This window comes from Triticum aestivum, chromosome 4B (genome assembly GCF_018294505.1).
Source record: "Triticum aestivum cultivar Chinese Spring chromosome 4B, IWGSC CS RefSeq v2.1, whole genome shotgun sequence".
NCBI lineage: Eukaryota > Viridiplantae > Streptophyta > Magnoliopsida > Poales > Poaceae > Triticum > Triticum aestivum.
In genome coordinates, this window is record NC_057804.1 from 518,299,819 (window position 1) to 518,371,907 (window position 72,089).

General features: G+C 43.1%; 1 protein-coding gene across 2 annotated transcripts; it reads left to right on the plus strand.

Annotated features, from left to right (window-relative positions):
- Positions 1-36,911: 36,911 nt before the first annotated feature.
- Positions 36,912-45,954, plus strand: LOC123093032 (alpha-L-fucosidase 2). Of its 2 annotated transcripts, XM_044514908.1 has the most exons (11): positions 36,912-37,268; positions 38,612-38,709; positions 39,221-39,400; positions 39,481-40,412; positions 41,635-41,767; positions 42,589-42,747; positions 43,274-43,498; positions 43,690-43,791; positions 43,878-44,013; positions 44,857-45,052; positions 45,321-45,954. In XM_044514908.1, exons 1-11 carry the CDS (start codon positions 37,028-37,030, stop codon positions 45,631-45,633), a joined length of 2,715 nt encoding a protein of 904 aa, XP_044370843.1. In that variant the 5' UTR covers positions 36,912-37,027; the 3' UTR covers positions 45,634-45,954. The 2 variants fall into 2 exon arrangements, with proteins under 2 accessions (XP_044370843.1, XP_044370844.1); XM_044514909.1 differs by lacking the exon at positions 38,612-38,709 and having other exon boundaries at positions 36,916-37,268; positions 39,255-39,400.
- The last annotated feature ends 26,135 nt before the right edge of the window (positions 45,955-72,089 follow it).

Genomic DNA, 72,089 nt, shown 5'->3' on the forward strand with positions numbered 1-72,089 from the left:
CACACGCACCACATCAATGTTGTTAAATAGTATTAAAACATGCATGCATGCATCACCTCCATACATATGCATGTAGTGGTTGTCTTTGAACGGTACACTCCCTTGCATAGTTATCGGCGACAAGCCTATATATTCATGGGCCCGCGTGGACATCCATGATCACCTTGACCGACAACAAGATAGGTTACCATGGCGCATTCTTAATTTGGTTAGTGTTACCGTAGTATAGGTCATGATGAGATTCAGACCTAATTAAAGTTTGAGCACATATACTATGCGCGCATGCATGCATGAATCCCCGCCGTCGGCTTGAAGTGTGGTGTAACATACATATGCATCATCAACCTAACCCTCACTCAGTGTGGGGATTTCTAGTTTGAAATCATGGTGCCACATCAAAGTTGTTCCATTGTGTACTAAAAACACACCTGATCCATACATATGTTTGGGCCACACTCATGCAGTGGTTGTCTTCAGGGACTAGCTACTTGCGTGATTATTGGCGAGCTAGCCTATCTAGGGTCGCATGGACGACCATAACTTTGACCAGGAACAAGAGAGAGGTTGTACGACCAAGGTGGATTATTCATGGTCCGCTTTACGATCAATCTTGGTGAGATGCCTCTCTAGCCCGCCGACTAAAGTGTGTGTTGGGGGGTGGGGGTTTGCTACTTTGCACTTTGCTAGGTGAACCTCGGTTGGGGGGCGCATTCATAGCTTAGGATTCCCTTTGTGCCGACACGAGGGGGGCTGCTAGCTACTTCGCACTTTGCTAGGTGAACCACGGTTGGGGGTGTCGGTGTCAAAACCGGCGGATCTTGGGTAGGTGGTCCCGAACTGTGCGTCTAAGGCTAATGGTAACATGAGGCAGGGGACACAATGTTTACCCAGGTTCAGGCCCTCTCTATAGAGGTAATACCCTACTTCCTGCTTGATTGATCTTGATGAATATGAGTATTACAAGAGTTGATCTACCACGAGATCATAGTGACTAAACCCTATAAGTCTAGCCTATGAGATTATGATTATCCTCTATGGACTAAACCCTTCGGTTTATATAGACAACAGAGGGGACTAGGGTTACACAAAGTCGGTTACACAGAAAAGGAATCTACATATCCAAATCGCCAAGCTTGCCTTCCACGCAAAGGAGAGTCCCATCCGGACATGGGAAGAAGTTTTCTATCTTGTATCTTCATAGCCCAACAGTCCGGCCCAAGTATATAGTCTGGCTGTCCGAGGACCCCTTAGTCCAGGACTCCCTCAGGGGGGCATCCATTCATATATAGCTTAGGATTCCCTTCGTGCCGACACGAGAGAGGGGGGCTGCTAGCTTCTTCGCACTTTGCTAGGTGAGCCTCGGTTGGGGGGCATGCATTCATAGCTTAGGATTCCCTTCGTGCCGACACGGGGGGGGGGGGCTGCTAGCTACTTCGCAGTTTGCTGGGTGAACCACGGTTGGGGGGCATCCATTCATAGCTTAGGATTCCCTTTGTGCCGACACGAGGGAGGAGCGGCTGCTAGCTACTTCGCACTTTGCTAGGTGAGCCTCGATTGGGGAGGGGCATGCATTCATAGCTTAGGATTCCCTTCGTGCCGACATGAGGGGGGCAAGCAATACCGTGCTCTTTGCGAGATAGGTGCGACATCGAAGTTGCATTTAGTATTTGAAAATCAAACCACCCTTTTCATATATATAAATTTGGTCCACATGCAAGTTCGTGTTCTGACCCTCTCCCGCGTCATTTTTTGCCAAATTTATGAACATTAGACAAGTCGGACGATGCAACAGACACGGTTCACTCAAACTAACCATGTGCCATGCCTGTGCCCCTGTCACGCACACATCCGCACAGTACATTGGGCTCCACAAGGCTCCCCTCTCAAAAATATCTACCCGCCTCGAGGGTTTTTCTGTTTCATAACACACGGTTGTTATGTCCGGACCGTGTGCAATGTTTCTTCTTCCCAATCCCACCTGCATCCCTAGAAAATATATGCCTGCCTCGAGGAGGGTTTTTCTGTTTCATAACACACGGTTGTTATCTCCGGACTGTGTGCGATGTTTGTTGTTCCCAATCCCGCCTGCCCCTGGAAAATAGCTGCCCGCCTCGAGGGTTTTTCTATTTCATAACACACAGTTGTTATCCTTGGACCGTGTGCGGTGTTTCTTGTTCCCAATCCCGCCTGCCCCTAGAAAATATCTGCCCGACTCAAGGGTTTTTCTGTTTCATAACACACGGGTGTTATCTCCGGACCGTGTGCGATGCACCATCATCAAAATTTTCAATAGCCCCGGCATTTCACTCCCGCATTTGACTCCCGCATAGTAAAATTTTCAGTACCCGCGTCATTTCCTCAAACATCCCCCCCCCGCCCCCTCCACACACACACACACACACACACACCAAAACCTCCTCGGGTGCACGCGTGCACACACACACACCCTCCCTCGCTCAAAACCCTAGCAAGGTCCCCGCCGCTCTCGCCGCTACCACGAGACCTCCATTGTCAACATCTGCCGGTTTGCCCATGCAGCTTACCCACCGATCTCCATACCAAGGCCGCCCTGAGTTTATTAGATGACGCCTGCCAAACGCCCCTTTTCCCACAGATCCCCATCCCATCCCCATCCCCCACTCCAGAGCGTCGCAGCCTAAGCACGGCTACGCTTCCTGTTGGGGATATTACCACTGGGCGTAAACCGGCCTACTTGGGCCGGGTTAACTTCATAGTGGTATAAGCAGGTGAAGGCCCAAGGCCTATAGTCGGTCTAGAATCTGTAGTTGTAAACCGACCTGATGTATAACTTGTATTGTAAGTTAGGAATAGAGAGATACCGACCGGGATACGAATATGAACCGGCTGGGACTCTATGGACCGACGGGCGTCACCCGTGTATATAAGGGGACGACCCGGCGGCGGTTCAAGATAGACAACAACAACTCGAGCCTAGGCAAAGCTTGTTTGCTCCCTAGCCATCGAGATTATATCAATTCCACCACAACTAGACGTAGGCTGTTACCTTCATCGAAGGGGCCGAACTAGTATAAAACCCTCGTGTCTTTGTGTCCGCTTTAACCCCTTCAAGTAAACTCATAGCGATGGCTCCACGACTAAGTCCTTTCTCTAGGACACCTGCCGTGACAAATCCACGACAGTTGGCGCCCACCGTGGGGCTATCGCACGATAGTTTGACGATCTTGGAGGGCAAGCTCAAGGGACTCGAAGGCTATGTAGTGGGCCAGATGACCAAGAGTCGTCGGGGCAGGATCTACATCGATGATGCAGGATGGGGTCCCGAGGCCGATTCGATCGAGTATGGGTACCGGGTCCTCTTTGGCAGCATACACGTCTTCATCGGCAAGATCAGTGAGCCTGGGCGTGAGCCGGACATCTACACCGACCCCGTCGAGACGGCTCAGCGTGCGAGATCTACCCAGGTTAAACCGGCCATGAAGCGTGCCTTCGTTGGAGTCATCTACGGAGGAGAGCGTGAGGACGAATCAGAGCACGGTAACGAGACTGTCGTCTATTCCGGCGACGAGTCTTCGACCGGAGAGACTGAGTCGCTATACCGGATGCAAGACGATCAGGTGAGGGGTTGTTCCGATGGCGACAGTATTCCGGACCCCCTAGGCCAGATCAACCGGGTTGGAATATTCATGGCTGGCACCCAGGCGGCGAATTATTCTTCGACTGCTGCAGCAATGCTCTCCGGATCCGCAGCGGCAGCGGCAGCAGGGGCAGGAGGCCTTGTGCGCCCGCCGGTTCAAGTTCTGTCTGATCTGTTTGACGCACTAGCCGCGCTTATGACAGAGGATGATCCGGCAGATCAGGAGGCTCATAATGCAGAAATTGCGAAGGTGAGAGAGCAGATCGTGCAAGCCAAAGCGGATCTGGCAGCGGAAAAAGACCGGATGGCTGCAGAGCGGGCCGCTTTGGACGCACAGGCCTATAAACTCATGCTTGACCAGAATGCATCATAGAAGGTTTTGAAGCGGAAGCATAGATCACGCCTGCCGTTAGGGTTTGACCCCCGAAATCTCTTTCACACTCCAGGAGCTGGACCCAGTAATCCACCGCGGTATCAGGAGACAAACCGGATTGAGGCGCCAGGGCCAGGAGCGGCGGTCCAGCCTCGCTTGATGGAACGCCCTCGCCAAAATATTGTGGTCCCTCCGCCGGTCCAGACGCCCCTGGGTCATTATTCGAATCCTATGGACAACCTTGTTGCGGCCGCCGCACGGTTAGAGGCCATCCCAGTCGAAGGGGATTCTCCGCAAGCAATAGAGATGCGCCGGGTTAAGGAGCTTCTCTGGACCGCGCTGATTCAGTAGGAGGCATACTCATACAGCCGTGATCGGGTTCATTCTACGCCCCGTCCGAGCCGGAGCTATAGCAGGCGCATAGATGAACCGGCCATATCAAGCAATGCGCAAGGCCGTGAAGCGGCCCGTGGTGATGACCCGGCAGGTGGTATTGTCGATACTCGGGATGCGGTGAACCAGGCCCGGGCGCAAAGGGAGGCCGAGTTAGCAGCACAGGATAATGCAGGCCAACTCACACCGGTTCGTTCTGCCGGGCCAGGAATCACATCCGCTCTGGGAGTGCCTTGCTTGGTCCCTGCTTTACGTAATGTGCGCCTGCCCAAGGATTTCAAGGGTCCACGCAAGGTGCCGAATTATACCGCTGATTTACCCCCTGAAGCATGGATAGAGAGTTATGAGATGGCCATGGAAATGCTGGACGTGTATGAGGCCGCATGTGCAAAATATTTCACCATGATGCTTGAGGGCACGGCTCGTACTTGGTTAAAGATCCTACCGCCCAGTTCTATCAGCTCATGGGCCCAGTTGCGGGCCCGATTTATACAGAATTTCAAGGATACATGTAAGCAGCCCAAGTCCATAGTAGACCTGGCGGCTTGTGTTCAGGAAGAAGGAGAATCAACAACCCATTGGGTGCGCCGCGTTTCGGAAATTTTGCACTCATCTGACAGGATTAATGCTGACTCTGCGGTCTTAACCCTGGAAGGCAACTGCCGGTTTGAGCCTCTAAAATTGAAATTGGGACGCATGAAGCGGTTCTGTAATGACATGGGAACCCTCATGGCTGCTTTAGTGAAGTATGCCGATTCGGACAGTACCAAGGATCCCGAGCTTAATGATGATGAAGCAGGGAAGGGAAAGAAGAATAGCAACTCCAAACAGCAGCAGAACAAACTAACGGGTCATGGAAATGGAGGCAAGCGCAAAGCGGACGGCAACGTGGACTTTGTGGCCAACACTAACACACAGGACAGGGGGCAGCGGCGCAGAGGTAAAGCGGCAAATCGTAACGGGGCTCCCAATCCTAACGCAAGTCGTTTGAACTATTTGTTGAATCAGCCTTGCCCGAAGCACGGGACGAAGGAGGCGCCGGCTAACCATCTTTGGAAAGATTGTTATATCATGCAGGAGTTCAAGAACTCTGATGCTTTCCAGTATGATCACGGATCAGGTGGCGGTTCAGGATCCGGTTTCCACGGGCCGGATCACGATGGAGCTTCCGGTTCAGGTCGCAATCAGGGCGGTCACAATCACCAGAATAATCAGAACAGCCAGCAGCAGCAGCAGCAGTCGGGTTATCAGAGCCAGCCAAAACAGTTGAACAATGGGCAATATCATGTTTTCACAACTAGTTTGGATAAGCGCGACCGAAAACTCCACAAGCGAGCGGTGAATTCTGTTGAACCGGCCTTACCACGTTACTTGCGCTGGTCGGAGCAGCCTATCGTGTGGAGCAGAGAGGATCACCCGCCCCGGGTTGATAACCCGGGCCAGCTTGCATTAGTGGTAGACCCTCAGGTAGGGGGTTATAAATTCACCAAGGTACTCATGGATGGAGGAAGCAGTATTAACATACTATACTATGAGACATTCCGGTGCATGGGACTAATAGACAAGGATCTCAGACCGTCAAATACGGTCTTCCATGGTGTTGTGCCAGGCAAATCTGCATATCCTGTTGGTAAGATAGCCCTAGATGTGGCCTTTGGGGACGAGCACGACTCCCGGTCGGAAAAACTAACATTTGAGGTGGTGAAGATCCGGAGCCCGTATCACGCCTTGTTTGGCCGGCCGGCTTACGCCAAGTTCATGGCGCGGCCTTGTTATATCTACTTGTAGCTCAAGATGCCGGGTTACAAGGGGACCATAACGGTTCATGGGAGCCGTAGGGTCGCTTTGGAATGTGAGGAAGGTGATGCGGCTTATGCAGAGTCAGTCTGTGCCACAGAGGAGTTGAAGTATTATAAGGACAACGTTGATCCGGCAGATATGACCCCTTTAAAGAAGCCAACTACAGAGCATGATTCAGATCTGAAGTTCAAATCGGCAGCTAAGACCAAGCTTGTTGACTTCGTGCCCGGCGATTCGTCCAAGCAGTTCACTATCAGTGCCAACCTAGATCCCAAATAGGAAAGCGCGCTCATCGAGTTCATCCGTGAGAATCGGGACATTTTTGCATGGAAGCCGTCTAACATGCCAGGTGTACCGAGGGAACTCGCTGAGCACACTCTTAATGTGGATCCTAAGTATAAACCGGTGAAACAGTTCCTCCGCCGGTTTAACGAAGAAAGACGCAAGGCCATTGGAGAGGAAGTGGCCAGGCTTTTAGCAGCTGGGTTTATTATTGAGGTGTTCCATCCAGAGTGGCTTGCTAATCCGGTGCTGGTTCTTAAGAAAAACGGCACTTGGCGTATGTGTGTGGATTACACAGATCTTAACAAAGCCTGTCCGGCAGACCATTTTGCCCTCCCCCGTATTGATCAGATCATTGATGCCACAGCGGGTTGTGAGCGTTTGAGTTTTTTGGATGCATACTCTGGATATCATCAGATCAAGATGGCGGTTAAGGACCAGGAGAAAACAGCATTCATCACTCCCTTTGGAGCCTTTTGCTATGTATCTATGCCCTTCGGGCTCAAGAGTGCCCAAGCCACCTATCAACGGTGTGTACAGAATTGCCTGCATGAGCAGATCGGCCGCAATGTGCACGCATATGTGGATGATATTGTAGTAAAATCAAGGCAGAAGGAGACACTGGTGGATGATTTGAAGGAGACCTTTGACAACTTGCGAGCTTACAGGATGATGCTTAATCCGGCCAAGTGTGTTTTTGGTGTTCCAGCAGGCAAGTTACTGTGTTTCTTGGTGTCTAACAGAGGAATTGAGGCTAATCCGGAGAAGATTATGGCTATTACATCTCTAGATAAACCGGAGTGTATCAACGATGTTCAGCGTTTGGCGGGCCGAATCGCTGCGCTGAGCCGGTTTATCAGCCGCCTCGGGGAGAAGGCTATCCCTTTGTACCAAATGCTGAGGAAGACAGACAATTTCGTCTGGAGTCAGCTGCTGACGAGGCATTTGAGGACCTGAAGCAGCAGTTAGCCAATCCGCCTGTTCTTGCAGCTCCGGTCGACAAGGAGCCACTATTATTATACGTAGCGGCTAATGCTCGGGCAGTTAGCATGGCTATTGTGGTGGAACGCAAAGAGGCAGGCAAGGAATATCCGGTTCAGCGGCCGGTTTATTATATCAGTGAGGTGCTGATTGAATCCAAGCAAAGGTATCCGCATTGGCAGAAGCTGGTCTATGGTGTTTTTATGGCCAGTCGGAAGTTGAAGCAGTATTTTCAAGGGCACCCCATCACAGTGGTCAGTTCAGCTCCCTTGGGTGATATTATACAGAATCGGGAGGCGACTGGCCGAATTGCCAAGTGGGCTATAGAGCTGGGGCCGCACGGACTGAAGTACGTGCCTCGGACGGCAGTGAAGTCTCAAGCACTTGTTGATTTTATCAATGATTGGACGGAATTACAGGCACCAGAGGAGAAGCCGGATCACACATATTGGACCATTCATTTTGACGGATCCAGGCAATTGGAAGGCTCGGGGCTGGAGTCGTATTAACTTCCCCACGAGGTGATAAGTTCTGTTATGTTCTCCGCTTAATGTTCCCTTGTACTAATAATGCAGCTGAGTATGAAGCCTTGCTCCATGGTCTGCGGATGTCTAAAGAGATGAATTTAAGCCGGGTTAAGTGTTTTGGTGACTCGGACCTAGTGGCTCAACAGGTGTCCGGCACTTGGGACTCTAAAGACCCGCTCATGGCTGCATACCTTCGGGAAGTGGATAATATTGCAGGTTGTTTCAAGGGTTATCAAGTGGATCATGTGGACCGTCGGAAGAATGAAGCGGCGGATGCTTTAAGCCAGTTGGGCTCTCAGCGTAAACCGGTTCCGCCTAACGTCTTTTTGGATGTGTTGCACAATCCGTCAGTCAAGCTCCCAGGTGAAGCGGATTTGGCTATTCCTGATCCGGAGTCCCAATTGGTGGCAGCCCTGCGTGTTATTCCGGATTGGACAGTTCCTTATCTTGCGTACATGACAAGGGGGGAGTTGCCAGAGGATGAGATTCTGGCCAGGCAGATAGTCCGGCGATCCAAGTCTATGACGATTGTCAATGGTGAATTACATCATTGCAATGTATCAGGGGCGTTTCAACGTTGTGTTTCTCCTGAGGAAGGCTGTGAAATCTTAAGAGAAATCCATGAAGGGGATTGTGGGCACCACGCCGGTTCAAAGTCTCTGGTTGCAAAGGCGTTTCGTCACGGGTTCTACTGGTTGACAGCGCATGCTGACGCGGAGGACTTGGTTAAACGGTGTGATGGATGTCAGAAATTTTCAAGGCGTGCTCATGTGCCGGCTCAGGAATTGAGGATGATCCCAATAACATGGCCGTTTGCAACTTGGGGGCTAGACATGGTTGGACCTTTTAAAAGATCCAAGGATAAGAAAACTCACCTTTTGGTGGCAATTGATAAATTTACCAAGTGGGTTGAAGCAGAGCCTGTTAGCAAGTGTGATGCAGCAACAGCGGTACAGTTCATCAAGAAGGTGATTTTCTGGTTTGGTTTTCCACACAGTATCATTACTGATAATGGTACCAATTTATCCAAGGGCGCTATGAAGGAGTTTTGTGAACGTGAGCACATCCAACTTAATGTGTCGTCAGTGGCACACCCCCAGTCCAATGGACAAGCAGAACGAGCTAATCAGGAAATCTTGCGAGGCATCAAACCCCGGCTTTTGGTCCCATTGCAAAGAACACCAGGATGTTGGGTTGAAGAGCTGCCGTCTGTATTATGGAGTATCAATACTACGCCAAACCGGTCCACAGGATACACGCCATTTTTCATGGTCTATGGAGCAGAGGCAGTTCTCCCTAGTGACATCCGGCACGATTCGCCTTGGGTGGCAGCTTATGTTGAAGCAGACAATGAGACAGCACGACAAGATGGTTTGGACCTATTGGACGAGGAGCGTGATATAGCGGCTGCCCGTTCGGCGATTTACCAACAAGATCTTCGTCGCTATCACAGTCGCCGGGTTAGAACCAGAACTTTTCAAGAAGGAGATTTGGTGCTTCGATTCATCCAAGATCAAACGGATATGCACAAGTTATCCCCACCTTGGGAGGGACCTTTCATAGTCAGCAAGAATCTGCACAACGGGTCGTATTATCTGATTGATATTCGAGAGCATCAAGACTCACGTACATCAGAGGAGGAGACCGGCAGACCGTGGAATATAGCTCATCTTCGGCCTTACTATACTTGAGCCATTGGCTCTATCTATGTACATATCATGACAATGTATATATTATCTTTGATATATTAAACCGGAGCCTCAGCTGAAGCGGGGTCTCTGTCTGTCTCATCATGCGAGGTTACACGGAGTGGTTCTGTTTAAAAGCGGCCTCCGGTTTACCCCTTGATATTTGTTTTTATATATCACTAGGGGCCTTGGTCGTGTCCGAACCAACGAACACCCTTTGATAGGCGACAGCCACCAGATCATTTGGGGACTTGGTCAAGTCTGAACCAGTCACGCCTCTTGGTCGGCCTAAGGCCACAAAATCATTTGGGAGCACGATCGCGCCCGAGCCATTGCTACGCCTCTTGATCTGGCATATATGCCACGAGTCATTTGGGGACCTGGCTGACCTGCATCATTGTCACTCCTATTGGGGGCCTTGATCCTGTCCGACCATGGTAATGCCATCTGAACAGCTCAGTATAGCATATTTTTGCAAATGGTTTTCTTTATTACTTTTGCTTCCATGGTTTGTTCGTTTTTTGTTGGATTTCTTTATGTCAACAAGTATATTTCTTCCGGGTCAGTCAATGATTTTTGGTCCCCCTTCTAATCCGGAGGATTCTGCCCGGTTTACCTTTTCCCTGTTCACATCATGGAGTAACCAGGGGGCTCATATTAAGTCAGTACGGTTTGTACGGGGGCTACTTTCTCCCTTTTTGACGGTAATGGTTTATAAAAACCACCGCTTCAGGCTTGGATAAGCCAGCTTTATACCCAAACATGGCAGTTCAAATTTTTCTGATTGCAGGAAATAGGAATTAAAGTTTTTCAAGCAAAAGCTTCAGTACTTATGCACGAAGGCATATTCCAGGCAGATGTTTTAACTATCCTATTACAAGGCAGCATGGTGCCCAAACAAAATCATTGTTTTTGTGGAAGGATGTTGCAGATAGTTCTTCAAACCGGCTTCCGGTTCAAGCCTGCTCCTCATCCTCCGCCGCTTCAGCTTCCTCGTCTCTACCCATTGGCTGGAAATCAACAGTGGTCCAGTCGATTCCCATTAAAGCTTGGAAAACAGCTTCTTCATGGATCAGGGAAGACGGTTCAATATCAGGGGCGTAAGTGTGCTTACGGATTGGAGGAATCAGATTCTCCGCTTCAACAGTTGGGGCAGGCACTCGCTTGTTTTGGTTGTTATATTGCGCTTGATAATGCGTCAAATCTGCCTCTTCAGCTAACTGGCAAGCAAGAGGGCGCACTGCACGGTTTATGGCCCTTAAATCTTCTTCGTTGAACTCAGAGCCATCTTCTTTCAGACTGGGATAGCCTTGAGCTGCTTCCACAGGATCAAAGTCAGGCACCCATGCCTTTGCCCGGATTAAGGCATTGATGGCTCCGGTTCGGGCAGCGGATTTTTTCAGCTCCTCAATCCGGGCTGGAAGCATTGACAACTTGCTAAGAGTGTCCTAGATTAAAGAGGGCGCCAGGTTGTTGTGAGAAGCTGTGGTGATGATCCGTTGGGCTCCGGTATACAATTGTTCTACCAAGGTGTAGGCAGCTTTCAATTTCTTCCGTACATCATTTCCTAAGTGCCCAATACGTGTGCCTACAACAAGATTGGAATGGTCTCAAACCGGACTTACGATACAGAAGATTCAAATTCATCACAGAAGTTACAAGGAGTTTACCAAAGATTGCAGCAGTCATAGAGTGTATTTGTCGCTGTACGGCCGTCAGTTCATCCACCACCGGTTTAAGGGCCGCTTCAGCATGTTCTGCTCTTTTGGTTAAGCCGGCCTTCTCAGTGGCCCAGTCAGCCCGCTCTTTCTTGAAACTTTCTTTCAGCCGTTCCGCAGTGTTCAAAGCGCTGGTTAATTCTTGCTTGGTTTTATCTGTTTCAGCTTGCTGGGTCTTTAGGGCCTCCTGCAAATCGGCAATCCGGTCCTCCTTGATTTTAATCTCAGCCTGCATACAGATGGCATTTTAAAGCTTTGCACAGGCGAGCCAAGAAATTGAAGTATCAACCACATAACAAAGTTATATGCCTGATACTTGGGGGCTAATGTACCTTCAATTTTTTGTATATTGCTCGATTACAAAGTCCCAAGCTCAATACAAGTATTCAACTTGGCACTTGGGGGCTAATGGCTATTTGATCAAGTTATGTTCTAAAGACAGCTTTTTATTTTTTAGCCCCGGTTTGCTTATGCTAAACCGGCCCTCGAGGGTTATGCCGACGGATTTCAAAAAATATATATTCAGGATCAAGTCCCGGTTTGACCAAGGTCACAAACCGGCCCTTGGGGGCTACCGGGATGAATGCAATGGCAGAAAAGAAAGAAGGAATTTACCTCAAATTTATCCCTCATCATTTTAACCAGGCCAGCTTCACAGTCACGGCTAGTGTAAAGCCGGTTCAAATAGCCAGAGTGAAGATCTTGAGCATTCAGAGCGGCATATGTTTCTAATTCAACATCCCATTTTCCTTTGTTCAAAGGGGAAGAATCCTCTTTCATGGTATGCCTGGTAAGGGTGGCAGGATTCCCGGGTTCAGAGCGGCCTACACCGGTAATCACAACATCATCATCTTTTGACTCGCCGGTTTGGGTTGGTGCGGCCATTTTGTCAGCAGGAGTGTGGGATTTCTCAATCTGGACAGAGCTGGCAGGCGGATCAGCAGACGCTGGAGTATTAATAAGACCTTCTTCAGGGATAATGTTGTCTTGCAGAGGAGGATCATTGGGGATATCTTCAGAAGTAAACATTTCATGATCCGGCGCTTGGTCATGTTCTGGGGCCACATTTTCTTCAGCCGCTTTATCCAGGCGGGCTTTCTTGCTTGGTTTCGGTTTAGCCCTAGAAGAAAAGATAAAAATTAAGGAAAAGTGTAAACCATTGCGCAATATACTGGAAGCATATGTTCGGTTTAACTTACCCAGCAACTGTTTTCAAAGGTGGTAGTTGGGTGGCCGACGATTCACCAGATGATGAATGAGAAGTGACCTGATAATCGGAGTCGGATGGATTAAGAGGTTGACGGAAGAAACCCGCTTTACGATTTAAATCAATAAAAAGGTCGGAGACCTCGGAGCGGCGTTTTCGAACCGGACTGTTTGGTAAACCGGCAGAGGTAACTACCTGGCCACTGTGCCGGGTTGTGCGGCGAGCTTCGTGTTGCTGGGTCTTCATAAGAAATTGGGAATCCAGATAAGCAAGAGGATGAGAAAATTTAACTTTCCGGTTTGCCCGGCGAAATTTTGGCAAAGGCAAGATTTCTGAATCGGAAGAGAGAATGGTTACCTCAACGAAAACCGCATTGCTGGCTTCAGCGTCATCCTGACAAACATCATCATCAATAAGGCGTGTAAAAAGTAAGCCAAGTGAATCAAGTTCTACCTCAAGATCCGGATTACCCACATCATCATCAATAGCTGGGTCAGAAGAAGCGGTGGTTTTTCTCTTATGAGCTGGTTTCTTGATAACCTTGGTCTTGGGCCGGGTTGGCCGTCCTGCCTTCTCTGTTTTGTCTTGAGGAAGTTTTTTACTCCAGAACGGATTATCACCCTGGATCAGCAGCAATTAAAACGTTGAACGTATAAAATAGTAAACCGGTTCAACAATAGAGCAATTGAAATATTACCGCTGGCGGTTTGTTGGTGGTGCAGTAAGGAAGCAGACCGGTTTGAGCACAGAGGTGCTCCGGTTCATTCAAGATCTTTTTCACAGATTCTGTGACTTCGTCCTCAGGGAGTTGGATTTTAGTGTGTCGGAGTGGGTCATCGACACTATCAGTATACTCACACATCAAATTTGGGCGCCGGCTTAGAGGCAAAATGCTCCATGATATCCAGCAGCGTGCAAGGTCTATTCCTGTTAAACCATTGGCCATGAAGGCCCAGAGCTTGGACAGTTGAGGAGCATATTTAATTCTCTCCTTGGCGCTTAGCCTTTGTGGAAAAGGGTGAGTGTTGCTGAGCCGTTCTGGACGGAAGCCAGGCAAGGGATTTTCATTGTCAGGAGATGTATCCTTGCAATAAAACCAAGTTACGTTCCATTCTTTGGGGTGCGTATGGAGTTTTACGTGAGGGTAGGTGATTTCTTTCCTCTTCTGAATGGCCATACCGCCCAGTTCGGTATTAGGGCCGTCAGTGAATTCAGTACGGCGGTTCAGATGAAAAAGATCTCTAAATAACTCGACGGAAGGCTCCTCTTGAAGGTATGCCTCAGAAAGTACTTGAAAATGGCATAGATTGGTGATGGAGTTGGGGCCAATATCCTGTGGGCGGAGTTGAAAGTTGGCTAATACATCCCGATAAAATTTGGAGCCGGGCGGTTTGAAGCCCCGGGCCATATGATCTGTGAAGACCACGACCTCTCCTTCCTGGGGTGTAGGAGGACATTCAGCTCCAGGAACCCTCCAATGAATCGTATCTTTGCTATCCAAAGCGCCAATCAGGACTAGATCGTTCAGCTGTGATTCTGTGACACGGGAGGGAACCTAGTTGCACTCGTACACTTGTTTGGCCATGACGAGATCTACAAGAAATAAGTGATCCGATTCAAGAACATGCCGGATGAAACGGTGTTGATCTAATTACGGTAAAGCGGGGGTAGTACTCATAACTGGTCTTCTACAACGCAGCATCAGATGGATTCTGGCGGTTCAACCAGGGGACTAATGACATATATACCGGTCTAGTAATTTTTTTCTCTATGGTGAAGTTAAACCGCCTGGCCTAAGCATCAGAAGCAATTGAAACTATGGATAACTGGTTATGCAGAAACAAGTTTCACAAAATTATGTTACAGCCGCGGATCTACAGCAAGCTCATAAAAAACAGGAAAAATTTCGAAGACTAAGGCGGAAACAGAAGTGAACTATCGAGCAGATATGTGCAGGAGATTTATGAGCTTGGATGAGAAATAGCAAGCGGATACTAAAGGGATCGCTATTAAGCACAGTAAAAGTTCACAGATGCATTCAAGGACAGAGAACAGCCATGAACACGCAATGAACATAGCAAGAACATGAAACCCTAAGAACAGATCTAGGTTAAGAAGGAGAGAGGACTTGCCGGAACGGAGAAGATGCGGAAAGACGCCGCAACACTCTGGTACGTACAGGTTGATGCAGCAGCCTGAGACGAGGCAGAGGTCGACGGTGGTGGCGGAGCTCCAAAGCCGGCGACGTGAGGAAGAAGAAGAAGAAGGGACGAAGGGAAAGAGAAAGGAAATGACCCTTCGGTCTTATTTATAAGGCAACTGAGCTAGGTCAAACGCGTGAATCCAGGAGCTGTCATTAAGAGGGCGTTATGAATTTCATAATGACGTCATGCCGGTTTATAGTAGCCAAAATTGATGACGTCATGCCGGTTTACAGCAACCAAAAATGATGACGACATGGAGATTTGCCAATTAACAGAAGACATCCAAGACGCAAGATGGTGTGAAGGATTGACATGAACCAGTTCAAATCAATCTGGGGCCTAATGTTGGGGATATTACCACTGGGCGTAAACCGGCCTACTTGGGCCGGGTTAACTTCATAGTGGTATAAGCAGGTGAAGGCCCAAGGCCTATAGTCGGTCTAGAATCTGTAGTTGTAAACCGACCTGATGTATAACTTGTATTGTAAGTTAGGAATAGAGAGATACCGACCGGGATACGAATATGAACCGGCTGGGACTCTATGGACCGACGGGCGTCACCCGTGTATATAAGGGGACGACCCGGCGGCGGTTCAAGATAGACAACAACAACTCGAGCCTAGGCAAAGCTTGTTTGCTCCCTAGCCATCGAGATCATATCAATTCCACCACAACTAGACGTAGGCTGTTACCTTCATCGAAGGGGCCGAACTAGTATAAAACCCTCGTGTCTTTGTGTCCGCTTTAACCCCTTCAAGTAAACTCGTAGCGATGGCTCCACGACTAAGTCCTTTCGCTAGGACACCTGCCGTGACAAATCCACGACACTTCCCGCGGAGCTCAAGGAGCAACTGGCCCAAAAGAGGTGTATCGCGGTCTCTTCGCCTGACGTCGCCAAGGAAGCTGACGACCATTACTGGCGGCGGGCACTCAAGCAGCGAGCTAGAGTATGCGGGCATGTCTTAGCCGTCGGCTACGACATCGAGGTCATCGACAGTGACGGCCTAAGGCGGGCTATGTCACAGGTTAAGTGGCCCACCCCCAACCCCTCGGGTTCAACCGCCGTTGATCTCATCCATAGCCCCGCCACTGATCTCCTCTGGCTTGTTGTCAACAACTTGCCATCCTACATCACCATCGAGCCCCTTTTGTCATTTCTGAAGGACATGTTCTGCGATGCTAGCTTGGGATCCACAGCTTCCAAGTCAGACCTCATCGACGGCGACCACGAGGAGGGCACCCTCTCCGGCTCTTCCAAGGGGAAAGAGCCCGTCTGCGACATCAGGGAGGGCATCCTACAGCTGTGCTCTTCCAAGGGGAAGGAGCCCATGTGCGACAACATGGAGCACATCCAGGGTCCTTGCTCTTCCCACAGGAACGAGCCCACCTGTGACAAGTGAGGAAACCCATGATTTGTTTTGCCGTGCCTCTTCACAGGGGGGAAACCCATGATTTGTTTTGTCGAGTCCCTTTTGTAGTGTAGTGAGAATATGTCCAGTTTTAATCGCTATATCTGGTTGTTTGCAGTATGCCTTGTTTATTTCAGTTGTTCACAATGTGATGCTCTGTATGTGCAATTATTTACTGTGCGGTACATTTCATCAATCCAGTTTTAAACATACCGATAGGAATGCATATATTTGCTTGCTGTTAAGCCTATTATAGCTAGCATATGCCTCTTTTAAAGTTTTTTGATTGTTCTATTGTTTGTAGTTAGCATATGTCCAGTTTCAAATGCTATCTTTGGTTGTTCGTAGTATGCCTTGTTTATTCCAGTTATTCACAACATGATGTTCTATATGTGCAAGTATGAAATGTGCAGTTCAATTTCACCAGTACCAGTTTCAACAATACCACTGTGACCCTGTTTGTTTCGGATCTTGGGACCAGATTTAGCTTTTCCAGTGAAGCCGAATCTAGAATCCGAAACAAAAAGCTATTTGGAATCAGCTTTTCCAGTGAAGCTGGATCTGGATTTGGGTCATTTTTAGTGCAATTTCTTGAAGCACCTCAAAGTGTACTTCGGTGGTGAAGCTGATTCGCAGAAACAGCTTCGCCACTGAAGTGAATCCATAGGTGATTAAAATCCAAGCAAAGCTGAAACAAACAGGGCATGAATGACTACATTTGGTTGCTACATCTTGTAGTTAAACACGCCTTTCCATTTTTATTTAACAATAACCAGTGTACTTAGACCGACACAATATCAGTTTGAATGACTATGTTTGCTTGTTGTTAAATGTTAGGCCTGTTGCAGTTAACACACATTTTCACTTGTTTTGCTTTACTAGCATGCTTAAACCTGCACACTGAAGCTATCTTTTGGAGATTATTTTGCCTGCCATGGATAATTTTGGTTGATGTTTAGCCTGTTGTGCTTAACATGCTTCTCGATGTACCTACACATGTCAATTTTGGGAACGACTGCTGTTTCCCATCGAGGTTAGTTTCATCCCATGGCTTATATATGCTCACTGTTAAGGATATCGGTAGCTGGTACCATATAGGTCGGGGGCTGATAAGGGACTAATCGGTGAATCAGACTTTTAACTGAATATATCTGCAACCCATTTATCATTAGGTTAACTAGGGCCATATGTAATATATCTGAGGCTACATAGCAACATGCACTTTACTTAATGTCTACATATGCAATCCTAGGCTACATAGAAACAAGGAAGAGTGTTACCTTAATGTTTTGATGATGTCTAGATACACGTAGAAGAGCAGCAGCAGCAACAACAACAACAACAACAACATAGCTTTGTTTGGATACTCAACTTAGCTTATAGGTTAGAGTTAGTTTCTAGCTCATGACTAACCCTGAACTAACTCCATCCAAAGAGGTGTTTGGATGACAGGGTTAGATACTTAGATTGACAATAAATGCACTCGGAGAACTAGCTCCAATTAGCACCTCTTGGGTTGGATGGTTTTTTGGGTGGGTTATAGATGCAACTAGCTCAAACTAGCCCTCATGTTTAGATATACTTTAGGGCTATTTGAGCCCGAACTAGCTCAAACTAACACTAACCCATGGATATAGCAACAGTTAATCAACCGATAATTTGTAAGGATGCAATAAACTCCTTCCGGCCCATAATATAAGATGTTAATTCATCTAATATGTGAGTATATTGGATGTTATAAGAAATTATAAAAGAGTGTTGTACTACATCATTGTGCAATTGGTGTTTAGCTTCTAATATTAACTTGGTGCTTTTAGGTATATATGTCATTGGTAAAGATCCGCGCTTCGACCCTTTCTGTGTATGGGGAAATGAGATATCGATGAACCAGCATCAAGTGAGGAAGATGATAAAGATTGTTAGTAAAATGGGTCAAAAGATGGCAATTAAACTATTTGTTTACACTTTATCCAATACAACAGCGAACTGCAGGATGGTAAGTAAGAACTCCGTAGCCTTCTATTTACTGCCCATAATGAGTTGTGTTAGATGACAATGTCTGAATCTTTTTTCCTTTGTAGTGGTTCCCAAAGTAGTTTACTAAAGATTACCTCTCAAACTACATGATTGGTGGGCATGCAAAGGTTAAAGTATTTCTACTAGAACACGATGATTATCTAGATGTTTTGATGAAGACCGTGAAAGATGGGCGGTTGACCATAACAAGGGGTTGGACTAGAGTCGTGCGTGCCTTCTACATGGAGGAGGGCACAATATGGGCATTCCGCTTCACCTTGTCCAGCAACCAGAATGTATTTCGCCTCTTTCTTTACCGTCTTTAATAGTACAAGTATAAAACTATGGTTCATCATTCTTTATTTGGTTCTTATGTAATTCTTGATGTGTACCTATGACTCGAATAATGCATTGGTTGTCTGAACCCGATGGATATGAATAAAGCTATAGCATACATTCAAATTCAAATTCAAATTCAAATTTAATTTGATATAGCAGCAATTAAATTATGGTGAAATTACGCTCTCCAGGTTGTTACGGCACACACGGTTGGTAAAACACAAATGTTTGCGATATACAACATAATCCGTGATGGTTCATAGAGAGGAAACGTGTGCAAGCGTGCACACAGTTGTCATTTGCAAAGCATGTGCGGTGTCAGACAATATCACAAATGGTGCTGGCAAACTAACCATTTGTGATAGTTGCCTTGTCGTACACGATTCGCAACCATGAACTGTTTCTGATGAAGTATGCATCGTAAATATTGCACCACAGAATAGTGTGTCGATAGTTGCCTTATCATACACGATTTGCAGCCATGAATTGTTTCTGATGAAGTATGCATCGTAAACATTGCACCATAGAATAGCGTGTGCGATAGTTGTCGTGTACGACAATGTTACGACGGTCCAATGTTTTGTAATCCTATCCGACACCCGTACGATGATTAGCTAATCTTCTTAATTACTTATCACATACGGTTTGTGAAAAGCGAATGTGTGTGATTGTATGCTTATCATACACGTTCTATAATAGTGAACTGTTTGTGATGGGCTGTGCATCGTAAATGTAGCACCACAGAATACCAACTGCGTGGCAATGCGAGCACAAATGAGTAGGAGTACTGTACATGCATCTTGGCTCCCTATCCCCGACGGTTTCTGGGTCGTGTGGGAAGGACCCCCTATTGCCCACACTCACTTGGCGATGGTTCCAAATGCCATCGTGGAAAGGGGTTAAAAACCGTTTGTATAGCACCGACACGTACCAGTGTATACATACACACACACACACACAGAGAGAGAGAGAGAGAGAGAGAGAGAGAGATGAGTTTTTCATGTCCTCTACAGCATTCACTTCTTGCTAATTCTTCAAGTTGTTGTTTCTTCTAAGTGAATGTGATTGGACCCATTCCCCCTCTATGCTAAACTCAACCTAGTCTGTTCACAAATTCTTCATGTGCGTTCTATTTGAAACCCGTTCAAAATCTTCATTGTGTCTTTGACAGCTGACGAAACGTTAAAATTTTCATATCTATTTTTTTCGGCTTTTGCCGCTCAAATCGTTCTGCATGCCACGACCAGATTAAAATACTCACCCACGACCTAGCATGATCTCCACTTCTCAGTACGTGGGTGACACATGTCGCTAGGATGGCAAGGGTTAGGGGCACGTTTGTCAATTTCCTCGGGCGAGCGGTTTTTGACCTCGGCCATAAATACCCCTCGCCCTCCTCAAAGCACATTTACTCTGCTCAAGCTCTATGACCTAGCGCCGCCGCTACTTTCCATCATTGCCAGTGAGGAAGAGCTTCACTGCCTTGACCTCATCGCCGCCGTACTCGCGCCGGCCGCGGGAATCTTCACCTTTGCCGCTGCTATAGCTGTCTCTCACCGCCAAGTTAGGGCGTGGGAGATCTGGACTGACGAACTTCTCCACTTCCACTCCCAGTTCATCGTGTTCTTCATCAAGGGTAAATAAAATCTATTTTTACTGCCCTTGTTAATTATGATGATTTCCACAAATCTTCAAAAGGTGTTTATTTCTTCAACTTCCATACTCTTAAACACCAAGTTGCATCTGTTCTTGATTTGTTCCTCTAAGATGTGTTTTCTTCAAGATTCCTTAGTTGTGTGGATTTTCAATCTATACAAGTCTGGAACCTAAGACATGAACTCTTAGTGAAATTCCTCAAGACTCTCTTAGTCAAATTCCTCAAACTTGTTTCTTTTTAAAACAAAATTCTAAGAACGCATATGACCTCTCCAAATTCTTCGCGCCTATACTCAGTTCACAGGTACACATGTCTATTGCTGAAGCACTAGGTTCTCATCAACTTAAATCATTTGCAGCGTTCCTCGAAGAAAAATTGCATACCTCTTCAGAGACTTCAATTGTTCAAAATCCTCAAGTGTAGAAAATGGCAGATGGTAAGCATTCATAGAAAGGAGGAAAGAGACCCAAGACAAATACTGCTTTTGAAATCCCTGAAGAAATCTATGATGAATATTGCACTCCTGATGAAGCCACTCATGGCAAGGAGAACAAAAATCGGTGCAAAGTGCGCATTCAGCGGATTGAACGAAGATGGGCAAGGGAATGGAGGGAATACTGTTATGTCACTCCTAAATACATGAAGAAATTCGTGATTAATCCTCCATGCCCAAGACATCCATTGGCTCCAGGCCAAGTAGTTGATCCCTCTAGCATCATAAGAGGTGAGTAATTTCCAAAGGAATGGGTCAAGCGCCAAGCCAAGTTGGCTAAAATGGCTAAGGAAGCAGTGAAGAAATTCAACAAAGACACTATTGCTATTGCTGCTGAGGCCTCTGCTAGCAATCCCAAGAAGGCCATGCCAAAGAAATCAGCTATGAAGCCATCTTCCTCAGGTGCAATGCCCTCACGGCCAATCTCTTCAAAGCCCTCACGGCCAATTCCTCAAGCAACTTCTTCAAGTGTAGCTCCAGCTCCCTTAGTTGCAAAATCCTTAACTGCACCTGCAAAGTCCTCAGCACCTGTGCATCTTGCCATGTGCCAACGGACCACTGGAATCTCAAGTTCCTTAGCTCCGCCTCAGTCCTCAACATGTCCAACCTTGCTGAAGAAAAAGGCTGCTGCTGGATGTGGCACAAGGCAAATCCTCACAAGAAGAAGGTTGCCTTTCAAGTCCCATCAAGTGACGATGAGGCTGATGGTGAAGAACTCGCTGAGATCATCAGAGACCGCCAACAAAGGGCCGCTAGAGACAAAGGCAGTGATGTGCCTCTCTTAATGGATTCGAAGAAGATCCTGGATTTCATTGATCTATGGCACAAGGACCCCAACACTCCTATGCCTGAATTGAATCCCTCGCCTGGTGGAAGTCATACGTTGACTACCTTCATTAGTGAAAAAATTGAAATTTGATAAGGCCAGGCAAGTGAAGAAAGCTCAGTACAAGAAGGAGCATTTTCTGAAGAAGCATGTTGTAAACATGTCTCCTGAAGAACTTGTGACTCTACAAACTGAGATCAAAGCTCTCAGTGATGAATTTGACGCATACCGTGCAGATTGGCTAGGCGCCAAAGTCAGATTCGTCAGAATGGCGAAGGGTTTCAAGACAAATGTTGCTGCTGCATCGCAACAAGAAACTCCTCGGGCTAAAGCATATACTCAGCCTACTAAAGAAAATCCTAGAACAGCTAATGAAAATCAGACTGTTGAAAAAACTGAGAGTACCAGCGCGGCTGAAGAAATTCTACATCCTGATGAAACAGCCAGGGAAACCACCAATGTTGCGCCTGAAGAATAACCCAGGCCAGCCGAAGAATCTGCTGTTGTGCCTGAAGAATCTGAACCTGCCAGGGCAACTGCATTAGTTGTGCCTGAAGAAATTGAGCCAATTTCATCTTCTCGTCCTGCAAAGTCATCACAGATGAAAAGTATCAACCTTCCTTCTACATCAGAAGCGAAAAAGACCAAAGTTGCGGACAGGGCAGCAGTGAAGAAAAGAAAAGCTTCAACAACTTCAGAGTCTTCAGCTCCTAAGAAAGTGAAGACTTTGACGAGTTCATACACCAACCCCATTGATGCTATTCCTCTCTCAAGCATGCCATCAAAGGAGATTGTTGATGTCGCTTGAAGCTACGTCGGTATTTCCCCAAAGAGGAACGGATGATGCAGCACATCAGCGGTAAGTATTTCCCTCAGATATGAAACCAAGGTTATCGAACCAGTAGGAGAACCAAGCAACACAACGTAAACAGCCCCTGCAGACAAAGAACAACACCTCGCAACCCGATGTGTTAAAGGGGTTGCCAATCCCTTTCGGGGTACAGCGCCTCAAGATAGGCAAAGGACGTGAGGTAAATTCGTAGTAGATTGATAGATCGAACGCCAAATAACATAAATAAGAATAAATTGCAGCAAGATATTTTTGTATTTTTGGTTTTATAGATCTGAAAATAAACGCAAGGAAAAAGTAGATCGCGAGGCAAATATATGAGAAAGAAGACCCGGGGGCCGTAGGTTTCACTAGCGGTTTCTCTCGAGAAAAATAGCAAACGGTGGGAAAACAATTACTGTTGGGCAATTGATAGAACTTCAAATAATCATGACAATATCCAGGCAATGATCATTATATAGGCATCATGTTCAAGATTAGTAGACAGACTCCTGCCTGCATCTACTACTATTACTCCACACATCGACCGCTATCCAACATTCATCTAGTGTATTAAGTTCATGAGAAAACAGAGTAATGCAATAAGAACGATGACATGGTGTTGACGAGGTCCGCTTATCTATTGCGGCAGATATAGATCCCATCTTTTTATCCTTAGTAGCAACGATACATACGTGTCGGTTCCCTTTCTGTCACTGGGATCAAGCACCGTAAGATCGAACCACTACCGGGCACCTCTTCCCATTGCAAGATAAATAGATCAAGTTGGCCAAACAAAACCCAAATATCAGAGAATAAATACGAGGCTATAAGCAATCATGCATATAAGAGATCAAAGAAGACTCAAATAACTTTCATGGATAAAAACATAGATCTAATCATAAACTCAAAGTTCATCGGATCCCAACAAACACACCGCCAAAAGACTTACATCATATGGATCTCCAAGAGACCATTTTATTGATAATCAAGAGAGAGAGAGAGAGAGAGAGAGAGAGGAAGCCGTCTAGCTACTAACTACGGACCCGTAGGTCTACAAATAACTACTCACGCATCATCGGAGAGGCACCAATGGAAGTGGTGAACCCCTCCATGATGGTGTCTAGATTGGATCTGGTGGTTCTGGACTCTGCGGCAACTAGAAAAATATTTTGTCGACTCCCCTAGGGTTTCTGGAATATTGGGGTATTTATAGAACAAAGAGGCGGTCCAGGGGGCACCCAAGGTGGGCACAACCCACCATGGCGCACCTAGACCTCCTGGCCCGCCTTGGTGGGTTGTCCCCTCCTCGAGACTCCCCCCAGGTGCAACCAGGGCCCAACTTCTTCCTTTTGGTCCATAAAAATCATCATAGAGTTACGTGGCATTTGGACTCCGTCTGATATTGATTTCCTGTGATGTAAAAAACATGCGGAAAAGAGCAACTAGCACTTGGCACTATGTCAATAGGTTAGTACCAAAAATGATACAAAATGACTATAAATGAATATAAAACATCCAGGAATGATAATATAACAGCATGGTTTAATAAAAAATTGTAGATACATTGGAGACGTATCAATCGTTCCCTTTGGTGAGGAATATGTCATTCCAGATGACAGTGATGAAGAAAATCCCTCTGCTACTACTTCAGAGCAGTTGGATGAAGAAATTGAAGTGGATAATATCCCTTCAACTCCACTGGTATCATCGCCCATGGCTCAGTTCACATCTGAAGAGGCAGGCATTGAAGAAATTGATGAAGAAGATGAGGATGTGGATATTGGGTCTACAACTCCTTTTCTGAATGATGATTATTGGGAAAGACATCATCCCAATTCACCTCTCACCACTCCTCTACATCAAGTTCCTCAGTCCCCTATGCAGACTGAAGAAATTTATACGGGCTCTGAAGAATGTCAAACTTCTCTTCATTCTATTCCAGAAGAAGCTCCAACTACTAATGCTGAAGAAATGGAGACCAAGACTGCTACTGATGAATCTGCTACTAAAATTCCTCAGTCTGTGGCTCCAAAAATTGTGCAATAAGAGGCTGTGAAGATTTCAGCTGTTAATCTTCAGCCCAAGCCACAGAATCCTCATTCCAAGAAGAAGAAATTCAAAGCTGATTTCTTTGCTGAGCATCATTTCTTCACGGATTACAATCCATATGACTCTGTAAGACTTCGACGCAAGTGCTTGTATACAGCAAGTCAGATGAACTTTTACTCTACAATCCTATTTGACAAGGACAAGGTTTTTGAGCATCAGCAAATTCCTCACGTGGATATGGAATCACTTCCTTGCTTTCAACCTGTCCTCAGTGTTCTTCATGATGCTGGACTCCTGAACTTCTGCACTGACATCTATGACTGGAATGAAGAACTCATTCTTCAATTCTATGCAACACTGCACCTCACTGGAAATGTGCAAGATGTGAATTCATGGGTGATTGACTAGATGACTGAAAATACCCATTACAAAGCTCCGGCCTCTGAATTGCTTCACGTTGTCCCAGTCAGTCCTCCCACTAAAGGTGCATTGCTTCTCTATGAGGAACCTGAACTATCAAATCATTTGATGTAAGTGTTGATGAAGCCTTTGAAGGCTGGCCAAGCTCCAAGGACCACATTCCTCTTTAAGGAGTTACTTTATGTGCCAAGGATAGTGTATCGCATCTTGACCAAAACCCTCGGTCCAATCAAGGGCCACAACTCTGATGAAGAAGAGGTTGTTGGCATCATGAAGAATCTGCTTTTCAATATCATGCATGGTATCCCTATCAACTACCACGATTTCTTCATGAGGACTTTGGCCAATGCTACTCTGTCACCTTTTGAGTTGAATCCTTATGCTCCCTGCATCATGAAATTGATCAGATCAAGGTCTTCAATTCATTACAAGGCTGACTTTCAAAATCATCTCAGCTATTTGCCACCTATTGAAGTCCTCTAAAGGAATATTTCCTCAGCTGATGAAAAGGGCAAAGCAGTTGTTAATGATGAAGGCACTCGTCCATTGGATGGTCAAATTCGCAAGGATGCTTCCTATTCTACCAATGATGACTTGCAACACAAGATTCTGCCGCCAAAGCTTCAAAGAAAAATCCTCAAGCCACTGCTCCCCGTGTTATGACTGATCGTGAGCTTCTCCTCGGTCTTCACCAGAAAGTTGATTGAAATCACAAGTGGGTCAAGCGTCAGTTTGGTGCTATTCTTCAGAACATGATATTCACTTAAAACACTGTGAAGAAGAATCACCATTATCTGCATCAAGTCTTCGACTGCACTTGCGCTATTCGTTCACATCTCTATAGTGCTGAAGATCTCGAGGGAATGGACTTCCAATAGGACTTTGACTGGTCTCACCCACCTTCGGAGAAATTCAAGAAGGCCAAAGTTCATCAGCTGGTCGCCAGTTCATATTCTTTATCGTGTGAGACGGATGAAGCTGAAGATTTGGATGACACTGCGGCAGGCCCTACACCAACGGACGACCCCAATAACGCTGGCGCTCCTCCATTAACATCATGATGATATTCTTCAGGGGCGTTAGTCCTCATTTTTCGTCCCTTTTGGTCATTTGATGACAAAGGGGGATAAATTTGAGTTAGTCTTCAAGCGGGTCTCTTATATATGGGCATTTTTTGTTAAGTTACAACTCTTGCTCTTCTAAAGTGTTTGCTCTGATGAGTTGTAAACTTAAGTCCTATGGTGCTCTGATACTTTGGACTGCTTTCTGCATGCTTATTTCCTCAAGTACTTTAATGCACACATGCTGAATTTCGTCAGACACCATATTTCATCATGCATTTCAAATTCTTCATATCATATGTCAAATGCGTGTATGAATTACAAGATATAGGGGAAGATCTCCAAGATATTACTCTACAATGTGCATTTGCTATCCAAAGCAAATTCCTAAAATATGCACACCTTCAGGGGGAGTTCTTCTATATATTGCGATCAAATTCCTCAATATTAGCATTTACACTTCATATTATTATCCCCGTTGAAAACTTAACCTATTTGTCATCAATCACCAAAAAGGGGGAGATTGTAAGTGCATCTAATGCCCCTTAGTGATTTTTGTGTATTGAAGACTTATAGGTTAAGGGACTAATGTGTTTGTGAGTGTACACAAGTTCTATAAGTCGATGAGGAGTTTGATATTTACGATGAAAGTCGACCCCTAAAAATGTATGTCTTCAGCTGAAGACTTTGGTTTTCTTGAAGACTTTGAAAATGTGGAAATTGGTGTGACCTTGAAGACTTGGATATTCATGCGAGGACTATGAAGCGTGAACACTTTTCTTTTCGTAGTTTCATTTTCTCTTTCTTGAGTCATAGGAAACACCGTACTGTTAAAGGGGGTCGAGATAATACTAAGGAAACACTTTCCAAGTGATGCTCAACTCAAATCCAACACCTACCCAATCCTTCGAGTGAAGCCATTGGAAATCTCATACAGTTTACAATGACTTTATATAGTTTTGGTATGATTTGCATGGAACTAACTCGGACTGACGCTGCTTTCAGTAGAACTACTGTGGTGTTGTTTTTTGTGCAGAAATGAGAGTTCTCCAAACACCACGAAACTTTTTGACGATTTTTTATGGACCAGAAGAGAACCATTGGGCCAGAGCAGCACCTGGGGGGTGCCACGAGGGGGGCACAACCCACCAGGGTGCGCCTGGTCCCCCAGGCGCGCCCTGGTGGGTTGTGCCCACCTCAGTGGCCTCCCGTACCCCTTCTCCGCCCTATAAATTCCCAAATATTCCGAAAACTCTCGGGGAGACCCTAGATCAGATGTTCCACCGCCGCAAGCCTCTGTAGCCACTGAAAACCAATAGGGAGCCTGTTTTGGCACCCTGTCGGAGGGGGAGATCATCACCGGTGGCCATCTTCATCATCCCGGCGGCCACCACGATGAGGAGGGTGTAGTCCACCCTCGGGGCTGAGGATTTGTACCAGTAGCTATGTGTTTAATCCCTCTCTCACGCGATCTTGAGATGTCACGATCTTGATGTATCATGGGCTTTGTTAACATAGATGGATCATATGATGTGTCTCCCTTCTCTACACTTTTTGTGATGAATTGAGTCTTTACCCTTTGAAGTTTTGTCTTGCGGGATTGAATGTTCAGATCTAAGAACACATGATATATGTCTTGCATATGAATACCCGTGGTGACAATGGGGTACTATTTTGATTCACTTGATATATGTTATGGCACTCAACTTGCAGATTCCCGAGGTGACTTTGGGGTAATCTATGCATAGGGGTTGATGCACATTTTTATTTTATTTTCTCCGATAGAAACTTTGGGGTCTCCTTGTAGTTCTTTGTGTGGATTGAGTATTATGAATCTAAAATTGTTTGATACATGTCGTATAATTAACTCATGGGTACTCGCAGTGACATTGGGGTATCTAGGTGACATTAGAGTTGGTTGATATGCATCATATGATGTTATTTTAGTATGAACTCTTGATTAGATCGATCAGAAAGAATAGCTTGCTATTATTTTAGTATGAACTCTAGGATAGATTGATCAGAAAGAATAGCTTTGAGGTGGTTTCGTACCCTACAAACAATTTCTATCTTTTGTTCTCCGCTAATAGGAACTCGGGAGTGATTCTTTATTGCACTTTGAGGGATAATCATATGATCCAACTATGTTAGCATTGTTGAGAGATTGCACTGGTGAAAGTATCCACCCTAGGCCTCATTTTCCATTATTGCAATACCGTTTGTGCTCGGTTTTACTATTTACTACCTTGCTGTTTTTTATTGTCCGCACTACAAAAACTCATATCTACTATCCATACTACACTTGTATCACCATCTCTTCACCGAACTAGTGCACCTATACAATTTGCCATTGTATTGGGTGTATTGGGGACACAAGAGGTTTCTTGTATTTGATTGTAGGGTTGCTTGAGAGAGACTATCTTCATCCTACGCCTCCCACGGATTGATAAACCTTAGGTCATCCACTTGAGGGAAAATTGTTGTTGTCCTATAGAACTTTGTGCTTGGAGGCCCAACACGTGTCTACAAGAATAAAGTTGCGTAGTAGACATCAAGCTCTTTTCTGGCGCCGTTGCCGGGGAGGTGAGTGCTTGAAGGTATATCTTTAGATCTTGCAATTGAATCTTTTAGTTTCTTGTTTTATCACTACTTTCGTTTATAAAAGAAAACCACATAAAAATGGAATTGAGGTTGCATCATATTATTGATCATCTTTATAATGTCTTTCGTGAAAATGATGGTTCGGAAAATTGTGCTCAACTGTTAGAGAAGAAGTCAATAAAATGTTTGGCACAAATTATTTGAATGATGAGCATGATTGCAATGTTTTTAGTATGAATTCTTGGAATATCCAAAATGCTAATGATGATTGCACTAGCCATGATAATGATGTCTCCTATAAGAATGTCAATTTTTGCGGAGTAAATTGGGAGTGCACAAGCACACCAAAAAGGGAAGATAGATTTTGTAAGAAGCATAAATATTTAGAAACGAAAACGTTGCAAGAGAGGCTAGATGATTGTGTTGAAAGATTTAATATTTTTTGCCATCCTTGTGAACTTTGCAATGAACATGGTCATTTAAATCTCCAATGCTATTTGTTTCATGATCAAATCGTGTCCAAAAATTGTGATAACTTGATTACCCTTGAGCATCATAAAGAGCTTAGCCTTCTTTTGGGGTATGAATAAATGAAATGTATAACTAAGGGTATTCCAAAATTTAATCTCAATAGAATTCTTGATTTTGATCTAGAGGATATTTATATGTTTTGTGCGGTAAATTGCATTGAGAATCCTTATATTGTCAACTATCTAAAGACAAGAAAACAAATAGAGTATGAAGAGAGTACTAATGAAAGGGAAAATATTTCCCAATACCCTCCTAGTGTTTATTATGATGAATCAGGTAACGAGGAGGAGCTTCCTATCCAATCAATCTCTTTAACAAGAAGCTCGAAAAAATTGATTAAACCCACACGTGAGGTGGTGAAGAAGAAAAAGTAGAGGTAAAAAGGTAACTCTCCCAAGTAATATTGCTCCTATCACCATTGTGCCTCATGAAAGTGAATCAAATATGTTGATGGAGGATGATGTTATTGAGTATGAATTTGTGATGCCTACTACTTGTTGTGATGATTATGATTGGGAAGACAATGATGTCTCTTATGACCTTGAAGATCTTTTTGGAACTTTCTTGGAAGAATATGATAATAATGTTTGCTATACTATTGCTGCCATTCATGCTATTGATAAGAATGATTATGACGATATGCAAAACCAGAAGCTTGGGGATGCTATGTTTGATGAGTATGAAATGTTTGAAGATTTATTTGCTGAAAATAATGCTTGTCCCAAGCTTGGGGATGCTTTGCATAATGAATATGATCCTTTGATTCCTTCTACTTTTAAAAAGAAAATTTATTATGATGATAGCATGCCTCCTATTTATGATGATTACGATGATGAAAGTGGGTTTGGAAGAGTGTCAACTCTAGGTAGTAGTGATCCCACTATTTTTGAGGGTGTTGAATCTTGTTACAGTATTGATGAAAGTGGATTTGGAGAGGTCATGGCTTTATTTAGTGATACATCCACTATTTTGGAAGAGGTTTCAATTGACCATGATGAGAACAAAGTTGCTACTTATGATGATTATTATGATGACATGTATGCCATAAAGAGTGATAAATCTTCTATGCTTTTGGATCATGAAAAGAATGCTTTATGTGATGGTTATATGGATGAATATATTCATGATGCTACTGAAAATTATTATGAGATAGGAACTTATGATTCATGATGCTCTTGTTATGTTTCAATCTTTATCTTTTATGCGAGCATCATTGAACTCATCATGCCTAGCTAAAAGACATTAAAGAAAAGCGCTTGTTGGGAGACAACCAAACACATTTATCTACTGTTTTTGTGTGTTCCCATGATTAGGGTAATGTGGTAATCATGTTTTATTGCTTTTGTTTCAATATAGTTCCAAGTGAAGCCTTTGGGATCAAGTTGGGTGATAGTTGATTTGATCTTGCTGAAAAATAGAAAGTTTTGCGCTCAAAAAAATAACTCTCATTTTTAACAGAAGAGTGATCTTGAGTTCATTCTTTTTGCAGAAGATTAATATGCAAATTTCTCACGTTTTCATATTTTTTCATAATTTTTGGAGTAGAAGAAGTATGGTTTGAGTACAGATTACTACAGAATGTTCTGTTTTTTACATATTCTGTTTTCAATGCATAGTTTGCTTGTTTCCTAGTTTCTATGGCTTATATTGCTCAATATAAATTGTAGAAATGATATTCTACAGTAGGAATTGTGTGGAAACAATTATGAATCTTGTCTTTGACAGTACCAAAAGTGAAATGGTTTGCTCTTTATCATACTAACGTATCGCACAAAGTTCCGTTAAGTCTTGTGTGATTGAAGTTTTCAAGTTTTGGGTGAGATGTTGATATGAGGAGAATAAGGAGTGACAAAACCCTAAGCTTGGGGATGCCCAAGGTACCCCAAGGTAATATTCAAGGAATATCCAAGCAACTAACCCTGGGGATGCCCCGGAAGGCATCCCCTCTTTCGTCTCCAACATTATCGGTAACCTCACTTGGAGCTTTGTTTTCATTGGTCACATGATATGAGTTTTGCTTGGAGCATCAAATTATTTTGTTAGGATTTGCTTGCTGTTATTTATAATAATGTTTTGCATCTTTTATTTCAATAAAAGTGGCAATGTTAGCCTTTGCCATGCTTATTTTGCAAGTATACATGTTGCTGTTTTAAAACAGAAAGTTTATCGCTGTTACAAAAACTCCCTAGAAAAGTCGCAATGTGATAAATTTCTGAAACTTTTTGCAAAATAAGATACGATAAATTTTCTAAAGTGTGGTAATTTTTTTTCAGATTTTTTGGAGTTAGGGAAGTATGATGAATCTTGCATTTTCTACAGATTGTACTGTTTTGGCAGATTGCTGTTATAGTTGCATTGTCTGCATATGTTTGCTTGTTTGATGATTCTATTTGAGGATAGGACTATTAAATATGCAGAGGCATTTAGTATGCAATGTTGAATAATAATTTTAGTGATTTTCTACAGTAGAGAATGATAAGGTTATTACATTGATTTATACTAACTTATCTCACGAGTTCTTGTTAAGTTTTGTGTGGATGAAGTTTTTGAGATTTGGGGATACCGTAATATAAGAGGAATTAAGGAGACACAAAAGCTCAAGATTGGGGATGCCCAAGGCACCCCAAGATAATATTTCAAGAAGTCTCAAGCATCTAAGCTTGGGGATGCCCCGGTAGGCATCCCACCTTTCTTCTTCAACAATTATCGGTTAGTATCGGTTGAGCCTAAGTTTTTGCTTCTTCACATGATGTGTGATATTCTTAGAATGTCATTTTATTTTGTTTTTGCTTGCTGTTTTAATAAATTACTTAGATCTGAAAGTTTTTAAAATAAAAGAGAGTCCTCAAATAGCTACCCATTTACATAACTACTCACTTGATCTTCACTTATATCTTTTTGGAGTAGCTTGTCATTTACTCTTGTGCTTCACTTATATACTATGAGTAAATTGTTGAATGAATTGAATATCATGAAGTTGAAATTACATGTTCATATCATGCCTAGTAGTGGCTTCACATTGGGTTTAGAAAGTGAAAGCTTTTGAAGCTTGACAATCACCATATTCGTCATACAAGCAATTCACGAATAATTAGTATAAGGAAGAGAACTTTCACATGCAAATACACTATCTTGGAAATCTTTTGTGATTTTGAGCCCCCATCAAAATATTATATGCCAAAATTGTTGACGTTGGACAAGGAAGACAACGTAATGATCTATGTTTATTCATATTCACATAGAAGTTATATTGTAATAGATCCTTCAACATGTGGTGCTTGCCCCCTATCTTTGCTAGCCAAAAATTCCGCACCAAGTAGAGATACAACTTGTGCATCCAAAAACCCTTAAACCCAAATCTTGTTTTGAGAGTCCACCTACCTAAGGATTGAGCTTGATCCTTCAAGTAAGTTTTCATCGGTGCAATAAGGCAATAAAAATTTCTTTTAAAAGTGTTAGATCATTTAGTGTAAGAGAAAATTGAGCATTGTACGAACTTGTGATGGAAAAGAATAAAAGCGACAAACTGCATAATAAAGGTTGCTATCATAAGGGGCGATATAACGTGACGTTCTTTTGCACTAAGGGGTTGAGCATACAAACAAATAAGCGCATGGCAACCTCCGCTTCCCTCTGCGAAGGGCCTATCTTTACTTTTATGTATTTACTTTTATGCAAAGAGTCAAAGTTTTTCTCTCTATTCCTTTTTATTTTTCTCCTTTGGCAAGCATCATGTGGTGAGGAAAGATCTAGGCACATATGTCCAGTTGAGTATGGGTAGCATGAGTTATTATTGTTGACATCACCCTTGAGGTGAATACGTTGCGAGGCAAACTATAAGCCCATATCTTTCTATGTGTCCAGTTGAAATGTTTTGCTCATGTGTATGCGGTGAGTGTTAGCAATCATAGAAGACTACATTATGGTTGAGTATGTGGAGCTCTTACCTAGACTCTATTGAATAAGTTGAATTGCAATTGCTTGGTGACTGAGAACATAGGTTCTTGAGTTTCAAGAGAATTCATTGTTTGGACCTTAACATGTGAATTGGTTGCTACTATAACATGAGAAGTTTTATAAGAAATAATTGTTGTTATGATGCTAAGAAAAGTGATTGAAATTGTCATTGATCAAACTTGTGCACTTTGCTAGCATTCACACTTCATAAATTATTTCTTTTATCATTTACCTACTTGAGGACGAGTAGGAATTAAGCTTGGGGATGCTGATACGTCTCTAACGTATCTATAATTTATGAAGTATTAATGCCATGTTTACAATAATTTTATATGGTTTTGGTATGATTTGCATGGAACTAACCCGAACTGACGCTGTTTTCAGCAGAACTACCGCGGTGTTGTTTTTTGTGCAGAAATGAAAGTTCTCCAATCACCGCGAAACTTTTTGACAAATTTTTATGGACCATAAGAGAACCATTGGGCCAGAGCAGCACCTGGGGGGTGCCCCAAGGGGGGCACAACCCACGAGAGCGCGCTTGGCCCCCCAGGCGTGCCCTAGTGGGTTGTGCCCACCTCGGTGGCCTCCCGTACCCCTTCTTCGCCCTATAAATTCTCAAATATTCTGAAAACCCTCGGGAAGAATAGCTTTCTATTATTTCAGTACAAACTCTAGGATAGATTGATCGGAAAGAATAGCTTTGAGGTGGTTTCGTACCCTACAAACAATTTCTATCTTTTGTTCTCCGCTAATAGGAACACGAGAGTGATTCTTTATTGCACTTTGAGGGATAATCATATGATCCAACTATGTTAGCATTGTTGAGAGATTGCACTAGTGAAAGTATGCACCCTAGGCCTCATTTTCCATTATTGCAATACCGTTTGTGCTAGGTTTTACTATTTACTACCTTGCTGTTTTTTATTGTTCGCACTACAAAAACTCATATCTACTATCCATACTACACTTTTATCACCATCTTTTCGCCGAACTAGTGCACCTATACAATTTGCCATTGTATTGGGTGTTTTGGGGACACAAGAGATTTCTTGTATTTGATTGCAAGGTTGCTTGAGAGAGACTATCTTCATCCTACGCCTCCCACGGATTGATAAACCTTAGGTCATCCACTTTAGGGAAAATTGCTGCTGTCCTACAAAACTCTGCGCTTGGAGGCCCAACACGTGTCTACAAGAATAAAGTCGCGTAGTAGACATCAGCGATAGAGACGAAGATCTTCTGGTCTCTGAGGAATTTGTTTTGACTGAGGAGTTAGGAATTCGCCAGTACGGATTGCCTACAAGTGAGGAACATGATAGCCCCGAGGAATTTGATTCTCAAATTCCTGCCCGTTGATGTGCTATGCGCCAGCTGTCCAAAATATCCTACCACCTAACGGTCATATCATTGAAGGGCATTTATGTCTTATCATGTCGGGCTTATCCCTAGGCTATTAATAGCCGCCCCTTCAACCACTAGTTGGTTGGCTGCTTCGAGAGAAACTGACACTTGTCATTGAGAGCATCCCATCCTCCGAGGACTTTGATCAAAAATCATCAAGTGAGGAAAACCCAAAACCCAAACACCTACAACCCAAAGTGATTGAGCATCACTGAAGAGATTGTTCCTGTGTGGAACTGACGCTTGTTACCTTTGAGGACTGTGCATCCTCCAGACGGTTAGGCGTCATGGTCTAGAGCATCCAAGAAGAAATTGTGGATCGAGAGTGACCAAGTTTGTGAAGGTTTGGAAGTCACCTGAAGACTTACCACGAGTGATTGGGCGAGGTCTGTGTGACTTTAGCTCAAGGAGAATACGGTGAGGACTGTGTGTCCTCAGATTTAAATACACAGCCGCTCCAACCAGACGCACGTCTGTCACATCAGTTGCAACTGGTCTATCAAATCATCGTCTTCACCAAGCTACTGGTTCTATTTCCTAAACTCTTTCATTACCCCATTCATGTGTTGATGAACCTGATCATTACTATTTGAAGACTTTGTCTGAAGACTTTCTCTATTTCCTCAACCCTATTTCTTCAGTTACATTGTCTTCAGCCTGCTTATCCTGTTTTCACGCTACATGTACTCTGTGCTTATTTTCATTTCCATCATGATGACTATGTTATTGCTCTGTTATGCTTGTACCTGAGTACTTATTCCACTGCTAGTGTGTCGTTGCTTAGGAATTTCTTCACCTAGAAATTCCTCAGTGACGAATTTGTAAAAGTCGCCTATTCACCCCCTCTAGTCGATATAACACACTTTCAGGTTGGACGAAGGGATGGTGGAAAGAAAGGTGAAATGAGAACCTTGCGTTTTTTAAGTAGTATAGTAGATATAGTAACAAGAATACATATTATTATAATTTTTCCAAATCCACAGTTAAAACATAATATGAGCAACGAAAATGACAATTTTTTTGATGATAAGAAAATGGGACGGTCGGCGACCAAAAGGGCTACTCTAATTGTTGCACCAGCATTGAAGCAACACTGGTACGACTGTCGCGACTATTTAAAGCAGGTAGGGCTCGTCGACAAACCCAATCTCCTCTCCTCCGCACGCTCCCACTTATCCCCATCCCCACTCCTCTTCTCTCATCTACACATTGCATTGATGGGCAAGTACGATAGTTGGTAATCGGCGTCGATGGGTGGATCTGCGGGAGCTTCTGATCATGGCACCATTGCCCATGGTTTTTGGCCTGTCGGCATCCACCACTTCGAGATGGTCAAGGAGGAGGTGATGCTCTCTAACGATGACAAGAGTAGTAGCAGCTGCCCCTCCTCGGCTACGCGCACGGACGACGAATTCACGACACAAATAGAGTTGTTGTCTGCATTGTTGCTCCGGGATCATGACCCGGCGCTGCACTAGCCGCCGCACAACCGCGACATCAAAATCGGACACAATGTCAAGGAGGAGCCGCCGCGTACGTAACCGTGGCGTCCAAATTAGACTCGCGTCAAGGAGGAGCTAGCCTTTTGCCTCACAGCTAGGCCGACCGCTTTGTCCAGCTGGCGTCCCCACACATCGTTTCTAGCACGACAGGAGGTGGCACCATCACCACCCAGATGGCTGTCCGAAAGCCAGGGCGCCCGGTGAAGGAGGAGGAGGCGTCCGACCCGGCGATCGCCAATGTGCACGGCCACCTCCTCTACTACCTTGGATGTGGCAGCAGCGCCTCCTACTCGCGCACTATGATAGCAGCGGAAGGCGGCATCTGAGCAGGCACGCCGGACTAAGTCCGCTCTGGCCGGGACCTCACGTTGCCCTGGGCCGAGGATCGGTCCAGGACCACTGCGCAGACTTCCGCCCACTAAGGGCGCGGACGAGTGATCAACTCCTCAAAGTGGGGATGAAGGAGTCCGAGCGCGCCCCGTGCCCTTGCCGACATGGCAATGTCAAGAGCGTGTCCATGGGTCGACTGTCGCCATCAGGAGGACGCTGCCCAGCGGGGCGCCAGGTGGAGCCAGCCAAACAACTACATCCGAAAACCTTCCGCCGTTGGAAGGATGACGATGTCGACGGAAGGGACGATGGCGAAGGTACCAACAGTTTAGGAGGCCATGCCTAAAAGGTCACCTTTCATACTTCACTTAGTTTACTCTAGTTTTACTTTAATTTTATTCGGTTTTAGTTGAACTTTGTTAACTTGCTTCTTTTGATTGTAAATATATCAAAATTTTAAAAATATTGTTCAGTTTACATGAATTTCGTCCGTCTTAAAATTGTTCATTTGAACTAGTGTGAATATTCGATACATGTGGTTGGATGGTAAGCTCTCGCTGTCAGCCACGTTGAAGTTGTCTTTACTTCATCATGGTTGGATGATCGGCTCTCGCTGTCAACTGTATTAGAATTATCGCCCCTGCCCTTTACTCCACGACATCACTAAATCCGCGGTACAGCTGCATTTACTCCACGATGATTGATGGCGCACTACAAAGATCCGCGGTCCGGGTCGCCTGTCCCGTGACCGCTTGCTTGCAGCTGCACAACTTACTCCTCTCAGTCCTCGCTCCTCTGGGCTAGCTGTTTCCCCATGGACGGCGATGGCCGCAGCGACGACTGCGACGCCGGCGGCGAGTGGATCTGGGTGCGTCGACCGCAGGAAGCGGAAGCTGCGGCTGCGGCGGCGGGGTGGCTGGCGGAGGAGGCGCGGCCTCTGAAGGTGGTGTTCGCGGCCCCAGCGAGGTACTTCACCGACGCGGCGCCGATCGGGAACGGCCGTCTCGGCGCCTTGGTCTGGGGCGGCGTCACCTCCGAGAAGCTCCAGCTCAACCGTAATTAAACAGACCCCCCCCCCCTTCCCCTCTTCTGAAGGCTTAATTACTCTGCTATAATATCCCCAAATTTAGTGAAAAACCTGTCTTGGGGTCTTTTGGTCGGGAAGCGCTCTCGTTCCAGCTCGGGAATCAAATTCACCCAGAAACACCACAGCAATAACAATGCTCTTAACAGATGATGATTTAGAACCTCGATTTTAAAACTATGACATCTTGAATTTTCGGTTTTAAAACAAATATGTTCACTTTTTGACATGAATTATGGGTGTCACTACAGTGGCAATCTGCGCAGTTTTGCCTACTCACATTACCCCCCCCCCCCCCCCCCCCCCCATGCGCGCTCATGCTCATGCCATCTTTGAGAGCACACTTGAGACAGAAAGCGAAATGGCTGGAATTTAATGGGGAGAAATTTAGCAAACGAACGGAGAGAGACGAATAATTGATGGAGCATGGTTGCTTCTGTGTGTTGTTAGATGAGGGGAAATCGATGGTGAGAGCGCGCCCAATACAAGCATTGTATCGACTGGTAAATGGAGATGTCAGTTGGCCACATACATATCTTTTTTTCGAAAAGGGGTGCTTTATTACTTAAAAGGTTTAAGCATTACACCCGGCCTCTGCATAACTATGATGCACACAGCCAAACAAGTTCTCTCACACAAACGAAAATTAAGAAGGCGAAATACAAAGAAACAGAGTATGTATAACGCCTAAAGCGGAGGTGGGCCAATCCTAAGATCATGCTGCCACCCATGTTGGGTAAAAGTATCCCTCGCCGTATCCTCCAATCGTGTACACACCTCCGTAAACAGGCCTTGATTCTCCACACGTTGTAGAGAGGACCATAAACGAAGAGTCCCGGTACACATGTAGATAACCTGCATCAGAGAAGTACTTTTATCGTTAAACACCTTATCATTTCTACATAGCCAAAGCGACCAAATAACGGCAAGCGCTCCCACCCTAAGAATAGTTCTGAACCTGTAATCTATCCCATGTAACCAGTTGCCAAATACATTAGCAACACTACAAGGAGGATACAAGCCAGAAGCTATCTGGATGACTGACCATATAGAACGAGCCAATTTGCATTGGAAGAATAAATGTTTTATTGTCTCATCATGATGACAAAAGACACATTGCGGGCTTCCATGCCAATTTCTCTTAATAAGGTTATCTTTAGTAAGAATGACTCCGCGACGAAGATACCATGCAAAGATTTTATTCTTTAGAGGTATCTTCATCTTCCAGATCTTCTTATTATTATCAACTGGCACATCAGACTGGATTAACGCTTTGTACATAGACTCCACTGAGAATTGTCCATTCCCATGTAGGTTCCATCGAAATACATCAGACCCATGTGACAAATGCACCATGGACAAACGCTGGAGCAGGATATACCATGATACATATCTTTTGCGTTGTGTTCAATGTAAGACATATTGATAAATGCTGGTCTGGTGGATACTGGGAGGTTCTGATAGACTGATACATATGTTTGAGCTGAATAGGTGCATGCATATAAAAATAAAATGAAAAAACGGCGCATGTGGGTATTTTTCTATTTGAATCCATCATCATAGTTAGCACTTTTACTGAAAGTAGTATGATTTGGAGTCTGGAGTGCACTGTCGGAATGTGTGCATGGTTTTGCAGATCCTTCATGCCAGGATTCATCTTTACACTTTTTAAATGAAAATGATAGGGATCATATTTATTGATCTTGCATGTGTTCTCCAAAAGTACAATCATACCACTTTTCTGAATAGATGACGTGAAAATTAGGAAGCTTCTTTTTCATTATTCTGTTACTGTTTCCCTATAAGTGAATGATATCAGTCTTTTTTGTCTCCTTTCCCCACTCATGTACACCTTTTTTGTTTCACATACACCTTCACTCATATTGGCTTTCTTTAATATTACCTATCTGTTTATTTTTGTAGAGTTTATTGCTTCATATCAAAACTGTTGATGCAGATGATACATTATGGACGGGCGGACCTGGTAATTATACAAACCCCCAAGCACCTACTGTTCTTTCTGAAGTAAGGAGCCTTGTTGATAAGGGACTGTATCCTGAAGCTACAGCTGTTGCTTATGGCCTGTCTGGTGACGAGACGCAGGTACACATTTTATTTTAGGTTGATGGAAGAGTTGTGCTGCTATATCGACGTTGAAACATTGCTCTATGTTTTAACTGTAGAGTTACCAGCCTCTCGGTGATATTGATCTTGCCTTTGGTGAGCATATCAAGTATACAAATTATAAAAGATACCTTGATTTGGAATCTGCAACAGTTAATGTCACATACAGTGTTGGGGAAGTATTGTACTCAAGGGAACACTTCTCCTCAAATCCACATCAAGTAATCGCGACTAAAATCTCTGCAAACAAACCAGGAGCTGTCTCCTGTACAGTATCTTTAGCTACACCACTAGATCACCGGATTCGTGTAACAGATGCAAATGAAATAATCATGGAGGGTAGCTGCCCAGGAGAAAAGCCCGCTGGAGATGACAATGCATCTGATCATCCTCAGGGGATGAAATTTTGTGCTATTCTCTACCTGCTGACGAGTGGTGCCAATGGCCAAGTGCAAGTATTAAATGATAAGATGCTGAAACTTGATGGTGCCGACTCAGCAGTTTTGCTCCTTGCAGCTGCAACCTCATTTGAAGGGCCATTTGTCAAGCCTTCTGAATCTACACTTGATCCAGTGACATCAGCATTCACAACATTAAATATGGCTAGGAGCATGTCATATGCACAGCTAAAAGCTTATCACATGGATGATTACCAAAGTCTTTTCCAGCGCGTGTCCTTGCAACTTTCACGAGGCTCTAATGGTGTACTTGGAGGTAGCACTTTGGCTCACTTACCTGAGAATATCTCTCAGGATGCTGAGGTATCTGATTGCACTGTACCGATGGTTGACTGTTCAAGGTTAAACGAGCTTAATAATTCAGAGAAGCCTACTGTAGACCGAATTATAAGTTTTAGACATGATGAAGATCCTTCTCTGGTAGAACTTCTGTTTCAGTTTGGGCGCTATCTACTCATTTCTTGTTCGAGGCCTGGAACTCAGGTTTCCAATCTGCAAGGAATATGGAACAACGAGACTAATGCACCATGGGGGTATGTTTTTATAACATATCTTGTCTTGTTTTGTTGCTTATGCCAGCTATATATCTTGGGTTATTATTTTTTAGACTATTGAATAAGAAAACGGCTGCAACTGTTTGTCTGGGTCACACTTTGTAGAACTTGCGTATTCAGAGCATACGTCATTTAAATATCATCCTAATGGGGTCACAAACGACCAACTCTGTGAAATGGATTGTCTTTGCATGCAGTCTGGTGTTACATGACCATTTTTGCTATGGCGAGCAATAAATTTTAGAAGTTTGAAAAGTCTCATAACAATCCGTAGCTGTTCTGTATCAAAATGAGGAAAATATAAGTGGAAAACATGACAAGTGGCCCTTTCTCTTACTATGTTTTAAAATTATCATGTATAAGTTAATCTAATTTGCACATTTTACAAGTTAAGACTAGTCTTTCTTTTGAACTGAAGAGACTGGCCTTTGGCTTCAGTTTTAAGGTTTAAAGCTGTATTCATTTTTCTGTAGATTAATTAAGGATTCTCGTGTACACACATTGTGATCCTATTACTTGCAAAAGTAACACACATTTGGCCTTTTCGATGCAAAGACACCGAAGTAATTGAGGCCAACATTTTGTGTATCCAGTTGATGTTAATACATACAGGCATGCTCATTCCCATAAACACATTGGATAATCAGTTACCAAATAACCATATTGATTAACGCTCATATTCCCATTATTTTTATGTTATATTAGGCACATGGATTGACACAGCATGACAAAACACTGAATACATATAAAGAAAGCCACAAAAGATTTAAATTCCCCTCATTAGTTTCTCAAATATAGGTTTTGGGATTCTTTATACAAAAAATGTAACTTGAATTATTTTTTATGATGTCAATAAAAATGTAACTTGAATATTTGGGAAGGTGATAATTTAGTATATTTTTCCTTAATTTCTGTTGCATTCTGAACAGTTGATCTACTAAATGGGTATCCATCTTTTATTCAAGTAAATTTTGTTGTGGGTAATACTGATTCTCTTGCCATTTGTAGCAACTTAATGCTGAATTTACTGCAGCAAATACCTTAGTGTCTGTAATGTAAGTTACTCCCTCCGTCCCATAATATAAGAACGTTTTTGACACTAGTGAGAGGGAGTATTTGAGAGTATATTGATGATAGTCCTATTTACACTATTTTCTGGCAGTCCAAGTTTGATAACAATGTCATTCCTTTCACTTTCCAGTACAGCTCCCCATCCAAATATAAATCTTCAAATGAATTACTGGCCATCACTTCCTTGCAACCTTAGTGAATGCCAAGACCCACTATTCGACTTCATTGGATCCCTTTCGGTCAATGGGGCTAAGACGGCAAAAGTAAGTCTACTTTCATAAAAGAGCATCTCTGGAAACTGTGTGTTCTCTACCCTGTATACTCGTGAGTGTTCCGACATATCTTTCTACTTTCTAGTGAATTAAACTTTTATGAATACTATTTCTTGTGGCCATGGCCCATAGCCTTGGATCCTACTCCTAGGCCTGACAACGAAGGAGTAGCAGTGATGCTACTAGAAGCTTGGGACCTGCCAGTTTGCACAAGGGGCAATAGTTAGCTGTGCAGTTTCTTCTTTCTATAGGATTTTGATTGCATATGTACATGTCTATAATCTGTCCCTTTGGCCCAATAGCAATACAAAGGTCGTGCTGTTGACAGTCACTACTACATGAGGATGGAAACAGACCAATCTAACAAGGCAATTAGTTATTCAAATATCTGATTTCCACATGATACTGCATGCTACAGTACCACGACGACACTTGCTCCACGACATTATAAGTATATCTAGATGATAGGGTCTTTCCTCAGTTCATTCTTAGTGTCACTGAGTATCGACTATTGAGTATTGACTGTTAACGCGACAACGTAAATGTGAATACAAAATTTGAAGTTTGAGAGGCACTTGCCCTTGATCACTCAAGGATAAAGAATTGCAACTTTGTGCATCTTCTTGATGAATCATTTGGACAACTCTATTTAATGGTTTGTGTATATTAGATTCTTGATGAATTCTACTTCGTGTTTAAACATATTACTTTTTATTTTATTCAGTTTACGTGTTCCAAATGGATTTATAGCAAAGTTTGGAACCTTGTATTTCATGGGAACTTTTTGAGGTAATGGTATGTTTTCTTGACAGGTGAATTACGGAGCTAATGGCTGGGTCAGTCACCAAGTCACAGACTTGTGGGCAAAAACATCACCGGATGCTGGTGATCCTTCATGGGCTCTATGGCCAATGGGTGGGCCATGGCTTGCTACACACCTGTGGGAACACTACAGTTTTACAATGGACAGAGTGAGTGATGACACGGGCATGGAATGCAACGCCATGCAGTACTTGTATGCATTACTTTCTTGTATCACCTTTAAGCACAGACTGTGATCATACGTCATAGGCAGATATGAGAATTACTGTCGCCGATTGCTTATGTTGGAACCTAATCTCCTTTTATGTTTATGTGATTACACTATCTTATCTGAAGAATTGGTGGTAAAAGGTGGGCTTAAACCAAATATGAGGGATAAGGCAAACACTAACAAATTTGGATTAGACAAACTGGTTAACTGTACTAAAAGATAATGATGTTTAGCAGCAATGACTGGTCAAAAGTGTTTAACTATCCTGTTGAATAGATTGTTCGTTCATCTACCTTTTTCATGTGTTCTGATTGATGGATAATGTCGATGTTGTGAATATATGGTGAATTCCATACTGATAGCTTTGCCGCAAAGTGCAAGCTCATCTTCTGGAGATTGGAGAGACATAAATGTGATCTAGACAAGATCTACATCAGATGTGATATTCTGTTCTTTTTTTGCAGGAATTTTTGGAGAGAACAGCGTATCCACTTTTGGAAGGATCTGCCTCCTTTCTGTTGTCCTGGTTGATTGAAGGCCAAGATGGCTATCTGGAGACCAATCCTTCTACTTCCCCAGAGCATTATTTTATTGCTCCGGATGGCAAGAAAGCATCTGTGAGCTATTCAACAACTATGGACATGTCAATTATTAGAGAAGTATTCTCAGCTGTTCTTCTGTCTGCTGATGTAAGTCTTCATTTCTATTTACTGTTGTTGAAAGAGACAGGTTTCATTGAATATGCAGATACTTTGGTGATACTATGAATGAAGCATGCAGATTTAAAACGTTATACTAGAGTTATAGTTAAGTCTTATCATTCTAGCATGTATTTATTTGAATGTTTATGTGTTTGAAGTATTCATACGTGTCTTACCAGATTTTAGGAAAATCCAGCACTGATGTGGTTCAGAGGATAAAAGCGGCACTACCAAGGCTCCCGCCAATAAAAATTGGTAGAGATGGTACAATCATGGAATGGGTCTGTATATACTTTTTATTTTTTTATCTCTCATAGTGATTTGCATTGGTCTGTTCAGTTTCATAATACTTGTTTTTTATGCATAGGCACAAGATTTTAAGGATCCCGAACCTCAGCACAGGCATGTATCTCATCTGTTTGGTCTTTATCCTGGACATACCATGACACTTGAGCAAACACCTGACCTCTGCAAAGCTGTAGCCAATACTCTTTATAAAAGAGGTACCTTTTTTGCATATTAAAAGGGCAGTATTCGAATTTTATCCTTATTTGAAGTTATCAGTAAAGTTTGGGTTTGTTTCAAAAGAAAATATGAGCTCAGAGAACTTATAGTTAGATGATGACCTCCCAAGATTCCTTCCCATGACGGTTACTCGATCTTGCACGGGCTCCTTTTTGCTGATCTGAGTCTTTTTTGGATTTTGAGGGTTAACTGTTGTAGATAAGAGGAATGGAAATATAGCACAAAAGAAAAATGAAAAAGGAGGAAGGCCATTCAGTAACATATTGTAATTGCATTCATCAAAAGCAGTATATGTATAAACACAATTGTTTCAGTAGAGGAAAAATACAAACAACCCACAGCGACTTAAAAACCTCTTAAAACAGATGTTGGTTATACACTTATGCAACGGGGGTGCTCAACAATATTCGTAGTAGAAGGATAGCAAGGTTTAATGGGACTGGATCAACCACTGTTGTTCTCATGTAAAATTGAAATAAGCAGCCATGTTCCAAGAGGATAATTCAGCGTTGTCTGTATCAGAAATTTTTAAACTTCTTACAAAGGTTGCTGATCTTATTTTCTCATGGTCATTTTCTTTCAAATGGCAAACAGTCTAGTGGTATTATTAAGTTGATTTTTTTTATGCGGTTTGCTTGCATGACCAGCTGTTATATTCATTTTTCCCACCTTTCAGTTTGCTCTGAAAAATACTGTTATTTTAACAAGTGCATGGCACTGTTAAGAATGTCAAATTTATTGTGTCTAAGGTCAAGGGCTAGCTGTTAGCCATCACTTTCTCTATCTTTGTTGCTTGGCATTGAATTCTCTATATTGTGTAGGTGATAAAGGCCCTGGGTGGTCTACTTCATGGAAGATGGCCCTGTGGGCTCATCTTCACAACAGTAAGCATGCATACAAAATGATTCTGCAGCTAATCACTTTGATAGACCCAAAGCACGAGCATGAAAAGGAAGGAGGTCTATACAGCAATTTGTTCACAGCGCATCCACCATTCCAGATTGATGCAAATTTTGGGTAAACCAGATCACCTTCAACCTAATCAATCATGATCCAATATGTTATCATAGTATGATTACCTTGAATTGTGACACATGAAGTTCCAGCTCTATTTGACAAAACCATTCAATTCACCACAGCCAGCTCTGTTTACCATAGTATGATTACCTCGTGGTGACTCTAAGCTGTAAATTGTTAGCCACTTAAAAGAGGTCTAGTAATAGTGACTGCTACTTAACTGCAACGATCGATTCACAAGCATCACAATGATCGTCTTCTCTTGCAGATTCCCAGCTGCATTGTGCGAAATGCTTGTGCAGAGCACCGGGAGTGATCTGTACCTGCTCCCTGCTCTGCCCCGCGACAAGTGGCCCCATGGCAGCGTTAAAGGTTTGAGGGCCCGAGGCGGGTTGACGGTTAACATTTGCTGGAAAGAAGGTAGCCTGCATGAAGCTCTTGTATGGTCTGGCAGCAGCGGGAATTCGCCTGCGCTTGAGAGGATCCACTATGGCGACCATGCTGCCGTGATCAGCGCCTCTCCGGGTCAAGTTTACAGGTTCAACTCGGAGTTGAAGTGCTTGGAGACTTGGCAACTGTGAGAATGTGCGTGTGCTGGTTCTGCAGTCCGAAGGCACAATCTGTTGCGACAAAATTTATTGAATTCTCAGTGAGAACAATTATAGAGCTATCCTAAGGCAGAACCTGTTGTGACAAAATTTACTGAATTCTCAGTGAGAACAATAATACTCCCTTCATCCCAAAATTGTGATTTGATACTAAAATGTGACTTGATACATTCGTATTTAGACAAATCTAAGACAAGAATTTTGGGACGGAGAGATTAGTAATGAATGTCTCAGTGTGAACAATAATGGAGCGATGTCGTTAAACCTTTGCGCTGATTAAACTTCTATATTCCATCGAGTTTTCTTGAGTTGTTTTCCCCTTTGAGAAACAACGGGCGCGTGTTGGTTGCCCCTAGAAAAACATATGGTGAACTTGCCCGATGTAGTCGCTTTGCAGCACATATTTTTGAATTTACCAGCCCCACCTGACAGCCATGATGGTGGTCTAAGGTGAGAAGAGGTCACATCAATCCGCGGCGGAGGCGTGGCCGGGTGCTCTGTCCTCGCCAGAGCCGCGGCCTGAGTTGCGCCTTCCAAACTCCCCGGCGTTGAGCCTCGAGCTTGGGCTCGGCAGCCTTGTCCCATCGCCTTCTAGCAGCCATCCTAGCGGAGGCCCCGCAATTCGTATGGTGTCCCGACGAGACTTTTTGCGGCTCGCGGCCCAGATGCTCGTCGCCGGGAATCAGGGCCACGAGGTACTCCCAGCTCCTCCCTTCGACGTAGCACCCGGTAGCAAGATGGCTTTTTTTAATTCGTGGAGAAACACGAGAACTAGTTCATTGTGCTTCTACTACTAGCACATATGCCCGTGCATTGCAACGCGAGAAAAATAATATGCATTTCAAGTTAGTGAAAATTATATGTGCAAGTAAAATTCTGTGTGCACGTAAAAAAGGAACATTTAGCTTCTCGGTTTCGCCGGGTGTGAAGTAATCAATTCGCTATTTTTTCATTCATTGATCGAGGGCATTTAAAAATTTTGTTACGTCGTCGTACGACAAAGAAGACCCATGAACTATTCAATTTACTTTTCCTTTCAATCATGGATATTTTAAGGTATGAAATTTTTGTATATTGTACTCCCTCCGTCCCATAATGTAAGACGTTTTTTCACACTAGTGTAGTGTGAAAAAACGTCTTACATTATGGGACGGAGGGAGTAGAAAGCATGAACCATTTTTAAAGCGTCTTACATTATGGGACGGAGGGAGTAGAAAGTATGAACCATTTTTAAAATCTTGAATAGGATTTTGAAAATTATGTACACTTTTAGGAAAAAACGCAAACAAAATTTGAAACAGGAACATCTTTTAAAACTCACAATCATTTTTTCAAAAAAACAAGTTTTTTTATAAAAACATGGACATTATTTGAATTTGTGCATATTTTTTAAAACAGGAATATATGTTGGAAAATCATAATATTTTTTGAAAATATGTATCTTTTATACGCGAACATTATTTTGAATTGTGAAGATTCACTAAACCAAGAATAGTTTTTGAATTTGGAGCATTTTTTAGAATGTCATTTTATTTTCAGAAATCTCGAACATTTTTTGCAAAATAATAAAACAATTGAAAAAATAGGAAACGTTTTTCAAGTTTCAAATATTTTTCAAAATAGCAACAAAATTTTGGAGTTCTGAACATTTTCCAAAATTTGATTTTTTTTAATTCTTAACGTTTCTTGAGAATTTTAAATTTATGAATTAAATTCTATAAGACAAATAAAGTTGGAATGGAAAAAAGAGATAGGGGAAGGAGAATAAAAATAGACAGAAAACATAGAAACAAAGAAAAACAGGCCATCCCATTATGGGTTGTCCTGTGCTTAGCTCCAACTATTTGTCACCCTGTGCGAAAATAGAATTTTTCTAGCTGTGTGGGTAGAAAAATAAGCCGGCTGACTTCGCTGGGCCACAACGCGCGACCCATGTATAAAATTCTGAAAAAGCCTTTTTGTTTTCTAGCAGACGAATGCATGAGAATTTAGTACCACCTCGGATAGGAAAAAAATCATTTTTACGGTGAACGAATGAAAAAATTGGCGAAACGCACCTTGCTTAATTAGTAGGGGTATAATGGTATAGGTATAGATTTTTGCAATTTTTTGATTCATTTTAGCTAGCTTGCTATGTGTTTTTTTTTGGCGGGAAGCTTACTATGTGTTGTGTGTGCTAATTAGTTTGTGCGCTAACTAGTTCCGTGCACGAGAAATCGAAAAGTGGATTAGTTGATGTCCAGTAAATGTCAAACTGCCTCACGCAAAACACCTCACTTGCCATTTAAAAACTAACAAACAGGAAAAATATGAATGAAATATAGAAATAATGAGTTCAAATTATTCTTGCCATGTTTTTTATGACGGCAAGTTCACACGTGTCGCCACGGTATTTTTGCAATGTTGTTCTTAGAGGGAACGACAAACTTTGCTAATTTTTTTGGAAATATGTCCAAGAGGCAATAATGTCGTATTATTTATTTTCACGTTTATAGTTATGCTATAACTGCTATGATTCTGAAATATGTGATTCGGAAAAAAAGTCATAATCACGTGTGGAATGATAAACGGTAAAACATGATTCCTAGTCTTACCTTTGGGACTAGCTCAAGTGTTGTATGTCAATCATGTTTTTCTGATATTGAGATTTTGTTAAGTGTAATAATAATCCCAAAACAACATTGAGAGTATGATATTAGAAGAGCGATCATACTGAATTGACCCAACTTGTTTGTTATACTTTGAGATGTAATCTTCACAAGTCAATTGATATAACACAAAGAGCTGATGTATGCTTTAGTTCCTTAGACCATGAGAGTATCCTAGTCACTTCATACCGGACGATGGACTTTTGGGTTGCTCAAACGTCATTTTGTAACACGGTGATCATAACGACAACTTTCAGGTTCATCGAAAAGTGTGACAAGGGACTAGATAGCTCAAGAGTGGGATTTGCTCCTCCGACGATGGAGAGATATTCTTAGGGACCTCTTGGCGTCACGACATCATCATCAGCTGGCGAGACACGATTGACTAGATCACATGGATGCTGGAACATGACAACGAGAAAGAAAAACAAAACTGGTAATGAGGAGACCAGTATAATGAGCATGAGAATGACTCAAGATGATACCGATAAATCTCACCTCAGTTTTTGTAAAGTATCGTGAAGAAAATGAAATAACATATGATAACCAAAGGTTCACTCGAATATCATTTATGTATTCACAGGGGTCAAAATGGATGTCCATGGTTCCGCTATTGATCATTGAATGAAGGCAGTTTCGTTCATGTTTATGTTTTACCAAACCTTATAGGTCACACGCTTGAGGGAATCACGATCTGTTGAGTATTAGTGGACTGAGAGTTATGAGAAAATATTCTCGGAATAGATTTGTGAACATAAGAAATAGTTTTGAGGGAAACCGGAAGCGTTTCAGGGTTACCAAAAAAGTTTCTGGGAATATTGGGTAATACCGGGAAATGATATATAGGCGGAAAATGTTTCCGGAGACATTAAATAAATGATAAAAGGTTCTAATATTGGTTAGAAGGCTTGTAGAATTTATTTAATATCAACATGCTAAAGAAAATACTAAAATGCCTATTAGGGCAGAGTTGGTGCTGAATTGGGAGGTGGAGTTGGACTCCACCACCCTCTAGGCCGGCACAAGGGGAGGGGAAACCCTTCCCCAAGTCAGCCACCCCTCCCACTCCCCTCAACCTATATATACTAGAGGATTTTGTGTTGGGGAATGCGGTAATTTCAAAAAAATTCATACGATCACGCAAGATCTATCTAGGTGATGCATAGCAACGAGAAGGGAGAGTGTGTTCACGTACCCTCGTAGATCGAAAGCAGAAGCGTTTAAGTAACGCGGTTGATGTAGTCGAACATCTTCGCGATCCAACCAATCAAGTACCAAACGCACGGCACCTCCGCGATCTACACACGTTCAGCTCGGTGACGTCCCTCGAACTCTAGATCCAGCTGAGGCCGAGGAGAGTTCCGTCAGCACGACGACATGGTGACGGTGATGATGAAGTTACCGGCGCAGGGCTTCGCCTAAGCACTACGACGATATGACCGAGGTGGAAAACTGTGAAGGGGGGCACCGCACACGGCTAAAGATCAACTTGTGTCATTGGGGTGGTCCCCTCCCCGTATATAAAGGAGGGAGGGAGGAGGCGGCCGGCCTAGGGGGCGCGCCAAGCATAGGGAGACCTACTAGGACTCCCAAGTCCTAGTAGGATTCCCTTTCCTATTCGAAGTAGGAGAGAAGGAAAAAGAGGGAGAGGGAGAAGGAAAGGGGGGCTGCGCCCCCACCCCTTGTCCAATTCTGTTTGGGCAGGGGGGAGGCGCGCGCCACCTCTTGGCCCTTCTCCCCTCTCTCTGCTAAAGCCCAATAAGGCCCATTACTTCTCCCGGTGAATTCCCGTAACTCCTCGGTACTCCGAAAAATACCCGAATCACTCGGAACTTTTCCGATGTCCGAATATAGCCTTCCAATATATCGATCTTTACATCTCGACCATTTCGATACTCCTCGTCATGTCCGTGATCTCAGTCGGGACTCCAAACAACCTTCGGTACATCAAATCACATAAACTCATAATACCAATCGTCATCGAACGTTAAGCATGCGGACCCTACGGGTTCGAGAACTATGTAGACATGATGGAGACACATCTCCGGTAAATAACCAATAGCGGAACCTGGATGCTCATATTGGTTCCTACATATTCTACGAAGATCTTTATCGGTCAAACCGCATAACAACATATGTTGTTCCCTTTGTCATCGGTATGTTACTTGCCTGAGATTCGATCGTCGGTATCATCATACCTAGTTCAATCTCGTTACCGGAAAGTCTGTTTACTCGTTCCGTAATGCTTCATCCCGCAACTAACTCATTAGTCTCATTGCTTGCAAGGCTTATAGTGATGAGCATTACCGAGAGGGCCCAAGATACCTCTCCGATACACGGAGTGACAAATCCTAATCTCAATCTATGCCAACCCAACAAAGACCTTCAGAGACACCTGTAGAGCATCTTTATAATCACCCAGTTACGTTGTGACGTTTGATAGCACACAAGGTGTTCCTCCGGTATTCGGGAGTTGCATAATCTCATAGTCTTAGGAACATGTATAAGTCATGAAGAAAGAAGTAGCAATGAAACTGTAACGATCATAATGCTAAGCTAACGGGTGGGTCATGTCCATCACATCATTATCCTAATGATGTGATCACATTCATCAAATGACAACACATGTCTATGGTTAGGAAACATAACCATCTTTGATTAACGAGCTAGTCAAGTAGAGGCATACTAGGGACAATATGTTTTGTCTATGTATTCACACATGTACTAAGTTTCCGGTTAATACAATTCTAGCATGAATAATAAATATTTATCATGAAATAAGGAAATAAATAATAACTTTATTATTTCCTCTAGGGCATATTTCCTTCAGTCTCCCACTTGCACTAGAGTCAATAATCTAGTTCACATCGCCATGTGATTTAACATCAATAGTTCACATCTGTATGTGATTAACATCCATAGTTCACATCGCCATGTGACCAACAACCAAAGGGTTTACTAGAGTCAATAATCTAGTTCACATTGCTATGTGATTAACACACAAAGAGTACTAAGGTGTGATCATGTTTTGCTTGTGAGAGAAGTTTAGTCGACGTGTCTGTCACATTCAGAGCCGTATGTATTTTGCAAATATTCTATGTCTACAATGCTCTACATAGAGATACTCTAGCTAATTGCTCCCACTTTCAATATGTATCCAGATTGAGACTTAGAGTCATCTGGATCAGTGTAAAAGCTTGCATCGACGTAACCCTTTACGACGAACTCTTTATCACCCCCATCACCGAGAAACATTTCCTTAGTTTCACTAAGGATAATTTTGACTGTTGTCCAGTGATCTACTCCTAGATCACTATTGTACCCCTTTGCCAAACTCATGGCAAGGTACACAATAGGTCTAGTACACAACATAGCATACTTTATAGAACCTATGGCTGAGTGAAACGTCCATTTTGCATCATGCTTTTGTATAAACATTTATTGCATTATGGGCTGTTATTACACATTATGTCACAATACTTATGGCTATTCTCTCTTATTTTACAAGGTTTATCATGAAGAGGAAGAATGCCGGCAGCTGGAATTCTGGCTGGAAAAGGAGCAAATATTGGAAACCTATTCTGCATAGCTCCAAAAATCCTGAAACTCCACGGAAGTTACTTTTGGAATTAATAAGAATTTTTGAGCGAAGAAAATACCAAAGGGGCCCACACCCTGGCCAGGAGGGTGGGGGCGCCCCCCCCCCCTTACTGGGCACCCCCTATCTCCTGGGCCCCCTGGCGGCCCTCCGGTGCCCATCTTCTGCTATATGAAGGCTTTTACCCTGAAAAAAAATCATAAGCAAGCTTACGGAACGAAACTCCGCTGCCACGAGGCGGAACCTTGGCAGAACCAATCTAGGGCTCCGGCGGAGCTGTTCTGCCGGGGAAACTTCCCTCCGGGAGGGGGAAATCATCACCGTCATCATCACCAACGATCCTCTCACCGGGAGGGGGTCAATCTCCATCAACATCTTCACCAGCACCATCTCCTCTCAAAATCCTAGTTCATCTCTTGTATCCAATCTTGTATCAAAACCACAAATTGGTACCTGTGGGTTGCTAGTAGTGTTGATTACTCCTTGTAGTTGATGCTAATTGGTTTACTTGGTGGAAGATCATATGTTCAGATCCTTAATGCATATTAATACTCCTCTGATCATGAACATGAATATGCTTTGTGAGTAGTTACGTTTGTTCCTGAGGACATGGGTGAAGTCTTGCTATTAGTAGTCATGTGAATTTGGTATTCGTTCGATATTTTGATGAGATGTATGTTGTCTATCCTCTAGTGGTGTTATGTGAACATCGACTACATGACACTTCACCATTATTTGGGCCTAGAGGAAGGCATTGGGAAGTAATAAGTAGATGATGGGTTGCTAGAGTGACAGAAGCTTAAACCCTAGTTTATGTGTTGCTTCGTAAGGGGTTGATTTGGATCCACTAGTTTCATGCTATGGTTAGGTTTACCTTAATACTTCTTTTGTAGTTGCGGATGATTGCAATAGGGGTTAATCATAAGTGGGATGCTTGTCCAAGTAAGGGCAGTACCCAAGCACCGGTCCACCCACATACCAAATTATCAAAGTACCGAACGCGAATCATATGAGCGTGATGAAAACTAGCTTGACGATAATTCCCATGTATCCTCTGGAGAGCTTTTCTCATTATAAGAAATTGTCCAGGCTTGTCATTGCTTGTTACCCGTTACAAATTATCTTATCACAAAACTATCTGTTACCTACAATTTCAGTGCTTGTAGATAATACCTTACTGAAAACCGCTTGTCATTTCCTTCTGCTCCTTGTTGGGTTCGACACTCTTACTTATCAAAAGGACTACGATAGATCCCCTATACTTGTGGGTCATCACTGAGACATAGGGAATGACTTTCATTCTCTTCTATCTTCTATCATGGTCAGGCTTTGAGTCTTACTCAACTTAACACCTTGTAACACAGACAAGAACTAACTCCTTCTTTGACTGATCCATTTTAAACTCTTTCAAAAACTTGTCAAGGTATTTACTCATTGAAAAATCTTATCAAGCGTCTCGATCTATCTCTATAGATCTTGATGCCCAATATGGAAGCAACTTCACCGAGGTCTTTCATTGAAAAAATCTTATTCAAGTATCCCTTTATGCTATCCAGAATTCTATATCATTTCCAATCAACAATATGTCATCCACATATAATATTAGAAATGCTACAGATCTCCCACTCAATTTCTTGTAAATACAGGCTTCACCGCAAGTCTGTATAGAACCATATGCTTTGATCACACTATCAAAGCATTTATTCCAACTCAGAGAGGCTTGCACCAGTCCATAAATGGATGGCTGGAGCTTGCACACTTTGTTAGCACACTTTGGATCGACAAAACCTTCTGGTTGCATCATATACAACTCTTCTTCCAGAAATCCATTCAGGAATGCAGTTTTGACATCCATCTGCCCGATTTCATAAAATATGGCAATTGCTAACATGATTCGGACGGATTTAAGCATCGCTACAGTTGACAAAATCTCATTGTAGTCGACACCTTGAACTTGTCGAAACCATTTGTGACAAGTCGAGCTTTGTAGATATTAACACTACTATCAGCGTCCGTCTTCCTCATGAAGATCCATTTATTCTTAATGGCTTTCCGATCATCAGGCAAGTCCACCAAAGTCCACACTTTGTCCTCATACATGGATCCCATCTCAAATTTCATGGCCTCAAGCCAATTCACGGAATCTGGGCTCATCATCACTTCCTCATAGTCCGTAGGTTTATCATGGTCTAGTAACATGACTTCCAGAATAGGATTATCGTACCACTCTAGTGCGGATCGTACTCTGCTTGACCTACGAGGTTCGGCAGTAACTTGATCTAAAGCTTCATGATCATCATCGTTAGCTTCCTCACTAATTGGTGTAGGAATCACTAGAACTGATTTCTGTGATGAACTACTTTCCAATTCGGGAGAAGGTACAATTACCTCATCAAGTTCTACTTTCCTCCCACTCACTTCTTTCGAGATAAACTCCTTCTCTAGAAAGGATCCATTTTTAGAAACAAAGATTTTGCCTTCGGATCTGTGATAGAAGGTGTACCCAAAAATTTTCTTTGGTTATCCTATGAAGACGCACTTCTCCGATTTGGGTTCGAGCTTATCAGGTTGAAGCTTTTTCACATAAGCATCACAGCCCCAAACTTTAAGAAACAACAACTTTGGTTTCTTGCTAAACCACAGTTCATAAGGCGTCGTCTCAACGGATTTTGATGGTGCCCTGTTTAAAGTGAATGCAGCCGTCTCTAATGCATGACCCTAAAAGGATAGTGGTAAATTGGTAAGAGACATCATAGATTGCACCATTCCAATAAAGTGCAGTTACGATGTTTGGACACACCACTACGCTGTGGTGTTCCATGTGGCATGAGCTGTGAAACTATTCATCATTATTTTAAATGAAGACCAAACTCGTAACTCAAATATTCACCTCCATGATCAGATCGTAGAAACTTTATTTTCTTGTTACGATGATTTTCCACTTCACTTTGAAATTCTTTGAATTTTTCAAAAGTTTCAGACTTATGCTTCATTAAGTAGATATAAACATATATGCTCAAATTATCTGTGAAGGTAAGAAAATAACGATACCCGCCACGAGCCTCAACACTCATTGGACCGCATACATCGGTATGTATTATTTCCAATAAGTTAGTAGCTCGTCCCATTGTTCTAGAGAACGGAGTTTTAGTCATCTTGCCCATAAGGCACGGTCCGCAAACATCAAACAATTCCAAAAGTCCATCTTTATGGAATTTCTTTATGTGCTTTACACCGATATGACCCAAACGGTAGTGCCACAAACAAGTTGCACTATCATTATCAACTTTGCATCTTTTGGCATCAATATTATGAATATATGTATTACCACGATCGAGATTCAGTAAACCATCAACTTTGGGTGTATGATCATAGAAGGTTTTATTCATGTAAACAGAATAACAATTATTCTCTGTCTTAAATGAATAATCGTATTGCAACAAACATGATCTAATCATATTCATGCTCAACGCAAACGCCAAATAACATTTATTTAGGTTCAACACTAATCCCGAAAGTATAGGGAGTTTGCGATGATGATCATATCATTCTTGGAACCACTTCCAACATACATCGTCACTTCATCCTTAACTAGTCCCTATTTATTATGTAACTCCTGTTTCGAGTTACTAATCCTAGCAACCGAACAAGTATCGAATACCTAGGGGCTATTATGAACACTAGCAAGGTACACATCAATAACCTGTATATCAAATATACCTTTGTTCACTTTGCCATCCCTCTTTTCCACCAAATATTTGGGGTAGTTCCGCTTCCAGTGACCATTTCCTTTGTAGTAGAAGCACTCAGTTTTAGGCTTAGGTCTAGCTTTGGGCTTCTTCATGGGAGTTACAACTTGCTTGCCATTCTTTTTGTAGTTCCCTTTCTTTCCCTTTGCCCTTTTCTTGAAACTAGTGGTCTTGTCAATCATCAATACTTGATACTTTACTTGATTTCTACCTTCGTCGATTTCAGCATCACGAAGAGCTCGGGAATCGTTTTCGTCATCCCTTGCATACTATAGTTCATCATGAAGTTCCAGTAACTTGGTGATGGCGACTAGAGAACTCTATCAATCACTATCTTATCTGTAATATTAACTCCCACTTGATTCAAATGATTGTAGTACCCAGACATTTTGAGCACATGCTCACTAGCTGAGCAATTCTCCTCCATGTTTTAGGCGAAGTACTTGTCAGAGGTCTCATACCTCTTGACACGGGCATGAGTTTGAAATACAAATTTCAGCTCTTGGAACATCTCATATGCTCCGTGGCATTCAAAACATTTTTTGAAGTCCCGGTTCTAAGCCGTAAAGCATGGTGCACTAAACTATCAAGTAGTCATCATATTGAGCTAGCCAAACGTTCATACGTCTGCATCTGCTCCTGCAATAAGCCTGTCACTTAGCGGTGCATCATGGACATAATTCTTCTGTGCAGCAATGAGGATAAACCTCGGATTATGGACCCAGACCGCATCATTGCTACTATCATCTTTCAACTTAGTTTTCTCTAGGAACATAAAAAACATAGCGAAGCTACAACACGAGCTATTGGTCTACAACATAATTTGCAAAATACTACCGGGACTAAGTTCATGATAAATTAAAGTTCAATTAATCATATTACTTAAGAACTCCCACTTAGATAGACATCCCTCCAGTCATCTAAATGATCACGTGATCCAAATCAAGTAAACCATGTCCGATCATCACGTGAGATGGAGTAGTTTTCAATGGTGAACATCTCTATGTTGATCTTATCTACTATATGATTCACGTTCGACCTTTCGGTCTCCAGTGTTCCGAGGCCATATCTGCATATGCTAGGCTCGTCAAGTTTAACCTGAGTATTCTGCGTGTGCAAAACTGGCTTGCACCCGTTGTATGTGAACGTGGTGTCTCAGCATAAAGGACTGTCGCAATGGTGCGTACTCAGGGAGAACATTTATACCTTGAAATTTAGTAAGGGATCATCTTATAATGCTACCGCCGTATGCTACGTCTTGAGCTTGCGTTGGTTTTCCTTGAAGAGGAAAGGGTGATGCAGCAATAGTAGCGTAAGTATTTCCCTCAGTTTTTGAGAACCAAGGTATCAATCCAGTAGGAGGCTCCTCAGAAGTCCCACGCACCTACACAAACAAACAAGAACTCGCAACCAACGCAATAAAGGGGTTGTCAATCCCTTCACGGCCACTTGCGAAAGTGAGATCTAATAGAGATAATATGATAAGATAAATATATTTTTGGTATTTTATAATATAGATTGGAAAAGTAAAGATGCAAATAAAAGTAGATTGAAAGCTTTATATGATAAAAGATAGACCCAGGGGCCATAGGTTTCACTAGTGGCTTCTTTCAAGATAGCACAAGTGTTACGGTGGGTGGACAAATTACTATCGAGCAGTTGATAGAAAAGCGAATAATTATAAGATTGTCTAGGCACGATCATGTATATAGGCATCACGTCCGTGACAAGTAGACCGACTCCTGCCTGCATCTACTACTATTACTCCACACATCGACCGCTATCCAGCATGCATCTAGAGTATTAAGTTCATAAAGAACAGAGTAACGCATTAAGAAAGATGACATGATGTAGAGGGATAAACTCATGCAATATGATATAAACCCCATCTTTTTATCCTCGATGGCAACAATGCAATATGTGCCTTGCTGCCCCTGCTGTCACTGGGAAAGGACACCGCAAGATTGAACCCAAAGCTAAGCACTTTTCCCATTGCAAGAAAGATCAATCTAGTAGGCCAAACCAAACTGATAATTCAAAGAAACTTGCAAAGATAACTTAATCACACATAAAAGAATTCAGAAGAGATTCAAATATTTCTCATAGATAAACTTGATCATAAACCCACAATTCATTGGATCTCGACAAACACACCGCAAAAAGAGTTACATCGAATAGATCTCCAAGAAGATCGAGGAGAACTTTGTATTGAGATTCAAAGAGAGAGAATAAACCATCTAGCTAATAACTATGGACCCGAAGGTCTATGGTAAACTACTCACAACTCATCGGAGAGGCCTTGGAGATGATGTAGAGGCCCTTCATGGTCGATTCCCCCTCCGGCGGAGCACCGACGAAGGCTCCAAGATGGGATCTCGCGGATATAGAAGGTTACGGCAGTGGAAATAGTTTTTCGTGGTCGTTTCTGATGTTTTCGGGGGTACATGGGTATATGTAGGAGGAAGAAGTAGGTCGGTGGACGCTCGAGGGGCCCACGAGGGTGGGGGGCGGGGCCACTTGTAGGGGGCGCACCAGGCACCCTCGTGGCCGCCTCGCTTGTTTCTTGACTTCCACTCCAAGTCCTCTGGATCACGTTTGTTCCAAAAAGATCGCTCCCGAAGATTTCATTCCGTTTGGAATCCGTTTGATATTCCTTTTCTTCGAAACACTGAAATAGGCAAAAAAACAACAATTCGGGTTGGGCCTCCGGTTAGTAGGTTAGTCCCAAAAATGATATAAATGTTGGAAATATGCCCTAGAGGCAATAATAAAATGGTTATAATTGTATTTCCTTGTTCATGATAATTGTCTATTGTTCATGCTATAATTGTATTAGCTGGAAACCGTAATACATGTGTGAATACATAGACCACAACATGTCCCTGGGTGAGCCTCTAGTTGACTAGCTCGTTGATCAATAGATGGTTATGGTTTCCTGACCATGGACATTGGATGTCATTGATAACGGGATCACATCATTAGGAGAATGATCTGATGGACAAGACCCAATCCTAAGCATAGCACAAGATCGTGTAGTTCGTTTGCTAAGAGCTTTTCTAATGTCAAGTATCATTTTCTTAGACCATGAGATTGTGTAACTCCCGGATACCGTAGGAGTGCTTTGGGTGTACCAAACGTCACAACGTAACTGAGTGGCTATAAAGGTGTACTACAGGTATCTCCGAAAGTGTCTGTTGGGTTGGCACGAATCAAGACCTGGGATTTGTCACTCCGTATGACGGAGAGGTATCTCTGGGCCCACTCGGTAATGCATCATCATAATGAGCTCAATGTGACTAAGTAGTTAGTCATGGGATCATGCATTACGGAACGAGTAAAGTGACTTGCCGGTAATGAGATTGAATGAGGTATTGGGATACCGACGATCGAATCTCGGGCAAGTAACATACCGATTGACAAAGGGAATTGTATACGGGATTGCTTGAATCCTTGACATCGTGGTTCATCCGATGAGATCATCGTGGAACATGTGGGAGCCAGCATGGGTATCCAGATCCCGCTGTTGGTTATTGGCCAGAGAGCTGTCTCGGTCATGTCTGCATGATTCCCGAACCCGTAGGGTCTACACACTTAAGGTTCGATGATGCTAGGGTTATAAACGAAGTTTGTATGTGGTTACCGGATGTTGTTCGGAGTCCCGGATGAGATCCCGGACATCACGAGGAGTTCCGGAATGGTCCGGAGGTAAAGATTTATATATGGGAAGTCCAGTTTCAGTCACCGGAATAGTTCGGGGGTTATCGGTATTGTACCGGGACCACCGAAAGGTGTCCGGAGGTCCACCGGGTGGGGCCACCTGCCCCGGGGGGCTTGATGGGCTGAATATGGGAGGAAACCAGTGTTGGGGAACGTAGTAATTTCAAAAAAATTCCTACGCACACACAAGATCATGTTGATGCATAGCAACGAGAGGGGAGAGTGTTGTCCACGTACCCTCGTAGACCGAAAGCGGAAGCGTTAGAACAACGTGGTTGATGTAGTCATACGTCTTCACGGCCCGACCGATCAAGCACCGAAACTACGGCACCTCCGAGTTCTAGCACACGTTCAGCTCGATGACGATCCCCGGACTCCGATCCAGCGGGGTGTCGGGGAAGAGTTCCATCAGCACGATGGCGTGGTGACGATCTTGATGTTCTAACGTCGAAGGGCTTCGCCTAAGCACCGCTACAATATTATCGAGGACTATGATAGAGGGGGCACCGCAAACGGCTAAGAGATCAAGAGATCAATTGTTGTGTCTATGGGGTGCCCCCTGCCCCCGTATATAAAGGAGCAATGGGAGGAGGAGGCTGGCCTAGGAGGGGCGCGCCATGGGGAGTCCTACTCCCACCGAGAGTAGGACTCCCTCCTTCCTTGTTGGACTAGGAGAAGGGGGAAGGAAAGGGAGAGAAGGAGAAGGAAAGAGGGGGAGGAAAAGGAGGAAAGGGGGGCCGGCCCCCTAGTCCAATTCGGTTTGGGCTAGGGGCGCCGCGGGCCCTGCCTCCTCTCTTCCACCACTTGGCCCATGAGGCCCATTGCTTCTTTCTCGTATTCCCGTAACTCCCCGGTACCCCCGAAAATACCCGAATCACTCGGAACCTTTCCGATGTCCGAATGTAGTCGTCCAATATATCGATCTTTACGTCTCGACCATTTCGAGACTCCTCGTCATGTCCCCGATCTCATCCGGGGCTCCGAACTCCTTCGGTACATCAAAACTCATAAACTCATAATATAACTGTCAAAACCTTAAGCGTGCGGACCCTACGGGTTCGAGAACTATGTAGACATGACCGAGACATGTTTCCGGTAAATAACCAATAGCGGAACCTGAATGCTCATATTGGCTCCCACATATTCTACGAAGATCTTTATCGGTCAAACCGCATAACAAAATACGTTGTTCCCTTTGTCATCGGTATGTTACTTTCCCGAGATTCGATCGTCAGTATCTCAATACCTAGTTCAATCTTATTACCGGCAAGTCTCTTTACTCGTTATGTAATGCATCATCCCGCAACTAATTCATTAGTCACATTGCTTGCAAGGCTTATAGTGATGTGCATTACCGAGAGGGCCCAGAGATACCTCTTCGATAATCGGAGTGACAAATCCTAATCTCGAAATACGCCAACTCAACATGTACCTTCGGAGACACCTGTAGAGCTCCTTTATAATCATCCAGTTATGTTATGACGTTTGGTAGCACACAAAGTGTTCCTCCGGTAAACGGGAGTTGCATAATCTCATAGTTGTAGGAACATGTATAAGTCATGAAGAAAGAAATAGCAACATACTAAACGATCAAGTGCTAAGCTAACGGAATGGGTCAAGTCAATCACATCATTCTCCTAATGATGTGATCCCGTTAATCAAATGACAACTCATGTCGATGGCTAGGAAACTTAACCATCTTTGATTGAACGAGCTAGTCAAGTAGAGGCATACTAGTGACACTATGTTTGTCTATGTATTCACACATGTATTATGTTTTCGGTTAATACAATTCTAGCATGAATAATAAAAATTTATCATGATATAAGGAAATAAATAATAACTTTATTATTGCCTCTAGGGCATATTTTCTTCAGTCTCCCACTTGCACTAGAGTCAATAATCTAGTTCACATCGCCATGTGATTTAACACGAATATTCATATCTGTATATGATTAACACCCATAGTTCACAACGTCATGTGACAAATACCCAAAGGGTTAACTAGAGTCAATAATCTAGTTCACATCGCTATGTGATTAACACCCAAAGAGTACTAAGGTGTGATCATGTTTTGCTCGTGAGAGAATCTTAGTCAACGGGTCTGTCAAATTCAGAGCCGTATGTATTTTGCAAATATTCTATGTCTACAATGTTCTGCACGGAGCTACTCTAGCTAATTGCTCCCACTTTCAATATGTATCCATATTGAGACTTAGAGTCATCTGGATCGGTGTAAAAGCTTGCACCGATGTAACTCTTTACGACGGGCTCTTTTATCACCTCCATAATCGAGAAATATTTCCTTAGTCCTCACTAAGGATATTCTTGACCAATTAATGTCCAGTGATCTACTCCTAGATCACTATTGTACTCCGTTGCCAAATTTAGAGCAAGGTATACAATAGGTCTGGTACATAGCATAGCATACTTTATAGAACCTATGACTGAGGCATAGGGAATGACTTTCATTCTCTTTTCTATTTTCTTCCGTGGTCGGGATTTGAGTCTTACTCAATTTCACACCTTTGCAACACAGGCAAGAACTCTTTCTTTGACCGTTCCATTTTGAACTATTTCAAAATCTTGACAAGGTATGTACTTATTGAAAAAAACTTATCAAGCGTCTTGATCTATCTCAATAAATCTTGATGCTCAATATGTAAGTAGGTTTACTGAGGTCTTTCTTTTAAAGAACTCTTTTCAAATACTCCTTTATGCTTTCCAGAAAATTTGTACATCATTTCTGATCAACAATATGTTACTCACATATATTTATCAGAAAGGCGGTAGTGCTCCCACTCACTTTATTGTAAATACAGGCTTCACCGCAAGTCTGTATAAAACTATATGCTTTGATCAACTTATCAAATGATATATTCCAACTCTGAGATGCTTGCACCAGTCCATAGATGGATCGCTGGAGTTTGCACATTTTGTTAGCACCTTTAGGATTGACAAAAGCTTATGGTTGCATCATATACAACTCTTCTTTAGGAAAACCATTAAGGAATGCAGTTTTGACATCCATTTGCCAGATTTCATAAAATGTGGCAATTGCTAACATGATTCGGACAGACTTAAGCATCGCTACAGTTGAGAAAATCTCATTGTAGTCAACACCTTGAACTTGTCGAAAACCTTTTTGCGACAAGTCGAGCTTTGTAGATAGTAACACTACTATCAGCGTCTGTCTTCCTCTTGAAGATCCATTTATACAATATGGCTTGCCGATCATCGGGCAACTCCACCAAAGTCCACACTTTGTTCTTATACATGGATCCCATCTCAGATTTCATGGCCTCAAGCCATTTCGCGGAATCTGGGCTCATCATCGCTTCCTCATAGTTCGTAGGTTCATCATGGTCTAGTAACATGACTTACAGAACAGGATTACCATACCACTCTGGTGCGGACTGTACTTTGGAAGACCTATGAGGTTTTGTAGTAACTTGATCTGAAGTTTCATGATCATCATCATTAGCTTTCTCACTAATTGGTGTAGGAATCACTAGAAATGATTTCTGTGATGAACTACTTTCCAATTCGGGAGAAGGTACAAATTACCTTATCAAGCTCTACTTTCCTCCCACTCACTTCTTTTGAGAGAAACTCCTTCTCTAGAAAGGATCCATTCTTAGCAACGAATGTTTTGCCTTCAGATCTGTGATAGAAGGTGTACCCAACAGTTTCCTTTGGGTATTCTATGAAGATGCACTTCTCCAATTTGGGTTCGAGCTTTATCAGGTTGAAAACCTTTTTCATATAAGCATCGCAACTCCAAACTTTAAGAAACGACAGCTTAGGTTTACTGCTAAACCATAGTTCATACGGTGTTGTCTCAACAGATTTAGATGGTGCCCTATTAAACTTGAATGCAGCTGTCTCTAATGCATAACCCCAAAACGATAGTGGTAAACCGATAAGAGACATCATAGATCGTACCATATCTAGTAAAGTACGATTACGATGTTCGGGTACACCATTACATTGTGGTGTTCCAGGTGGCATGAGTTGTGAAACTATTTCACATTGTTTCAAATGAAGACCAAACTCGTAACTCAAATATTCGTCTCCATGATCAGATCGTAGAAACTTTATTTTTCTTGTTACGATGATTTTCCACTTCACTCTGAATTTTTTTCAAATGTTTCAGACTTATGTTTCATCAAGTAGATATACCCATATCTGCTCAAATCATCTGTGAAGGTCAGAAAATAACGATACACGACGCGAGCCTTAACACTCATCAGATCGCATACATCGGTATGTATTATTTCCAATAAGTCAGTAGCTCGTTCCATTGTTCCGGGGAACGGAGTTTTAGTCATCTTTCCCAAAAGGCACGGTTCGCAAGCATCAAATGATTCATAACCAAGTGATTCCGAAAATCCATTTTTATGGAGGTTCTTCATGCGCTTTACACCGATATGACCCAAACGGCAGTGCCACAAATAAGTTGCACTATCATTATTAACTTTGCATCTTTTGGCATCAATATTATGAATATGTGTATCACTACGATCGAGATCCAACAAACTATTTTCATTGGGTGTATGACCATTTGAAGGTTTTATTCATGTAAACAGAACAACAATTATTCTCTGACTTTAAATGAATAACCGTATTGCAATAAACACGATCAAATCATATTCATGCTCAACGCAAACGCCAAATAACATTTATTTATGTTTAACACTAATCCTGAAAGTATAGGGAGTGTGCGATGATGATCATATCAATCTTGGAACTACTTCCAACACTCATTGTCACTTCCCCTTCAACTAGTCGCTGTTTATTCTGTAACTCCTGTTTCGAGTTACTAATCTTAGCAACCGAACAAGTATCAAATACTCAGGGGCTACTATAAACACTAGTAAGGCACACATCAATAACCTGTATATCAAATATACCCTTGTTCACTTTGCCATCCTTCTTATCCACCAAATATTTAGGGCATTTCCGCTTCCAGTGACCATTTCCTTTGCAGTGTAAGCACTCAGTTTCAGGCTTTGGTCCAGCTTTAGTCTTCTTCACGGTAGTGACAACTTGTTTGCCATTCTACTTGAAGTTTCGCTTTCTTTCCCTTTGCCCTTTTCTTGAAACTAGTGGTCTTGTCAATCATCAACACTTGATGCTCTTTCTTGATTTTTACCTTCGTCGATTTCAACATCACGAAGAGCTTGGGAATTGTTTTCTTCATCCCTTGCATACTATAGTTCATCACGAAGTTTTAGTAACTTAGTGATGGTGACTAGAGAATTCTGTCAATCACTATCTTATCTGGAAGATTAACTCCCACTTGATTCAAGCAATTGAAGTACCCAGACAATCTGAGCACATGCTCACTAGTTGAGCGATTCTCCTCCATCTTTTAGCTATAGAACTTGTTGGAGACTTCATATCTCTCAACTCGGGTATTTGCTGGAAATATTAACTTCAACTCCTGGAACATCTCATATGGTCCATGACGTTCAAAACATCTTTGATGTCCCAATTCTAAGCCGTTTAAGCATGGTGCACTAAACTATCAAGTAGTCATCATTTTGAGCTAGCCAAACGTTCATCACGTCTGCATCTGCTCCTGCAATAGGTTTGTCACCTAGTGGTGCATCAAGGACATAATTCTTCTGTGCAGCAATGAGGATAAATATCAGATCATGGATCCAATCCGCATCATTGCTACTAACATCTTTCAACACAGTTTTCTCTAGGAACATATCAAAATAAACATATGAAAGCAACAACGCGAGCTATTGATCTACAACTTAATTTGCAAAATACTACCAGGACTAAGTTCATGATAAATTTAAGTTCAATTAATCATATTACTTAAGAACTCCCACTTAGACAGACATCTCTCCAGTCATCTAAGTGATCACGTGATCCAAATCAACTAAACCATGTCCGATCATCATGTGAGATGGAGTAGTTTTCAATGGTGAACATCACTATGTTGATCATATCTACTATATGATTCACGTTCGACCTTTCGGGCTCCATGTTCCGAGGCCATATCTGTATATGCTAGGCCCATCAAGTTTAACCTGAGTATTCCGCGTGTGCAACTGTTTTGCACCCGTTGTATTTGAACGTAGAGACTATCACACCCGATCATCACGTGGTGTCTCCGCACGAAGAACTTTCGCAACGGTGCATACTCAGGGAGAACACTTCTTGATAATTTAGTGAGAGATCATCTTAAAATGCTACCGTCCATCAAAGCAAGATAAGATGCATAAAGAATAAACATCACATGCAATCAATATAAGTGATATGATATGGCCATCATCATCTTGTGCTTGTGATCTCCATCTCCGAAGCATCGTCGTGATCACCATCATCACCGGCGCGACACCTTGATCTCCATCATAGCATCCTTGTCGTTACGTCATCTATTGCTTCTACGACTATTGCTATCGCTTAGTGATAAAGTAAAGCAATTACAAGGCGTTTACATTTCATACAATAAAGCGACAACCATATGGCTCCTGCCAGTTGCCGATAACTCGGTTACAAAACATGATCATCTTATACAATAAAATATAGCATCACATCTTGACCATATCACATCACAACATGCCCTGCAAAAACAAGTTAGACGTCCTCTACTTTGTTGTTGCAAATTTTACGTGGCTACTACGGGCTGAGCAAGAACCGTTCTTACCTACACATCAAAACCACAACGATAGTTCGTCAAGTTAGTGATGTTTTAACCTTCGCAAGGACCGGGCGTAGCCACACTGGGTTCAACTAAAGTTGGAGAAACAGACACCCGCCAGCCACCTGTGTGCAAAGCACGTCGGTAGAACCAGTCTCGCGTAAGCGTACGCGTAATGTCGGTCTGGGCCGCATCATCCAACAATACCGCCGAACCAAAATATGACATGTTGGTAAGCAGTATGACTTGTATCGCCCACAACTCACTTGTGTTCTACTCGTGCATATAACATCTCGCATAAAACCAGGCTCGGATGCCACTGTTGGGGAACGTAGTAATTTCAAAAAAAACTCCTACGCACACGCAAGATCATGTTGATGCATAGCAACGAGAAGGGAGAGTGTTGTCCACGTACCCTCGTAGACCGAAAGCAGAAGCGTTAGAACAACGCAGTTGATGTAGTCGTACGTCTTCACGGCCCAACCGATCAAGCACCGAAACTATGGCACCTCCGAGTTCTAGCACATGTTCAGCTCGATGACGATCCCCGGACTCCGATCCAGCAGGGTGTCGGGGAAGAGTTCCGTCAGCACGACGGCGTGGTGACGATCTTGATGTTCTACCGTCGCAGGGCTTCGCCTATGCACCGCTACAATATTATCGAGGACTATGGTGGAGGGGGGCACCGCACACGGCTAAGAGATCAAGAGATCAATTGTTGTGTCTATGGGGTGTCCCCCTGCCCCTGTATATAAAGGAGCAAGGGGAGGAGGCGGCCGGCCTAGGAGGGGCGCGCCATGGGGAGTCCTACTCCCACCGGGAGTAGGACTCCCTCCTTCCTTATTGGACTAGGAGAAGGGGGAAGGAAAGGGAGAGAAGGAGACGGAAAGAGGGGGAGGAAAAGGAGGAAAGGGGGCCGACCCCCTAGTCCAATTCGGTTTGGGCTAGGGGGGCCGCGCGCCCTGCCTCCTCTCTTCCACCACTTGGCCCATGAGGCCCATTGCTTCTTCCTTGTATTCCCGTAACTCCCCGGTACCCCCAAAAATACCCGAATCACTCGAAACCTTTCCGATGTCCGAATATAGTCGTCCAATATATCAATCTTTATGTCTCGACCATTTTGAGACTCCTCGTCATGTCCCCGATCTCATCCGGGACTCCGAACTCCTTCGGAACATCAAAACTCATAAACTCATAATATAACTGTCATCGAAACCTTAAGCGTGCGGACCCTATGGGTTCGAGAACTATGTAGACATGACCGAGACACGTTTCCGGTCAATAACCAATAGCGGAAGCTGGATGCTCATATTGGCTCCCACATATTCTATGAAGATCTTTATTGGTCAAACCGCATAACAACATACGTTGTTCCCTTTTGTCATCGGTATGTTACTTGCCCGAGATTCGATCGTCGGTATCTCAATACCTAGTTCAATCTCGTTACCGGCAAGTCACTTTACTCTATGTAATGCATCATCCCGCAACTAACTCATTAGTCACATTGCTTGCAAGGCTTATAGTGATGTGCATTACCGAGAGGGCCCAGAGATACCTCTTCGACAATCGGAGTGACAAATCCTAATCTCGAAATACGCCAACTCAACATGTACCTTCGGAGACACCTGTAGAGCTCCTTTATAATCATCCAGTTACGTTGTGACGTTTGGTAGCACATAAAGTGTTCCTCCGGTAAATGGGATTTGCATAATCTCATAGTTGTAGGAACATGTAGAAGTCATGAGGAAAGCAATAGCAACATACTAAACAATCAAGTGCTAAGCTAACGGAATGGGTCAAGTCAATCACATCATTCTCCTAATGATGTGATCCTGTTAATCAAATGACAACTCATGTCTATGGTTAGGAAACTTAACCGTCTTTGATTCAACGAGCTAGTCAAGTAGAGGCATACTAGTGACACTATGTTTGTCTATGTATTCACACATGTTTTATGTTTCTGGTTAATACAATTCTAGCATGAATAATAAACATTTATCATGATATAAGGAAATAAATAATAACTTTATTATTGTCTCTCGCAGTGCTTGGCGAAGCCCTGCTGGAGTGCTACGCTCCTCCATCACCACCACGCCGTTGTGTTGCTGTTGGACGGAGTCTTCCCTAACCTCTCCCTCTCTCCTTGCTAGATCAAGGTACGGGAGACGTCACTGGGCTGCACGTGTGTTGAACGCGGAGGCATCGTTCTTCGGTGCTTAGATCGGATTCGGCCGCGATCTGAATCGCTTCGTGAATGACTCCACCGACCGCGTTATTGTAACGCTTCCGCATCGCGATCTTCAAGGGTATGAAGATGCGCTCCCCTCTCTCTCGTTTCTAGTATCTCCATAGATTGATCTTGGTGATGCGTAGAAAATTTTGAATTTCTGCTACGTTCCCCTACAGTGTCATCATGAGCTAGGTCTATTGCGTAGATTCTATGCACGAGTAGAACACAAGTTGTTGTGGGCATTGATTTTGTTCAATATGCTTACCGTTACTAGTCCTATCTTGTTTCGACGATATTGTGGGATGAAGCGGCCCGGACCGACCTTACACGTACACTTACGTGAGACAGGTTCCACCGACTGACATGCACTTGTTGCATAAGGTAGCTAGCGGGTGCCAGTCTCTCCCACTTTAGTCGGATTGGATTCGATGAAAAGGGTCCTTATGAAGGGTAAATAGCAATTGGCATATCATGTTGTGGTTTTGGCGTAGGTAAGAAACGTTCTTGCTAGAAACCCGTAGCAGCCATGTAAAAACTTGCAACAACAATTAGAGGACGTCTAACTTGTTTTTGCAGCATATGTCGTGTGATGTGATATGGCCAAGAAGGATGTGATGAATGAAATATATGTGATGTATGAGATTGATCATATTCTTGTAATAGGAATCATGACTTGCATGTCGATGAGTATGACAACCGGTAGGAGCCATAGGAGTCGTCTTTATTTATTGTATGACCTGCGTGTCACTAAATAACGCCATGTAATTACTTTACTTCATTGCTAAACCGTTAGCCATAGTAGTAGAAGTAATAGTTGGCGAGACAACTTCATGGAGACACGATGATGGAGATCATGGTGTCATGCCGGTGACGATGATGATCATGGAGCCCCAAAGATGGAGATCAAAAGGAGCAAAATGATATTGGCCATATCATGTCACTATTTGATTGCATGTGATGTTTATCATGTTTATGCATCTTATTTGCTTAGAACGACGGTAGTAAATATGATGATCCCTCATAATAATTTCAAGAAAGTGTTCCCCCTAACTGTGCACCGTTGCGAAAGTTCATTGTTTCGAAGCACCACGTGATGATCGGGTGTGATAGATTCTAACGTTCACATACAACGGGTGTAAGCCAGATTTACACACGCGAAACACTTAGGTTGACTTGACGAGCCTAGCATGTACAGACATGGCCTTGGAACACAAGAGACCGAAAGGTCAAACATGAGTCGTATAGTGGATACGATCAACATGAAGATGTTCACCGATGATGACTAGTCCGTCTCACGTGATGATCGGACACGGCCTAGTTGACTCGGATCATGTATCACTTAGATGACTAGAGGGATGTCTATCTGAGTGGGAGTTCATAAGATGAACTTAATTATCCTGAACATAGTCAAAAGGTTTTTGCAAATTATGTCGTAGCTCGCGCTTTAGTTCTACTGTTTTAGATATGTTCCTAGAGAAAATTTAGTTGAAAGTTGACAGTAGCAATTATGCGGACTGGGTCCGTAAACTGAGAATTGTCCTCATTGCTGCGTAGAAGGCTTATGTCCTTAATGCACCGCTCGGTGTGCTGAACCTCGAACGTCGTCTATGGATGTTGCGAACATCTGACATACACGTTTTGATAACTACGTGATAGTTCAGTAATGTTAAACGGTTTAGAATTGATGCACCGAAGACGATTTCAAACGTCGCGGAACATATGAGATGTTTCGAGGGCTGAAATTGGGATTTCAGGCTCGTGCCCACGTCAAGAGGTATAAGACCTGCGATGAGTTTCTTAGCCTGCAAACTAAGGGAGAAAAGCTCAATCGTTGAGCTTGTGCTCAGATTGTTTGAGTACAACAATCACTTGAATCGAGTGGGAGTTAACCTTCCAGATGAGATAGTGATGTTTCTCCAAAGTCATTGCCACCAAGTTGCTAGAGCTTCGTGATGAACTATAACATATCAGGGATAGATATGATGATCCTTGAAATATTCGTGATGTTTGACGCCGTGAAAGTAGAAATCAAGAAGGAGCATCAATTGTTGATGGTTAGTGAAACCACTAGTTTCAAGAAGGGCAAGGGCAAGAAGGGATACTTCATGAAATGGCAAATCAGTTGCTGCTCTAGTGAAGAAACCCAAGGTTGAAACCAAACCCGAGACTAAGTGCTTCTGTAATGAGGGAAACGGTCACTGAAGCAGTACTACCCTAGATACTTGGTAGATGAGAAGGATGGCAAGGTTGATAGAAGTATATTGGATATACATTATATTAATGTGTACTTTACTAGTACTCCTAGTAGCACCAGGGTATTAGATACTGGTTTGGTTGCTAAGTGTTGGTAACTCGAAATAAAAGCTGCGGAATAAACGGAGACTAGCTAAAGGTGAGATGACGACATGTGTTGGAAGTGTTTCCAAGCTTGATGTGATCAAGCATCGCATACTCCCTCTACCATCGAGATTGGTGTTAAACCCAAATAATTGTTATTTGGTGTTTGCGTTGAGCATAGACATGATTGGATTATGTCTATCGCAATACGATCATTCATTTAAGGAGAATAATAGTTACTCTGTTTATTTGAATAATACCTTCAATGGTCTTGCACCTAAAATGAATGGTTTATTGAATCTCGATCGTAGTGATACACATGTTCATGCCAAAAGATATAAGATAGTGATGATAGTACCACATACTTGTGGCACTGCCATTTGAGTCATATTGGTATAAAATGCATGAAGAAGCTCCATGTTGATGGATCTTTGGACTCACTCGTTTTGAAAAGATTGAGACATGCGAACCATGTCTATTGGTGTATACGCATGAAGAAACTCCATGCAGATGGATCGTTTGGACTCACTTGATTTTGAATCACTTGAGACATGCAAATCATACCACATGGGCAAGATGACTAAAAAGCCTCGGTTTCAGTAAGATGGAACAAGAAAGCAACTTGTTGGAAGTAATACATTTTGATGTGTGCAGTCTAATGAGTGCTGAGGCACGCAGTGGATATCGTTATGTTCTTACTTCACAGATGATTTGAGTAGATTCTGAGTATATTGACTTGATGAAACACAAATCTGAATTATTGAAAGGTTCAAGTAATTTCAGAGTGAAGTTGAAGATCGTCGTAACAAGAGGATAAAATGTCTATGATATGATCATAGAGATGAATATCTGAGTTACAAGTTTGGCACACAATTAAGACATTGTGGAAATTGTTTCACAATTAATACCGCCTGGAACACCATAGTGTGATGGTGTGTCCGAACATCATAACTGCACCCTATTGCATATGGTGCATACCATGATGTCTCTATCGAATTACCACTATCATTTATAGGTTAGGCATTAGAGACAACTGCATTCACTTTAAATAGGGTACCACGCAATTCCGTTGAGACGACACCGTATGAACTATGGTTTGGAGACACCTAAGTTGTCGTTTCTTAAAAGTTTGGGGTTGCGACGCTTATGTGAAAAAGTTTCAGGCTGATAAGCTCGAACCCAGAGCGGATAAATGCATCTTCATAGGACATCCAAAAACAGTTGGGTATACCTCCTATCTCAGATCCGGAAGCAAAAGGGATTGTTTCTAGAATCGAGTCCTTTCTCGAGGAAAAGTTTCTCTTGAAAGAATTGAGTGGGAGGATGGTGGAGACTTGATGAGGTTATTGAACCATCACTTCAACTAGTGTGTAGCAGGGCACAGGAAGTTGTTCCTATGGCGCCTACACCAATTGAAGTGGAATCTGATGATAATGATGATGAAACTTCAGATCAAGTCACTACCAAAACTCGTAGGTCGACAAGGATA

Coding starts and splice junctions, on each gene's coding strand:
- LOC123093032 (XM_044514908.1), top strand. CDS start 37,028: ATGGACGGCGATGGCCGCAGCGACGACTGCGACGCCGGCGGCGAGTGG. Junction 40,413..41,634: donor GAGACTAATGCACCATGGGG/GTATGTTTTTAT, acceptor TTCACTTTCCAG/TACAGCTCCCCATCCAAATA. Junction 45,053..45,320: donor CAGATTGATGCAAATTTTGG/GTAAACCAGATC, acceptor CTTCTCTTGCAG/ATTCCCAGCTGCATTGTGCG.